Source organism: Actinia tenebrosa, unplaced genomic scaffold, assembly GCF_029948245.1.
Source record: "Actinia tenebrosa isolate PJP-AT-01 unplaced genomic scaffold, QUT_ActTen_1.0 PGA_scaffold4__44_contigs__length_22323623, whole genome shotgun sequence".
NCBI classification, from domain to species: Eukaryota; Metazoa; Cnidaria; class Anthozoa; order Actiniaria; family Actiniidae; genus Actinia; species Actinia tenebrosa.
In genome coordinates, this window is record NW_028292581.1 from 17756196 (window position 1) to 17827889 (window position 71694).

A 71694-nucleotide genomic window follows, 5' to 3' on the forward strand; every position below is an offset into this window, starting at 1 on the left:
GTATTTGGAAATGTTTTTTAATATTTTCTTAGCTTTTGAAAGAGAAAGACAAGGTACCGCTCTTTATACAATATCATATCTCACAACAACACAAATTTAAGCTCATTTTTATAATCATGTACTAGGTCGAAAAGCTCAATAAACAGTTGAATATTTGGTGTAATTTTAAAACTCATTCAATATTTAGATAAATTATCTGTAGAAAGATATAAAATTATTGAATGAAATTCAAAATGAAAGTACTCTTATCATAATAACACAACAGGTACACTTTTTTCGCACGTTTGTCATTCTAGTTCGTTGCTCGTTTGCCGGTCAATATTAGGAATGCTATTTAGCTTTAAACTTTGTCAAAAATCTCTTGCATTTGTTTAATTGTGGAATTCAAAAAGTGCTTTTTCAAATGATTATTTTATATCATGCATGAAGTACGAATACTCTTACCATGAGAACAAAACAAGTACTTTTTTCGCTCGTTCGTCATGCTAGTTTGTTGGCTCGTTTTCCGGTAATGTTGTAGCTATGTTATCTACACTAAATAAAACAAAATAGAAAATGTCCTAATCTCTATCTTCACACTGTGGCGAATTCTTTTTTTCCATGATTTCTTCAATAATTTTTTTGTTTCGTTCTTACAATATTTACAAAAAAATGATAGTTAAAAAGCTCGTTAAAAAAGTCGTCATTAATTTTCCAAGTGACGTGTGATTTGAAAGCTCGACCAATCAGAAGCGCGATGTACACCTGACGGGCGACACTTTTAGCGTTACGCACAGGGTTCCCATGCGATGACCACGAAAACTGAGTTGCATAGTTTACCATATTCTATACCTATGGTGTTCCGATTGCGCGGGAGCTCCGCTATGAAAAGCTGACGTCCGAGATTAGGGACAAGGAAATAATACCAAGAGGCGAGAAACGAGCTTCAAAGAAAACTTGCTCAGTAAATGTTTGTTTGAAAAGAACGAGACAAGATTCAATTTGCATATTGAACGTCAGTCTAGAAATTATGCATAGAAATTATGAAACGCCGGTTGCTATAGAGTTCTAATATTGTTCTTTTGTCGCGCATGGAACAGCATTAAATATCATACTACCACAACTTAAGCAGATAGCCGAAGTGTCATCTTGGAGTTGCATACGTCGTCCGCAGCACTTGTAAGCAGTTGGGGAAGACGCTACATAGAACACTTTAAGACAATTACTACAAACATTATATTGCCCATTAGTTATCCTAGGCGCTTTACAGTCACACCTTATATATTTTATATTTGATATGGTTAGTTGCGCGCAATTGGTACCCTCTCCCCAAAAAAATAGCAAACCGCGACCACACCCTAACCGACGCGGTAAATCGTCGGGTGAATTTGTAGGCTGTTCATCAAACCCTATATCTGCTGCTTTATCATGATTATTATGATTGTAACTGATTCCAGTTATAGCTAGAAGTTTATTACGGATTAACGTAGGTCAGATCACTTCAGATCCGATCGTACTCCAAATCGTAAAACTAAAATTACAAATGATCTAAATGACTAAATAATCATACATTTTGGGCTAAATACATGCAATACATTAGAAATCACCAAATCTAGACTATACCTTGGTTGCCAATTACATGATAAGAAAAATCATAAAAATCATACCTTGTCTAGGGCTTTAAACTTGTCCATTCAAAATTAACGTGAATTATTGAATAGTTCTTTGTCTACTTAGTACTTATACTATGGTTAATAATTTGCAACTTAGTGACTTATTGTTCGTATAAGGGCATCCGTACATTTTGCCGTATATTAGAACTGAGCGTTTGTTCGACGCATGTTCTTTGAAAATAAAGTTTCTATTCTATTCTATTCTATTCTATTCTATTCTATTCTATTCTATTCTATTCTATTCTATTCTATTCTATTCTATTCTATTCTATTCTATTCTATTCTATTCTATTCTATTCTATTCTATTCTATTCTATTCTATTCTATTCTATTCTATTCTATTCTATTCTATTCTATTCTATTCTATTCTATTCTATTCTATTCTATTCTATTCTATTCTATTCTATTCTATTCTATTCTATTCTATTCTATTCTATTCTATTCTATTCTATTCTATTCTATTCTATTCTATTCTATTCTATTCTATTCTATTCTATTCTATTCTATTCTATTCTATTCTATTCTATTCTATTCTATTCTATAAGGATTACTTTCCTTGACGACAGTCACAATGTTATTCCTCTTTTTAACGGAAAAAAAGATAAAAGATAAAAAATAAAGATAAAATAACTATCAAAAAAATACAACATGAGCTTGTCGACTCAGTGGTTTCTTCTTCTTTGGGCTCGATGTTATTTGATGTTACTGATGATTGCTTCCACCTTATCAAATACTTTTCTTGCATTGGGTCTGTTCCTGGGGTTGTAATCTAGCATATTACGGAGCAGCTCCCTCGTAGAGCGTGGCAATCCATCCAGCGCCACCATGACATCAGGATCACTTTTCATCGCCATGCCAAGAGCGATCTCTTGGCCACTGGTGTTGACAAATGCTCCGAAGTATTTCTTGCCACCGAAGATCAGGCTCTTTCGCTCAACAATGGAGTAGAATATCGTACCGAGAGAAAAGATGTCTGCTTTCTCCGTATAGTGTCCGTCAAACACCTCGGGTGCCATCCATGCACCTGATCCTGCGACTGTATTCATGTAAATATTCATCATATAAGACACAAGGACTTCGTCTGATCGTCGGGCATGTCTTGTTTGAGAGCTGCAAACTCTCTGGCGAGACCAAAGTCCCCCACCTTGACGCACTCATCACCGGTCAGTAATACGTTTTCTGGCTTCAGATCTCGATGAACGATGTCCTTGGAGTGTAGATAACACATAGCATCGGCCAACTCTTTCATCCATCGTAGGTTAGTATCGCTATCACTCGGTCTTGCTAGACGCCTGTTGAGATTTCCGCCTTCACAGTACTCCATCAAAATCAGAACAGAGGTTAGTCCAAGAAATTCGGTTGTATCGGATCTGTAGAAATGTACGATATGCGGGTGGCTGCACTGGGTCAAGATACCGATCTCATTTCTCACCATTGTAACTGCATTCTTGTCAGAATTTTCAACTTCGATTCTTTTCAGCGCGCAAGCACGGCCTGTCCTGCCATTCTCTCTCACCTTCCACACTTTGCCAAAAGCACCTTCCCCTAGTAATTTTTCTTTAACGTAGTTTTTTCCTTGTAAGACAAGAACATTGAGCGCACGTAGCAAGCCATCCAAGTATAAAAAAGTTTAAAGTTTACAACTGAAAGCCTTCTAGCACATTATATGTCTAGCGTCGCTAGTAAATAAATGGAAACCGGAAAAGTTGGACTTTTCTTGGAATTTCGGAACTCATGCCCAGTGCCTCTCGTCTTGACGAAAGCTACCGATTGTCAGCTTCGGGACGAGCGACGTGGGATCAAGCCGGAATTATATAGTATTAATCAGGGTTCACAGAAGAGGAATCGGGATGGTATGAATAAATCCATGAGGGGTTAAGGGATTATTTATGGGATTGGGGATCAAAATACATGAGTTTTTGGTATCTTGGATCACACTTTTGTGTTCAAATTTGTGTGAAGTGACACAGGGTCATTACCTGAATAGATCCCTATCCAAATGATCTTGGATGCGAAATACAAAAGAAAACCCTCGTCACGTCATCACGAGTGTGTAGTGACACAGGGTCAATACCTGAATAGATCCCTATCCAAATGATCTTGGATGCCAAATACAAAAGAAATCACTCTTTTCTCTATCGGGGATATTCGTTCCGCTTCTATGTGAAGACTATAATATATCACAAGACGCGGTGCATAGACCAAAATAAACCTGCTTATATAACACCTGATCACACCACCATCATCCAGCGATCAGCAGCAATGTAATGACCACAACAGGTCTAGAGAACACTAAATTGCTGAAAAAAAGACGAAGCGTCCCTAGTTCTTCTCTGCCATATACTTTAACACAGGGATCCCAACAGGGAATATTGCATTGTTTGCTGAATTAATTCCCCACTCTACATGTTACATTTTTATATCTCCCCCTGTGGACTCCCTGTGTTTTTATCCCTAACCTCTGCATGATCAAAAGGGCCATTTCCAAGAAAGGTTTTTGTATCGTATCAATTATACACCTCGATGTATATGCATGAATTCCAAGGTCGATTTTTTCTCCCCGCTACGCCGCATGACTTCATTCAGTTCGGTTAACGTTTTCTTTTGCGGTTTATTTTTTGCCAAATGTCACTAACCATTCTATCACCTAAACAAATAATATAAGCTGTACAGTTCGTAGGATAACTGACTCTTTTGAAAACCATTTGAACGACGAAGACTGAAAATTCAAAATGAGAAAAGGAAATTTCTTGGAATAGACCCCTTTCGAATTCCAAATTACCGCTGTGTTCCTTGATTACAGACTCATTTGCACAGGGTTAGCCTCGAGTTTGTGCAGAATATTCACGTGTTCCAGTCAAGGTCCGTCGAGTTTCAAAGTGTTTGTATTGTTGAAGTTGTGCATTCTTTACTTTACCGTTGGTATTTGTGAATAATTAAACACTGATGCGAGGCTAACCCTGTGCAAATGAGTCTGTAATCAAGGAACACAGCGGTAATTTGGAATTCGAAACTGGTCTATTAGGCCCAGCAAATTATGTGCCGAATCTAATGCAAATGAACAAAACCTAGTATTGTTTGAATTCATTTGCACGTAGACTCGACACATGTAAATTTGGACGCTTATTAATTAAACTGGGCCTACATTACTCAGTAGGAGTTTAGTGAGTAATTGTGGGGTACTGTAGACTGAACAAACAACTCCGCTTTGATTGGATATAACCACCAATGGTTTTTATTTATTTACCAGCTTTAGTCCAAGATTTCTATATTCTATTGATTCTATTCTTTAGTTAACAACATTCTTCTGATTCTGAAAAACATTATCTAAAAAGTCGTTTTAAAAGTTTGGTGTAAGACTACTTTTGTGATACATAGTGCAAAAAACTGAACTGAGCTTAAATATGTATAGCCAATAAGATGAATTCACAGAAATTCCGAAGTAGTAGCTAGCCAACTCGTATATAGACTCCGGCCTTGCAGCATATTCCCAATGCAGTCCAATCCAGAAGACAAAACAATAGAATCTTACTGTCACGAGAACTGAAATTCCTCTGAGTTGAACAGCTCTGCTGGGAATTGCTGAAACCGGTCTATAAGATGAAGCATGCAAGGAGCGTTCTTTTGTAGTTCATTTATAAGTGGTGCTAATTTATTATATAGGGATAATCCATTAAGAGCAACATGAGCTTGTCGGCTGAGTGGTTTCTTCTGCATTGGGCCTGATGTTACTGAGGATTGACTTCACCTTTTCAAGTACTTCTTCTGCATTGGGTCTGTTCCTGCGGTTGCAATCTAGCATATCACGAAGCAGTTCCTTCGTAGAGCGTGGCAATTCATCCAGCGGCACCATAATATTACGATCACTTTTCATCGCCACGCCAAGGCCGATCTCTTGGCCACTGGTGTTGACAAATGCTCCGAAGTATTTCTTGCCACCGAAGATCAGGCTCTTTCGCTCAACAATGGAGTAGAATATCGTACCGAGAGAAAAGATGTCTGCTTTCTCCGTATAGTGTCCGTCAAACACCTCGGGTGCCATCCATGCACATGATCCTGCGACTGTATTCATGTAAATATTCATCATATAAGACACAAGGACTTCGTCTGATCGTCGGGCATGTCTTGTTTGAGAGCTGCAAACTCTCTGGCGAGACCAAAGTCCCCCACCTTGACGCACTCATCACCGGTCAGTAATACGTTTTCTGGCTTCAGATCTCGATGAACGATGTTATTGGAGTGCAGATAACACATAGCATCGGCCAACTCTTTCATCCATCGTAGGTTAGTACCGCTTTCACTTGGTCTTGCTAGACGATTGTTGAGATTTCCGCCTTTACAGTACTCCATCAAAATCAGAACAAAAGTTGATCCGGAAATCTCAGTTGTATCGAGACCGCAGAGTCGTACAATATGATCGTGTCTGCACTTGGCCAATATACGAATCTCCTTTATCACCACGTTTACTGCCTCGTTATTCTCAACTTCGATTTTTTTCAGCGCATAAACACTCCCTAATCTGCCATTCTCTTTCACTTTGTACACTGTTCCAAAAGCGCCTCTTCCTAGCACTGCTTCTTCGACGTAGTTTCTTTGGTCAACTTTGAAAACATTTACTGTTGGATTTTGTTGGACTGTATACATTTTCAGAACCTTGAATTATTGAACTTTTGACTTGAATTTGTAGATTTATCGCAGTGCTCTCGCCCTTGCTTGTGCTGAAGTAGAGGATTCGAAGCGAAAATGAAAACTTATAATTTCTTAGAATAGGAACCTATCCGAAAACAATTCCTAGAATTTTTTAATTTATTGCATTCGCGTCACGTGACCTTAACCTAGTCTTCTCTCAAATAATATTACAAGAATTCCACTCTACCAACGCTTTCTAATGGTGTCTATGTCGATACCAATGATACAGTGCATTGTAAAACAAGGGCATTAGGGGAAGCCATACGAAAATGAAACATTTTAAAAATGTATTAGTTAAAGCCTTCTAGCACATTACGTCTAGCGTCACTAGTAAATAAAACGAAACTGAAACTTGCAATTTTTTTTGGAATTTTGGAACTTATGCCCAGTGCCTCTCGTCTTGACAATATACACCTCCAATTAACCAATGAGCGCGCGCATTCTTAGGAAGTACACAAGTTTTATTTGCTAAATATATATGTATATATATATATACAGCGAAATGCAGAAATTCTGATCCTTTTGTACATCTATACAAGTATATCAAAAGTATATCAGAAATTATCGGATATCATCGCTGATATTTTTTTCCGGGTTCCCATAATTTCTAATATACTTTTGATATCCTTTTATGTATATACAAAAGGATCATAATTTCTACATGATATTGCTGTATACTATGCGGTATTAAAGCTGGTAGCTTTGGCCGTAAAATACTCTTAACTGAGTTTTAAATCTTTTACTAACCGAGTTTCATTCCCCTTCACTGGATTTCAAGGATATAATCAATACTTGAGAGATCGAGAACTTCAGAACAGTTAGCGAAAAAAAGGCAACGCCCCCTCTCCCTTCGCTTCTTTCTTGCTCGGTTTAAATTCACGCTCGTTCCAAAGTTCCTCCAAAACCCCGGTTTTTCTCCAAACCCACAAGAACGCCTGCTTTGCAGGCTAGGTCAGTAAATGATTTAAAACTCAGCTAAGTTTACGCGTTAAATAAAAGCATTCTACATATTTACTTCAACAATTTGTAATTAGCAAAATTGAAGAAACTGAAGTTTTTGTTCACTCCTTTATTAGTTCCAAGCTCGATTTTTGTAACAGTTTGTAATATGGCATACCTAAATACAATGGCTCCTAAATTGTGGCATGACCTCATGGCTTGTGGAAAATTAGATCTATTTCCAACATCAGTACTTTTAAGTCTAAATTGAAGACACAGCTCTTTAACGAAGCCTATGCTATTTAAAACATATATTCTAAGATGCCGGATAGTTTTATATATAACTTTATATCTAATTTTATATTTAATTTTTTTATTATTTAGCGCTTAGCGCGAGAGATGAATAAGCGCTCAATACATTTTATATTATTATCATTAATACAACAAGTAAGCGCATAAAATTCCAAACAATCACAGTCTTTCAATCAAACATTTGGCATATCTGTCTTTAATTTAGTTTTGGGAATTTTTTTTAAGAAAGAGGACGTGACTGGAAAGAAATTGACCAAGAAAAAAGTTGAATAATCTGGAAGATAAGAGTCATGAGTCATGAGTCAAATAAGAAAATTAATAATATTTTATATTCTAGTTGTTGGAATACCACCAAACGATCTGGGATAGAATATTGCTACTTCGAAGCGTTTGGCACCGTTCAGCTCGCACCGTTTGTATAGAAGGATGCAGTGGCCACCATCTACTGAGCAAGGGGGGGGGGGGGGGGGGGTGCCGGGAAAATAGCACCGGGGATGCTCGTCGGAAATTTTCAAAAAGACCCCTAAAAGATACCGGAAGTCTTTTAAAAAGGGCGTGGCTGAATGATTTTTAACCCCTAAGAGATACCACAACAAATAATATTAAATTTTATATAAAAAGCGCCTAGGATAAGCCATATCGATACGCGCTTCTCTCCTTTTCCGACACCATAAGAGATACCAGAAAATGCTGATTTTCAAAAATCCCCCCCCCCCGGGCAATTAGATTACTGGACGTCGCTCGACCAATTACGTACAGCTCGCGAAGTCTATATTTAAGCCTAAACTTATACTAAAATCTAATAATTAGTCTAGTATAATAGCTGTAATAGCTGTAGTAGCTGCGGTAATTAGCTGACAGATACGACGGCACTCCCTGTGGGTAAACAAAATTTCTTGGATTTCTTAGCCCCGTGGTGTTGAAGAACTGCAGTACTTGAGCGGCGTTGGGCCTTTTATGCGGGTTGTAATCTAGCATAGAACGCATCAGGTTCCCCAAGTGAAACGGCAGTTGGCTAAGCCCGAGCGTATACTGAAAGCTATCTCTCATTCCGCCCTGGCAAAAATCTACTTTCATTGCTTCTCCAAGGCCCATCATTTGGCCGTTGAAAAACACCCCATAATTCTGACCAAGACCGGCCCTCGTCCAGATGACATAGAATATCAAACCGAGCGAAAAGATGTCTGCTTTAGTTTTATAGTGTCCGTCAAACACCTCGGGTGCCATATGGGGACGTGTTCCTGCAAATGTGCTCATGTAAGCTGGGCTAATATGGAAAGGAACCGGTACAAATCTGGCGAGACCAAAGTCCACCAACTTGATGTACCCATTACTGGTCAGAAGTACGTTTTCTGGCTTTAGATCTCGATGAACGATTTTCTTGGAGTGTAGATAACACACAGCGTCGGCCAACTCTTTCATCCATCGTAGGTTAGTATCGCTATCACTTGGTCTTGCTAGACGACTGTTGAGATTTCCGCCTTCACAGTACTCCATCAACATCAGAACAGCGCAGAACGGTTGAATGCTCACATCAAAAAGACGCACGATATGACCGTGGTTACAGCTTTTCAAAATATTTACCTCCTCTAGCACTTTTTGTAACGGTAAACTCGGCTTTATATCTATCTTTTTCAACGCGTAAGTTTGGCCTGGCGTTGTAATTATAATCCGGCATAATAGCGATTGTATGAAGGTGTATAAAATTGGTCTCACTTTATGTACTATACCAAAAGAGCCTTTTCCAAGTAACCCCTCATAAGTGTAGGTTTTCCCATTTACCTCGACTGTTGTTGAACTCATTTTTAACCGAAACGTTGATTTGAGACCTAAAAGTAAAGTACTGCTGAGGGGTTCTTGTCGAGTCAGGGGTCAGTGTAAGGAAGACAGGTTTTTCAAGACCCAAAGTTTGATTTCATTGGATAGTCCCACCTATCACGTGTAATTATTAAGCATCTTGTCTACAGCAAACATAATTCTTTTTCATAGACTTGTAAACCAGATTAGATCAGATTAAAACAAAGCGGGCGGAGGACTTTGCGAAAGTCTACCAACAGGAGGATGACTGTAGTAGCCTATTGCTTCGTTTAGAGTATCTGTAGATTCACGATGATCCGCACGTTGTCTTACTCAGCCAACAAACGTCCCTTTTTATCACTGATTATTTCGTTTATTTGCAGGTCGACTAGGAACATAATTAATTAGGTTTACAAAGTGCTTATTCTATAAGATAGCGATACAAATCAAAGGAAAATTAACAGTTACATGCCAACATTGGCGGCGTTGCTCTCGTAGTCACAAATCATGGGTGCACGAGTTGAAATTCAATACTTATTAAATGTCAATCATACAAACCTGTATCATATGTGTATTAGCTGATCTATTGTCAACAGTTACATGGCTCCCCTAAATTGTAGAAACAATTTAAAAAACATCACAAATAAATTTATATTTATAACGCAATTAGAGTTCTTTCTCTGTGTCAGTGTTCATAACAAATGAATTATAATCACGTTCGTAATCAATATTTTTAACTGGAACAAATAATATATCTTGCTTATGTGTTGTGTGGCTCCTCGACGGGGTCGCCCGGTCTTTAGTCTTGCGCTTTGCACAGCAGCACTAGTTTGTGAATTGGTCTCTCTAATGTGGAAAGCGGCCCAGTTCCTGACTTACGACCAATATCAACTTTCACCTTGCGTACCAATCCATCGTCACTAGGAAGGGCTTCGGTTACACGAGCCAACTGCCAGCTGCTGCATGGTACATTATCCTACTTCACTATGACGATGTCCCCCACTTGCATGTTCCTTCTCTTGTAGGTCCACTTTGGTCTTGGTTGGAGGGACTGTAAATACTCTTTCTTCCACCAGAATTCATTAGAAAGATGTTGGACTCTTCTCCACCATTTCCTTGAGTACAGGTCTTCCCTTTGGAAGTTCCCTGGTGGGGGAAGAACAAGCTTACCCTTCATGGTAAGCAAGTGGTTCGGAGTCAGTCTTTTGTTGGGAGTGTCCATAACCATCGAAAGGAGAATGTCTCATTTTGGCATTAGGATATCAGGTAACAAAATCTAGTAATTTTTCTTTAACGTAGTTTTTATCTTGTAAGACAAGAACATTGAGCGTAAGAAGTAAGCCATCCAAGCATAGAAACGTTTTAAAAGTTTACAACTGAAAGCCTTCTAGCACATTACGTCTAGCGTCGCTAGTAAATAAAACGAAACCGGAAAACTTGGACTTTTCTTGGAATATTGGAACTCATGCCCAGTGCCTCTCGTTTTAACGAAAGCTATTGATTATTTAAGGGATTATTTTTGGCATTGGGGATCAAAATACGTGAGTTTTTACGATCATGGATCACGCTTTTGTGTTGAAATTTGGGATCAATCAACAAAAAAAAGGAAAAAAAAGAAGCTCGTCACGTCATCACGAGTGCGTAGTGACACAGGGTCAATACCTGAATACATCCCTATCCAAATGATCTTGGATGCCAAATACAAAAGAAAACCCTCGTCACGTCATCACAAGTGTGTAGTGACACAGGGTCAATACCTGAATAGATCCCTATCAAAATAATTGAAATAATTGGGTATTTGTGTATAAGATATCTCCTAGTATATATGGAATCCCAAAGCAACGCTACCGAACGCGCGGATTTAGAGTATGAGATGCCCCAATACGAGTGTAGATTTTGTGGGTATGTCTTTACTACTTATAGTTCTAAGGTGAGCTCGATGATAAGCAACCAGTAAAGTACGATAAGAATAAGGTTAAGATCTCACCTTCTTCAGGAGGACCATCCCGATAGCTATGACCAATATCCAGATGTTATTCCCAACGAACTTCAACAGCTTCCCGCCTGTCTTTAGCACTAAGGAAAGGACACTACCTAATAGGCCTGGAATGCTAGCTGCCATTTTTTTACCTAGATTGACTAGTCCATTGCCTACCGCTTTGACGACCCCCGCTCCGGTAGATTTAAGCATGGAAATGATTACTCCTATCGTTGCGGCTAAGCCTGCTGCTAAGACAGTAGGGATCCCATATTTGATGAGCAGTCTCTTTATCTTTTCCTTGGTCGTGAGTCCTAGTTCTCTTTCTAGGGACTGAACAAATCTAGCAAATCCTCAAGGGCGGTCTGGGCGGCTTCCCTTTCTTCTTCGGGCTTGGTTAGGTCGTTGATTATTTCTCGCTTCTCGGCTATGTTTCTTTCTAGGTCTTCTAAGGCTTGCTCCCTCTGCCGCAACTGTCCTTCTAGGACTGTAGTTTTTCGAAGGACTTCCTGACCCACCTGACCCTCTTTCCTGAGTACTTGACCTGGATCTGACCTTGTTTCCTACTTGAACATCGAGCCTTGCTAGATCGGCGTCGGGAAATCGTTCCCCCAAGCTGTTAAGCATTTCCCTTTGCATCTCGACCCTTGCATCTGGGTCAATGACATCTATTTGCAAATATTCTGGAACAGGCTCGTTAGGGTTCTTACGTTGGAACATGCTTCTAAGCCTCTTGGCAGCACTATCCCGAGAGTTCCCAAATCTACTTTTTAGATTATCTAAGAATTCAGAAGGTCTAATATCGTCTTTAGGAATCAGCGAGTCATATTCCGCGTCATTGCAATTGATATCCACCTGACCCTCTTCCGTTAGGGGATCGAAATCGATTCCTTCTCCTGCCATATATATGATAAGCTCAAAGCTAGACCCGAACGTATTACCTAAGCCGGTTGGCGGCCTGAAAGCGGAACGTACCTTTCACAGGGTTACGTTCACTCCTAGTAGCGCTAAGCCGGGCGAAACCTTGTACGTGGGCGTACCCCGCCTGACAGATAACCTGGTATTAGTACCTGGTACGCTAGCACTTAGGTTCGACTTAGCAATACAACCCGATACCAAAGACAAGCGCTATGCCGTTAATAACGTAGGTCGAAACTTGGTCTCTAAGATGAGAGTCAAGTTCGGTGGGGAAACCTTGTTAGATCTAAACAGGTACGCCCTGTATACCACATACAAGGATCTATGGTTGACCGCATTTGACCGTGCACAAAAAATAGAGCAGGGAATCGGAAGCGTCATCCTTCGTAAGATCCGCGGCGATACTGACCCCGCGCCTACGGACAGTGGTGACTCGACGGCTGTTGCTGATGCGAAGAAAGTAAAGGCAGCGTATGGAACTAAGTACGTAATCCCACTTGACTTCGAGGTCATTACTAACCATGGTGCATACTACCCTAGGCAACTAAGTGAGCTACAGTTTGAAGTAACCTTAGCCGATACTACGAACATCCTACAAGGAAAGGACAACGCGATCACTGGGGCCGTAGACCCCTATTCTATCACTAACTTAGAGCTACAGTACGAAACGGTGTACAGCGAGGAGTTAGCCCGCAGTGCTGGCGCTGAATATAGCGCTGGGAAGGCATTCCTTTACGACCACGTAACGATGTACAAGACATTCAGCTTTCTAGACAAGACTGACAAGGTCATTAACCAAAGCATTAACCTTCCTAGGCGTAGCTTAACAGGCTTGATGATCGCGTTCATTAAGCCCATTGAAGCCGGCAAGCGTGATAGTGAAGCCTTCCATAACCCCGGCATTACTAACGTAGGGGTCAGCATCAATGGAGTACCTTATAAGGTCTACTCTAAGGAAATAAAGCCTACGGATATCTACCGAGAAGTCATGCGCAAGTTTGGCGAGCAAATCAGTCCTAACGAATTCTTCAAGGATAAATATACGCTGTGGATCGACCTACGCACGGTCAACGACGAAGACATGCACGGTCAGGGCTTGAAGTTAGTGAACACTCAGGATGGCATCACCTTAGAAATCGCTAGGGAAGTAAACTCCAGCGCCAGCGACGGCGACAAGATAAACGCCTACATCTTTGTAGTTAGTGTTTCACAGAAATGAACCAACTAAGGAGTGTGGCGTATTGAACAAAAGATATCATACTAATAGAATGATCCGCACGTTCGACTACGAAGACCTACAACTAAGAACTATCAATAACGGTGAATTGTACTTCAAAGCCAAAGAAGCTGCCTTGGCGCTAGGGTATCAAAACGCCAACAAGGCCATAGGAGACCACGTCTCCGATGAATACAAGGTACAGCTTGCCGATATCGAACATACGTTCAAGATAGAAAATGAATTCGACCTTCATAGGAAAGTAGTAGACTACCTACGCAGGTTCTACCCTGAGGTGCTTTTCATAGCAGGGCTGGGTGAACTACAAGACACCAAGAAAAAAAGAATATCCTCATGGCAAAAGGGCTATCAGAAAGGTCAACCTGACCTTATCATCACTAGCTACCATAAGCACTACAATGGATTCTGCATAGGGTTCAAAACACCCAAGGGTACTGGCGTAGTCTCTGACGTACAAGTCCTGTTGGACAAATATACCAACAATGGCTACAAAGTACTTATATGCAAAGACTATGACATTGCTACCAGGAGCATTACGGAGTATTGCCGCGAGCTAAGGCTAAAGTGTACCTCGTGTCCTAAGAAATTCAAGACCCCAGACACACTACGCAGTCACATGCTAGGCTTTCACAAGGTCAAACCTATTCATTAGGCGTTTTACTTTGTCTTGATCCCCGCTAGCTTCAGCGGCTTCCAATTGGCGTTATTGCGCGTCCATCTTGCGGTCCATTTCTATCTCTGTGGCAGTTTGTACGTAGTCGTTCTTATACTTTAGTTCTAAGGTAGGATAGACCATCTCACCTGGCGGCTCATCTGGCAAGCACCAAAGGTAGGCTTTGTCTGATCTAAGACAATGGCACTTATCGCAGGTTTCCATCCAGTAGTCTTGGCATTCCCATGCGACACCTGCTAAGATATCAAAGCTATATTCGCCCCGAAAGAGGTTGTCTAGGGCACGCTTTATTTTTTGTACGTTCTTGTATTAAAGGTTCTTTGCACTTAGAAGGGCATTCGCTCAACAGCTGCCCATGGGTGTAGCATACGGCATCTTCTTCGAATACATAGTTGCGATTGCAACGGAGCATGTGCCAGGTTAGGTCCCCACAGTAGCAAGGATTGCAAGTGTGTAGTTTCAAACCACTTGGGGTAGTGAACTCCTTCTTGCAATAATCGCACTTGAGATTCTCAGCTTGCTTTCTTTGGCATACATTGCGATCTAAGTGATACTTAAGCATTTGCTTAGTAGAGAGCTCTTTATCGCAGTTAGGGCATTTCCTGTTAGTATCTATTTTCTTATCGCATACGGCCCTGCTAAGATGGTAGTCTAGCGATTGCTTCTTACTGAACGTCTTCTTACGCTTGTAGCACTCCATATATATTATAGAATATCTAATGCACAATATCTAATACGAATAAGCAATGTGTGGACATAGGTCGTTAGGGGTAACGCCAGCGCTAAGTTAGGACTGTCCGCACCACATGCTCTGAGCATACATATTTTTCTTTAGTAAATTGTAACTCCCTGGAGCTAGATATAATAAGTTCTAAAAAAACTGAATGTCAACAAATACAAGCTGACCCTAGAATATCTACCACTTTAGTTAACATTCGCCAAATAAAAATATGTATGTTGACAACACTTCGGCTAGCCAGTCCTGTTTTAGTTAACATTTACCAAATGAAAATATGTATGTTGACAACACTTCGGCTAGGCAGTCCTGTCTTACTTAACATTTACCAAATGAAAATATGTATGTTGACAACACTTCGGCTAGCCAGTCCTGTCTTAGTTAACATTTACCAAATGAAAATATGTATGTTGACGACACTTCGCCAAACCAGTCTTAACTTAGTTGCCATTTTCCAAATAAAAATATGTATGTTGAGAGCAACCCGTCGAGCCAGTCCTATCCTAGCACAACCGCAAAAAATAGGCTAGCGCCCCTGCGGCACTAACCATAAGGTTTTTTCCTTGTTTCTTTAGTGCGTACGTCTTGAGTGGCCCACTGTTGCTACGTCAAAGCTCCAGTATTCGTGGTCGCCGTCCGCAGTAGGTCTCAGGCCATTGCTGCGAATATGTGTGTAGCTGTCATCCTTTAGTAGTTTGTCTCTGACGCGATTGGGCGCCCACACAGTGTACATCCCAGTGTCATCTCGGACGGTAAGCTTCATGGACTCGCCAATGCTAGTGTCTATGATATCGAAACCTACTCTGGCATAGATCTTATCCACTTCCAGGTCTCTCCACTTGGTTACTTCGAAGGCTTCCCTTAAGGCGTTTTCGAATTCGGCTTTGCTGATCATTATATATTAGAACTTTTAAGACTCGAACCCCCATCATCCTTAGTGCGACGGGCTTTCATGTCTGCTAAGCACCGGTGTCCTTCGAACGTTTCATTGCAGTGCGAGCATCGCATAGCGTACTCTGACGGCGCGTCTACTATGATATCTTCGTTGGAAAAGCTTCCTATACAGTCCATTATATTGGATACCTCAAGAAATCCACGACGACGTCCTTAATCCAATCCGCGAGCGTCAATAACGCCCCAATGAGCCGCATAAACAGTTGATTGTCTAGTTGACTTTTGATATCCACGACCTGCTCTTCTAGACTAATATTCCTTAGTAGTTCCGTAGCGGCCTGGTTTAGGTCTATCTCACGTTTCTCTCCGTTCACTTCATATGTAGCCCTCATATATATGAACCCTGAACATATTCCTTGCAATGCCCTTATAGTGGGTCCCACGGGATGCGGCAAGACAAAGTTCGTGGTAGACAATCTACTAGGGCCCTTCTTTAGAAAGTTCGATTACATTGCGTTGCTGTGCCCCTCGTATGTTAGAAATAAATCCTGGGACGGCGTAGGAACTAAAGACCCTGACTTCTTCGTGGATATCTTAGACCCTAATGATCTAAGCTCCCATTTAAAGTTCTGGCATTCGGCTTTTCCCAAAGACCTACAAACGCTGCTCATCCTAGATGACATTGCCTGCGGCGATGACGTGAAGCGTAGGACCTCAGAGCTCATCAAATTAGCCTTCTCCGGGCGCCATGACAATATTAGCGTGTGGTTACTTTCTCAGCAGTTGACTAGCGTCAGCAAGCCTTACCGCGAGAACATAGGCAGCTTAGTAGTCTTCTACACCCCTAGCAAGACGGACTTAGAAACTATACTATCTGATTACGGCGGGGAAATCTCCAAGGAAGAATTGCGACAATACATGGCTAAGCTCAAGGCTCATCAACATTCTAAGTTGATCTTCTCTTTGAGGTATCCGTATCGTGTGGACCTAAGTATAGCATGAACATTGAAAATTTAGTTGAACCGCCCACGCAGCTCGGAGAACATGACCTGAAAGAGCAGCTGAACATCCTTGTTTCTTCTGGTAAGGCTAAAGAGATGGTAGGGAAAGCCCTAACCCACGAGGACGTGTATAAGCTTTCTGAGGAAGAGGTAAGGAAATACCACAAGCGATATGAAGCTGCCCTCGCCGCGAAGACCACAGATGCAGTAGCGGATAGCGCTATCAAACTAACCACTAAGCTCTTAGGATTCGTACTCCCCATAGATGATGTCTTAGGACTTCAGAAAGACATAAGAGAAGACTATGTCATCGCCCAAGAACTTAAGATAACCTGTGGGTGGTTGTGTTTGAAGTGTGGTAAGTTAATGGCAGTAGCCAGTGCAGCCCTGCATGTCGCACAGCACATTAACCTAGAAAAAGTTACGATGAGTTGGGCGGACTTCAAGAAGTCAAGGCAAGTACCTACGTAAGAACCTAGCCAAGTCATTTCAAGTCCTTAGTATAGATGTCTGACACTGAGCAAAAGTGCCCTGATAAGATAACCAAAGAGAAGAACCCAGGTAGAGTAGCTGCAAGGAAGTGCCTGGCAGAGTTGAATAAGAAAAACAAAGAGAAGAAAATAAAGAAAGAAGAAGAGTCTGATTCCTTAGAAATTAACTGGGGATACGTCATAGGCGGTGCAGGAGGTGTGATTGCTGGTGTTAGTTTGTACACGCAATGGAAAAGGCAGCCACCCGTCCCAGAAGTCAAAGATGTACCGCACGTACCCGAAACTAAACCTAATAGTAGGATACCTGAGATGGAATAAGCTTCATCACCACTAATACATGTCGTCGAAACTTGTTAAAACCGTTGAAGAGGCTGCTGTTATTACTTCTTTAGTAGCAGCGATTGGATGGGTTGGTAAGAAAGCACTAAAGGAAACCTTCACTGTAGACCCTAGCTCTAACGTAATGAATTATGTAAAAATGACCGCTGCGGTTGCAGGCAGCATAGCGCTGAGGGATTACCTACAAAAAGAGAAGATCCTTCCTAGTATATGATAGCTCACATGGCTGCGTTCTTTGGAGGAATGCTTATTAGTATTGGTATATATGGCCTCGGTTGCGATAATGGTCGGTGGGGCAATCTTAAATGCGACAGCGTTCATAGGAGGGAGTTATCTAGCAAAGGCTTTAGGCACGAGCGACAGCGACCGCCTAGAGGAGCAAAAGAGACATGACTTAGCTTTGGAGCAATATCAGAAGGACGTCGCAGCGTGGCAGAAGAAAAGGCAACGGTATAGAGATTGGTTAGAACAGAATTTTAAGGATAAGCTACAGGCGGATAAGAACTTTGAGAACACGGACTATGTTTTCAAATTATATATACCCATACGCATCCTGGCGTAGATCTAAAGAAGCCGGTGTTCAAATACACGCCTAGCACCAAGCAAAAAAAGAATGAGCTGCTATACGTGGGTGTTGGCAGATTAGCAATAGGCGCAGCTGCCGCGTATTTAATATGATGATCCTATTCTTAGAAAACGATAAGAATGAATTCACGGTTTATCTAAACCCTCCGATATGTGCCAGCAAGATTCGTCTCGTTAGTTGCTCGCTGTACAACAATAGGTATAATTTGATCAATGACTATGTTGTTGTGAATTCCCAAAAGCCAAAATTACCAGATTCCCATTACACCCCTATAACACTAGCTAAGGAACTAGCAAAGCATGGATATGCTCTTACCACAAGATTGCCCCATGAAATGACATTCAAAAAAGATAGTGGGAGTGCTAATCTAAAGGGCAGTCCCTTGATAGAATTCCTAGGCCTTACTAGTACCACGATAAATAGCGGCACTGCATATGATGTGAAATGGAAAGTTCCCGCTAACTACGAAATCCGTTGCAACCTAGTAAGCTCATACTTCGATGGAGGACCTAGTAATCTAATGTGCAAGTTTCCACCCAAGGGTAATCCATTTGACTTAGTCGAATATACTCCATTAGAGCTAACGTACGGTCTGTCTTATAGCCTGGTGGAAAGCATCAGCATTGCCATAGGGGTAGATGGAGCTCCCGTGGACTTCAATGGCCGCAAGATCAATCTCGTCTTGGAATTAATATAATGGGTCGAACTGAGGAGAAACTCAAGAGAATTTCTTATGGACCTCAAGGCTATTGGAGGGGAGCCTCGGCTATTAAGAAACTTGCCGCCGCAGCTAGGGTTTCTGAAGACAGGGCTAAGAACTGGTTGAAAGAACAAACCATCTGGCAGGTTTATCTTACAGCCCCGAAGTACATACCTAGACCCAGCTTTACCGTAGATACGCCGAACGAAGTTCATCAGGCAGACCTGCTCTTCTTGCCGCACGAGAAAGGAGAAAAACATACAAATATGCGCTGACCGTTGTGGATATCGCCAGCAGATACAAGGACGCTGAGCCGCTGACCAGCAAGGATTCTACAGAAGTCGCGGAAGCCCTAACCAAAATATACAAGCGTGTTTTGAAGTAGCCTAAGCTGCTGCAAGTGGATGCAGGGACAGAGTTCATGGGTGCAGTCACTAAAACCTTGAAAGACCACGATACTGAGATTAGGAGAGCGGCTGCAGATTACCACAGAGGCCAAAGCGTAGTCGAGAGATTCAATCGCACCCTGGCCGAGCGCCTGTTTGGGTATCAGTATTGGAAAGAATTGGCAGATCCTAGCAAAAGCAACAGGGAATGGGTGCAAAGATTACCAGATGTTATCGCCGCGCTGAACGGCGAAGAAACAAGATTAACAGGAATGAAACCAAAGGACGCGATAAAGAAAAAAGACGTAAAGCACGAATCGTTCATTAGAAGCAGCAGAGTTGTCTTTCCCAAGGAAAAGAAACTAGGCAACGTCACGGTTCGATATCTTTATCAGCCTGGTGAATTGGAAGGCGGCAGTAAGAGAGCCACGGATCCTAATTGGTCCTTAGAAACTTATCAGATTCAAAGCGTGGTAGCTAAGAAGGATCAACCCATCTTGTATTATCTTCATGATGGTCCAAAGCGCGGGTTTGTTAAGGAGGAACTATTGATTGTTTCATAATGTCCAAAGGCTAACGTGTTTACGCCGTCTTCTAATATGTATCTCTTTCCGTCAAATGGAGATAGAGATACCTTATCCTGTGCAATGTTATGTATGCGATGACTATAGCTACGTAAGCTATTCATCTTATGCCGCATTCCCTCCACATTATTTTTCACTCCCTTAGCTTTCTTTTGTTCTACCTCACCTTTGTCATTGACTTCATGGTGAACGCTGTACATCTTGGGTCTCAGACCTACGTATTCGAATATGGCAAGCCCATGCATTTCATCTTTCATTTTGCCTATGACTTTCTTATTCTTAGAACTACGAAGGAAGAGGCCCTCGGGGTATTCGCTGGTGTCATATTCGTCAATGTCTTCAAAGGTATCTTTGTAGATATCCTCTGTTTGTATCTCCATGATTAAAGAGTCAGTATTCGTATACAGTAGCTTGCACCTATCTGCATACTTTGCTTTCAGGTTATCGTAGTAGAAACCATACATTAGTAGCTTAGATAGGTTTAAGACGGAGAATCCAGTGTAAACTGGCTTGTTGAAGTATAGGTTGGGTTTCTTCATATGGATCACCCAGAAGTTTAGCATTTGCACATAGCGCACGTATCCTGGCTTAGGCACGTGGACTGGGCTTCCTCTTCTGTGTTAGCTATCTTTATGCTCACGCGTTTGCAGATATTCTCCATCGTTTTTCCAAAGACACTGTTATTCATTAGTTTGAAGAGATCCTTCTCAAAGGCGTTCTTTGCTTCCATTCTTTTCTTAGTAGTAAAATCTATGTAGGATTTTATCCAGGGCTCCTGCGTAAATTCCAAGACCCAGTGTATTTTCTTTAGTACTAAACGGTGTCTGAGATAGAACTGTAAGTTTCTGTAATGGACTACATATTTACGCTTGGGAAGAAAGCTCATCAATAGCTTCCTGTAGGATCTATAATTTGGACATAGCTCCTTTTGGTAGGGGCTTAGCATCTGGAAGGGTATCTCCTCATTGTTAGGTGCTAATGGAAAGTCATTATGTAGGTCATGTAGCTCTGGTGGGTAATCTAAATCCACTTTTAAGATGTAACCCTTGGAATTATCTTCAGGCACGTCAAAATTCTCCCACTTAAACTTTTCCCACTTACGGTTCTCCCACTTCCACTTCCCTTCCACCCATTTGAAGTCTCGCACTGAAAGGTATTGCGACATTGCCCATCCGTAAAGGTTATTTGCATCTAGATAGTAAATGTGTGTGGTTGGTTTTTTCGCATCGTATTCAACCTTAGGGTTATTAGCCTTTGCGTGTCTCTTGCTAGGACCACAAACTCCACCGCGAATTCCTTGCTCTATGAACAAATTCATGTCATACTCCGTTAGTAAATCTAAATGAGGCTTGGTCATCTTCAGCAGTGCAGACCAAGACAATCCAGGCGCAGTGTAAAAGTTAGCAGGGTCTAGTCCATAGTAGGACGTACACATCTTTCTAAACCCTTGGAATACATCTGCTAAGAGTACTACGTCTGAAAGAAGGTAAATATCATGGTAATCTCCCATAGTTTTACACCCTCTCCTAGTCCATACTTCCTTAGCATGTTCGTAGTCCTCATCAGAGATGTCACTTCGATCTAGGGTGGAATAGAAGCATTCCTGAGGCGGAAGCTCCTCTTCGTACTTATCCCAACAATCCATCCATTCGTATGCGCTCCTTTGCGCTCTGCTCCATATTTGTCTGAAATGGGCAGCTCTGTAGCATTCTTCACCAGACTAGCGAGGCTAAAATTCATAAACTGTTGAGAATCTAGGAACTTTAGTCCACCAGTGGTAACTGACATGCATTTCTCTTTGTTGTTTGGTATGCAGGATACCTGTTCTTCCTCAACTCTCTGTAGTAGAAAATGGCTATCATATCCGCGCAAGTTGTGAAAGAATACTGGAATCTCCATCTCAGGGTTTATGCGAAAGCTAGCATTGCAACTCCAGTGTGCAGCTCCTCTAAAGTTACCAGTAATATGGCAGTGGTCTCTAACTTTGTCCATGTAAAACTCTTCCACTATGGGCTTTTGGCAGCAAATGCAGTGAGTATTAGGCTGGGTGCCTTTGGGAACGCGACCTTTCTTCTCATATCTACCACAACCCCAGTGAGCTTCTCCGAGGTAAACACCCTCTTTGTTCCAGGCTTTCTATGCTTTCCTACCATATCTTAGTAGGTTAGTATCGCATATGTGGCATGTCTTAGCTAGCTTGTATGCCTGCTCATGCCCTAGAGGTAAATATCATATGAATTTTCTTCCTTAGTTCAGCCCTTATCTTCGTTTCCTCCTCCCTTAGGGCAACTAAGAACTTACTAGCTACATCAGGACCTCTATAAATCTGCGGTTCTCCTGTGTGACCATCCTGGCGTACTAAAATGTACCCATATCCATATAGCTCATGGGATGCTGTCCTCTCTGTATTGCCTCTCTTTTCTGCCTTAGGAACTATCAAAGATTCGAAGTCAGCGTAAATTACATAGGGTACTGGAAGCTGCTTAATCTGATCTTGGTAAAAGAACTCCTTCTTAGCAGGCATTTCTATGCGCGTGGCAACTTCAGCAACTCCAAGGCATATCTCAGAATGTTCCTCCAAGAGTTTCGCACACGTAAATGGTAATAGACAACTAAAGCATTTGTGCTTCTTACCACCGTGTTTCGTCAAGCGATAGAACAAGCGACTAGAATGCTTGACCCAGGAATAATGTCCTCCGTAGTAAAACAAATGTATGGTAGGGTCCTTACTAAATCTCATCGGAACGATCACTTCTCCTTCTCTGCAGGTGAAAACGTTTATCCTATGGTCATTCTGAGCTTCGAACTTGTCGATTTGTTCTAAAGTCACTGGGAATTCGATGCCATCCCAATTCAAATCGTCTGTTGGATACTTGCTAACCCTGTTAGGATCTACCTTTGCTGGATATAGCGCAGACCTTATTGCCCACATAGAGCATTTGTTGTCATTGTTCTTCACGTTAACGATTGCCTTCTTTCTTTCTATCCACGTAGGTAGTGGCACATAGCTCGCACCTTGCATCAAAATGTACCTAGCAGTGTTAATTTCTATCCCTAGTACTTCCTCTAATGTCCATCCTGATCCTTCCCTAAGGTAGTTGGCTAAGGATTCTAAGAGGCCCTCATTAGCTTCAGCAAGTAATTCATCAACGTTAGTCGCTGACTATGGTCAAAGACCGAGGCCTTAAAGTAACATAATTATACAATCCATCTTTCTCTAGATTTATATCTATCCAAATGATTGACTTGATAGCTCCTATTTCTTCTAGCTTATCCTCCAACGTATTCCTTATCCTTCGTAGCGACCTATCCCAAAATGCGTTAACTTCTATAGAACCATTCCCAGGTATGGTAACAGTACTAAAGTTGCTTTGGGATTCCATATATACTATCAGATATCTTATACACAAATACCCAACAAGCATAACTGTTAGCATACGTGTAGCATGGGGTTGGTTGGCGTTTATTAAACATAGTCGAACAGCGTGAGACTATGTTTGATGAAGGGTGCTGCGTTGGTTCAACCAACCCCATACTACTGGTATTTAACTACCAGTAAGTTAACCGAGGTCCTGGGTTTTAGTTTATTTTGTTCATTGTAGCTTGGCCAGTTTACCCGCACATGCGGATTAAATATAGATATTGTTAATGTTTATTATTATTAAATCTTCATTGCCAGTATAGCTTTCTTGTTAGCTTTTATGTCCATGCTTACACTTCAAACGATATGAAAGTCATAACTTTTTTACTAATATGCTCTTCAATGAAGTTGGACGATGAATAAAATTGACGCCGCTATCGTTATCATATCATTTGCTAACGGCTATATTAAATAAATATATATCTAGCTACGCAGTAGGTGTGTTTGGTGCTAATAACACATGTGCTTGTGTTGATAAAATATGTTATGTTTATACTTGTGACTAAAAAATATACTTGTTAAAAGGAAAAATAAATGTCAAATTTCTCCAGATCCATCCCGAAATAGTTAGTCAAAAAAGCAAAATTTTATTCCCCAGACCTTTAGATTATCCCTTTTTATCTCTGTTTTAAAAACGACCAACAAACAGAGAATTTAAGGTGCTATAATTTGGAACATTTAAAGTTGGTATTATCGTCTGGTACTATTGAGTGCCAAAACCGCGTTTGTACCGGTAAATCGGAAAACTCTAGTTTATTTATAAGTGGTGCTAACAGGGAAAATTCATAAAAGCAAACAGATGTGCTTGTATGTGAGTGGTTTCTTCTTCTGTGAGCCTGATGTTACTAAGGTTGTAACTTTTGAAGTACTTCTTTTGCGGTGGGTCTGTTCTTGGGATCGTAATCTAGCATAGTACGAAGCAGCTCCCTCGTAGAGTGTGGTAATCCATCCAGCGGCACCATATTATAACGATTTTTTCTCATCGCCATGCCAAGGCCAATCTCTTGACCACAGGTAGTCTTGACAAATGCTCCAAAGTATTTCATGCCAGAACGGGTGATTAGGTATTTTCGCTTAACAATGGAGTAGAATATTGTACCGAGCGAAAAGATATCTGCTTTCTTTGTATAGTGTTTGTGATCAAACACTTCAGGTGCCATCCATTAAGGTGATCCTGCGAATGTTTCCATGTAATATGTACTTTGGGATTTAAGGACTTGATTGATTGATCGTGTTGCATTAACTTGTTTGACAGCTGCGAACTCTCTGGCGAGACCAAAGTCCCCCAACTTGATGGAATCTTGGGCCGTCAGTAGTACGTTTTCTGGCTTCAGATCTCGATGAGCTATGTTCTTGGAGTGCAGATAATCCATAGCACTGGCCAACTCTTTCATCCATCGTAGGTTAGTTTCTTTATCACTTGTTCTTGCTAGACGACTGTTGAGATTTCCGCCTTCACAGTACTCCATCAAAATCAGAACAAAAGTAGATCTGGAAATCTTAGTTGTATCGAGACCGCAGAATCGTACAATATGATCGTGTCTGCACTTGTCCAATATACCAACCTCCTTTTTCGCCTTGTTTACTGCCTCGTTATTTTCAACTTCGATTTCTTTCAGCGCGTAAACACTCCCTGATCTGCCATTCTCTCTCACTTTGTATACTTTGCCAAAAGCGCCTCTTCCTAACACTTCTAATCGGGTGTAGCATTTTCTTTTGACTAAAAACATTTTCAAAACCTTAAATCATTGAACTTTAAACTTGAATTGGTAGGTCAATGTATCGAAGGGTTCTCACCTTTGCTTGTGGTGATGTAGAAGATTCAAAGCGAAAATAAAATTCTTGGAATAGGACTTTTAATTATAGTTAGCCTTGCAACCAATCAGACTGCCCACCTGCATAGATGCTGTAGCACTCTAGAGAATTTTCCAGTCTCTTCCATTCGCGTCACGTGACCTTAACCTAGTCTTCTAACAAATAATATTACAAGAATTCAACAACTTTACCAACGCTTGCAATGTAAAACAAGAGCATTAATCAATTCCCAAAGTCTTGATTTAGTTTATATATATATATATATATATATGTTTGAGAAGAAAAAGTCAAGACAACATTTTTCCCGACAAGCCTGTTTCGTGAATTGCTTCACTCTTCAGGAGATTTAATGATAAGAATATTCGTTACTATCATTTATATAGAAAAAGTATACATAATTAATTAGTGGATGTAGTTTAGCTGTTGCGTAATAATGCTTTGTTTCTGTGGCGGCATGAAGATACAAGTTCGTTGCGCTTATTTAATGATGAGAGTTCCGGTCGATAAATTATTAGAAACTTTTCTTTAAGACAAAGGTTACATCTTTTGCTGGAGCTGTTGTAGGCGGAGCTTGAAGATAGGACGCGCCATAAAATGGAGTAGCTGATATTACCGTGCTTGAGAGTCCAGATGTATTTGCTGAGTTCAGTCGAGTTTTTATGTTGTTCGTGGCGGAATGAGGCGGTGTGGTTTCTGTATCTTGTTTTGAAGTCGTTTTCTGTGAGTCCTATGTATGTTGCGGTAGTGTTGTTGTCCTTTCTTGTGACGGTGGCTTGGTATACAACTGATGATTGGAGGCAGTTGCCATTAAGCGGGCAATTGTTCTTTTGTCGGCAGTTGCATGTTTTCTTGTCCTTTGTGTTGTTTGCGGTGTCGTTGTCGTCTCTCGGTGGATGTAAAATGCGCTTGTTATGATTGTCAATGATTTGTTTGGCATTGTTCATGCAGCTGTAACTGATCTTGATGGTGTTACGGTTAAAGACTTTCCTAAGATTATGGCCTCTAGGAAAGTTTTTATCAACTAGGCCAAGGAATCTCTGTCCGATATTGGTGCTGACATTTTTGCTAAATGGGGGGTTGTACCAGAGTATGCCGTTTCGTTGTCTGTTTTTGCGTTTTGTGGTCGCGGTTGGTGCGTAGTTCGCCACGAACAACATAAAAACTCGACTGAACTCAGCAAATACATCTGGACTCTCAAGCACGGTAATATCAGCTACTCCATTTTATGGCGCGTCCTATCTTCAAGCTCCGCCTACAACAGCTCCAGCAAAAGATGTAACCTTTGTCTTAAAGAAAAGTTTCTAATAATTTATCGACCGGAACTCTCATCATTAAATAAGCGCAACGAACTTGTATCTTCATGCCGCCACAGAAACAAAGCATTATTACGCAACAGCTAAACTACATCCACTAATTAATTATGTATACTTTTTCTATATAAATGATAGTAACGAATATTCTTATCATTAAATCCCCTGAAGAGTGAAGCAATTCACGAAACAGGCTTGTCGGGAAAAATGTTGTCTTGACTTTTTCTTCTCAAACAAATATTCTGCTCTACTTCTATCGATGTATTGAGCACTATTTTACGGAAAATTGATTCACAGATTTCTTATATATATATATATATATATACACTTGATTGCAGAAAGGTTGTAGTATACATTTATACAAATACCTAATTTATTCAGTATATTTAATGATATGCAAAACAGAAAACTCGCCTTATTTATTATTTGTTTCATTCAATGAACGTCAAAATATTTTATTCTCGTGTTTTACATCCTACAGATTATAAATCAACTGGTTTTGAGGGTTAAAAAAGTAAAATTGCAATATGCATCTCATTAGGTATTTGTATAAATGCATAAATGTATACTACAACGTTTCTGCAATCGAGTGTACATATATATATATATATATATATATATATATATATATACATACTTAACTTATTTTCGTAGAATAGTTTTCTAGAGTGCTCAACATTAAAGGAGCAGTAAATATATTATATATATTTAATTTAAAAAAAAAAAAATTTTATTCTAAATGCCAGCGGATTACACCAACGGTCATTCATTGTAACTTGCCTGATGAGTGTGGTCATTGCGACCATACGAAAGAGATTTGCTGCATTAAACAATGAATCAATTCCAAAAGTCTTGATTTAGTTTATATATAAATATATATGTATACAGCGATATGCAGAAATTTTGATCCTTTGTATATGCACAAAAGTATATCAAAAGTAGCTTAGAAATTATGGGATACCATCTCTGATATTTTTTAAGAAAGCCCTAGTGATAGGCAACCCGAAAAAATATCGGCGATGATATCCCATAATTTCTGATATACTTTTGATATGGCTCCTAAATTATGGAATGACCTGCCTATGGAAGTTAGATCTATTTCCAACATCAATACTATATGGCTGTTCACACGTCGTACGAATCTCTTATGCGTTCTGGTAAGCGTGAGACCCTGAGAAATTGTCAAACGCTGAATATCCCTTTGCTTAAGGGACAAAGAAACATTTAATACAGAATTGTTCATCAATCTTTAAATTTAAGTTAGAACGTTTAACGTTTTCAAACATAAATTTATTCAAATAAAATCTGGCCGAATATATTATTAGATTTATACTGGTCGATCGACCAATCACGTACAGAACGCGAAGTCTATGTGCAAGCCTAAAATTATACTAAAATTTAATAGTTAATATAACTGGTATAATAGAGAGAATAAGTAGCAGAAACACAAGTCATTCCAGCTGTTCTTGGATCTTGGAATGACCTATCTCCTATCGCTTTTCGCCTGTTGCCTTTGGCGATAACGACGTTTATATTGACACAAAAATCAACTTATAAATTCTAAATTCTAATTGGGTCGCAAGGCCTGTTAGGCATTAAGCCGTCCACCCAGGAGTGGTAAACGCATAGATTAGATTAGATTAGATTGATGTGTTATAGGTGTATATTTACCAGCATAGATAGAGTCTTTTTACACTGATCTGTTTTGAACAGGATATATATATACATATATATATGGATGTCCAAGTTGAAGTTGACTAGTTTCAGTTTATTTTAGTTCCATCGTGGCAGCAGAGTTCCCACTTTCTGTGAGTAGCCTGGTAGCAGATTCATGTGGCAATTAGCTGACAGATACGGCGCACCCCCTGTGGGTAAACAAAATTTCTTGGATTTCCTAGCCCCGTGGTGTTGAAGAACTGCAGTACTTGAGCGGCGTTGGGCCTTTTATGCGGGTTGTAATCTAGCATAGAACGCATCAGGTTCCTCAAGTAAAACGGCAGTTGGCTAAGCCCGAGCGTATACTGAAAGCTATCTCTCATTCCGCCCTGGCAAAAATCTACTTTCATTGCTTCTCCAAGGCCCATCATTTGGCCGTTGATATTGAAAAACACCCCATGATTCTGACCGAGACCGGCCCTTGTCCAGATGACATAGAATATCAAACCGAGCGAAAAGATGTCTGCTTTAGTTGTATAGTGTCCGTCAAACTCCCCGGGTGCCATATAGGGACGTGTTCCTGCAAATGTGCTCATGTAAGCTGGGCTAATATGGAAAGGAACCGGTGCAAATCTGGCGAGACCAAAGTCCACCAACTTGATGTACCATTACTGGTCAGAAGTACGTTTTCTGGCTTTAGATCTCGATGAACGATGTTCTTGGAGTGTAGATAACACACAGCGTCGGCCAACTCTTTCATCCATCGTAGGTTAGTATCGCTATCACTTGGTCTTGCTAGACGACTGTTGAGATTTCCGCTTTCACAGTATTCCATCAACATCAGAACAGCGCCAAACGGTTGAATGCTCACATCAAAAAGACGTACGATATGGCCGTGGTTACAGCTTTTCAAAATATTTACCTCCTGTAGCACTTTTTGTAACGGTAAACTCGGCTTTATATCTGTCTTTTTCAACGCGTAAGCTTGGCCTGGCATGAAGGGGTATAAAATTGGTCTCACTTTATGTACTACACCAAAAGAGCCACTTCCAAGTAACCCCTCATAAGTGTAGGTCTTCCCATTTACCTCGACAGTTGTTGAACTCATTTTTAACCGAAACGTTGATTTGAGTTCTAAAAGTAAAGTACTGCTGAGGGGTTCTTGTCGAGTCAGGGGTCAGTGTAAGGAAGACAAGTTTTTCAACTCAAAGTTTGATTTCATTGGATATATTTTAGTCCCTCCTATCACGTGTGATAATTGAAAAATGAAAACTTTAATTTCCGCTTGGGATATGCACAGGCTTTGTGGCTACCATAGGTATATTATGACGTAATGGTAAGGTACGTCACGTGATAAGCACATGGCATGTGAGAAAAGGGTAGCGGTCAAGCACATGGAGTGCGAGAAAGCTTGTTGTTTTCTGTGTTTATTGGTAGCTAGAATTCCCAAATAGTTCGGTAAGTTTATATCGTTGGTAATTTATAGCATTTGTAAGCAACTGATTTAGGAACTTTATCGTTTATATAGAAAACCGCCATTCACCAACGCAACGTATGAACACAGTGGTTCGTTGATTGTATAAGGTTATGCAATAAAGTTTGGTAAGATGGACAAGCAGGCGCGTTTCGTCTAATGATTACCGTAGCTACCACCCGCTCCTGGGGTCAGGAGTAACAGGCTTACCACTCTAAGTATTAGTGGTTTCGGATTTCTCTGGTTCGGGAACCTTGCGGCAAAGAGATAGCTGTTTATCGATAGAGTTCAAATTCTGCTCCTAAAGTCTCTCTTCAGTAGTCGGTCTGAAAAAGGAATTATGTTGAAATAAAGATCGATAGTTTATTATGTATCTTGAAGTGTTTCTTCTGCGAAAAAGCCTCAAAAACGCTCGTTTGGGGCTTCAAAAGTTAGATGGTTTATCGCTCACCTATTGGAAAAATTAGATAAGACAGGCAGCTTAGATCTCCGGATCGATCACCACCTCGTATTTGCACCCGAAATTTTGAACCTTCTGTCTCTTCTTTTTGCATGAAAATCATACAGAGCAAAGAACGTTCCATCCAGCTGTGATGTGCCTCGGTTTTGAGGGATTTTGTTTAAACGGTCTACGAGAAAATTAAACTCGAATGGAGTTTATTTGGCTCAAAGGATTTCAAATAAATGCGATTTGGTTTCAAATTTCCGACCCCACCACCCGACCAAACTGCGAGCAGTCCCTCTATTTCCCTAGTGTATCTGCGTGGCAGAATGGTCTTCTGACGTTTCCGCTAAAAGGAAATACGCTTTTATCTACCAATGATGATGCTCTGTGGTGAAAGTGTCCTAATAGCAAAATGTTTCCTTAATTGGGGGAGACTTAGAGTGCCTCAGTCAAACTGTTGAATTTTGTACACTTTGCCAAAAGCGCCTGCTCCTAGCACTGCTACTTGGGTGTAGTATTTTCTTTTGACTGAAAACATTTTCAGAACCTTAAATTATTGAACTTTAAACTTGAATTGGTAGGTCAATGTATCGAAGGGTTCTCGCCTTTGCTCGTGGTGAAGTAGAGGATTCAAAACGAAAATAACCAATCAGACTGCCCACCTGCTTAGATGCTGTAGCACTCTAGAGAATTTCAGCAGTCTCTTCCATTCGGGTCACGTGACCTTAACCTAATCTTCTCTCAAATAATATTACAAGAGTTCATCAACTTTACCAACGCTTTCTAATGGTGTCTATCTCGATACCAATGATACAGTGCAATGTAAAACAAGAGCATTAGGGGAAGCCATCCGAGTATAGAGACATTTAAAAAATTTATCAGTTAAAGCCTTCTAGAACATTACGTCTAGCGTCACTAGTAATTAAAACGAAACCGGAAAACTTGGACTTTTCTTGGAATTTTGAAACTCATGCCCAGTGCCTCTCGTCTTGACGAAAGCTACCGAGTGTGAAGTGTCGACACAGGGTAAATACTGAATAGATCCCTATCAAAATGATCTTGGATGTGAAATACAAAAAAATCCCACTTTTCTCGATCGGGGATATTCGGTCCGCTTCTCTTGGAGTCTATGTGAAGACTATTATATCACAAGACGTGGTGCATAGACCCGAATAAAGCTAATCATATAACACCTTACACAACAAGCCTGGAGAACACTAAATGCTGACAAAAAAAGACGAAGCGTCCCTAGTTCTTCTCTGCCATATGCTTTAACACAGGGATCCCAACAGAGAATATTGCATTGTTTGCTGAATTAATTCCCCACTCTACATGTTACATTTTTATATCTCCCCCTGTGGACTCCCTGTGTTTGGATCCCTAACCTCTGCATGATCAAAAGAGCCATTTAAAAGAAACGTTTCTGTATTGTATCGATTATACACCTCGATGCATATGCATGAATTCCACGCAAGGTCGATTTTTTCTCCCCGCTACGCCGCTTGACTTCATCAGTTCGGTTAACGTTTTCTTTCGGGGTTTATTTTTTGCCAAATATCACTAAGAACTATTCTATCACCTAAGCAAATAATATAAGCTGTATTGATGGTTTTCAAGGCCGCCATGTTGGATGAATTTAACAAAAGATTCGTCATTAGTCTCTTTTGTTATATCATCCAATATGGCCGCGGCGCCGTGTCTTTTGTTATTTCATTCTCTTGGGAATGAGTGAAAACGGCCAGTAATAGTTCTTAGGATAACTGACTCTTTTGAAAACCACTTGAACGACGAAGACTGAAAATTCGAAATGAGAAAACGAAATTTCTTGGAATTAGGCCAAGCAAATTATGAGCCGATTCTAATGCAAATGAGCAAAACCTAGTATTGTTTGAATTCATTTGGGCCTACATTACTCAGTGGGAGTTTAGTGAGTAATTGTGGGGTACGGTAGACTGAACAAACAACTTCGCTTTGATTGGATAACCAGCATTGGTCATTATTTATTTAACAGCTTTTACCAAGAATTCTATATTCTATTAATTCTATTCTTTAGTTATAACAACATTCTTCTTATTCTGAAATGCAATGTCGAATTTCATTCAAAAAAGTTGTTTTAAAAGTTTTGTCAGCCGGAGTAGAACTGCTAATATTGTGATGCATAGTGCAAAAAACTGAAGTGTGCTTACATACTATGGGAAAAATTAAACATGTGTTGCCCGATAAGATGAATTCACAGTAAAAGTTAGACAACTTGTATATAGACCCCCTGCAGGATATATTCCCAATGCAGTCCAAGCCAGAGGACAAAACAACAGAACCTTACTCTCATGGGAACTGAAATTCCTCTGAGTTGAACGACTCTGAAACCGGTCTATAAGACGGAGCATGCAATGCAAGGAGCGTCCTTTTGCAGTTCAGTTATAAGGCTCCCGTATTAACGGGAAGATAAAAAATAAAAATAAAATAATTATCAAAAAAAAACAACATGAGCTTGTCGGCTGAGTGGTTTGTTCTTCTTTGGGCTTGATGTTACTGATGATTGCTTCCACCTTTTCAAGTACTTCTTCTGCATTGGGTCTGTTCCTGGGGTTGTAATCTAGCATATCACGAAGCAGTTCCTTCGTAGAGCGTGGCAATCCATCCAGCGGCACCATAATATTACAATCACTTTTCATCGCCATGCCAAGGCCGATCTCTTGGCCACGGGTGTTGACAAATGATCCGAAGTATTTCTTGTCACCAACGATCAGGCTCTTTCGCTCAACAATGGAGTAGAATATCGTACCGAGCGAAAAGATGTCTGCTTTCTCCGTATAGTGTCCGTCAGACACCTCGGGTGCCATCCATGCACCTGATCCTGCGACTGTATTCATGTACATATTCATCATATAAGACACAAGGACTCTGTCTGATCGTCGGGCATTGTCTTGTTTGAGAGCTGCATACTCTCTGGCGAGACCAAAGTCCCCCATCTTGACGCAATCATCACCGGTCAGTAATACGTTTTCTGGCTTCAGATCTCGATGAACGATGTCCTTGGAGTGTAGGTAACACATAGCATCGGCCAACTCTTTCATCCATTGTAGGTTAGTATCGCTATCACTCGGTCTTGCTAGACGTGTGTTGAGATTTCCGCCTTCACAGTACTCCATCAAAATCAGAACAGAGGTTAGTCCAAGAAATTCGGTTGTATCGGATCTGTAGAAATGTACGATATGCGGGTGGCTGCACTGGGTCAAGATACTAATCTCATTTCTCACCATTGTAACTGCATTCTTGTCAGTATTTTCAACTTCGATTCTTTTCAGTGCGCAAACACGGCCTGTCCTGCCATTCTCTTTCACCTTCCACACTTTGCCAAAAGCACCTTCTCCTAGTAACTTTTCTTTAACGTAGTTATTTTCCTTGTAAGACAAGAACATCGAGCGCACGTAGTAAGCCATCCAGGTATAGAAACGTTTTTTAAAAAAACTTATAAAAAGTTTACGACTGAAAGCCTTCTAGCACAATACGCCTCTAGCGTCACTAGTAAATAAAACGAAACCGGAAAAACTTGAGTAGTATAGGGCATACCACTCCTGCTTCACCCCACCAAACACAGGCTTTTCCCACGTCATTAAGATTCGCGTAGTAAGTAAACTTCAAAATCATAGTAATTTTTAAATTACGACCCTGAAGACTTACCGTGCTGACGTAGCGCTGTATTTGCCGGGCGAAGAGGTGCGACATGCTATGTTAAAATATCGCTGTCATATATGCATAGGTGTGAAGGTTTTGTGAACGGCTTCTGTATAATTTGTCTACAACCTAAGGTAATCATTCCAAAACCCAAGGGTTTCTGGTGTTGTGGTAAGAAAATGCAAATAGAAGATGACACGTCAGCACAGTGTTACGAGTGTGGTAAGAATATTCGTAATGCCGTACCAAATGCTACCAGAGAGCAGTATTACGCCAATGGAGGTCGTAAGAAAACACCTTATAAGAGAATAAAATACTTTAGGGACTGGATGAGTCATATCCAAGGTTATCGACCGGTATATCTTGACGAGCAAGTAAAGAAGAAAATCATAGACCACTTAGAAGAGCAAACCCCGCAAAGTTTAAGGAAAACGCTGAAAAAATTAAAGCTAGGGAAATATTACAAAGCTATTCCCTATCTTTTGTCTGAAATTACCGGTAAGTCTATTCCCGAGGTTTCTGATATGAGCAGAGCCGAGTGGATGTTTTGTCGGCTGGATAAGGATATTCCTTATTACCCCGACGTAATTTACGAAATATTTTACAAAATTGACTCCAACCACCCCCTGTTAGGATGGATTCCGAGAAGATGAAATGTGCAGCCGAAATCCACCTACGCTCTTTTCAAAGCAGATGTCTACTGAGCGAGCTTTCTTTGGAGCTCCTCTTTCGCTTCTTGGTAGATCTTTTTGCGAGATTCCTCGGAAAGATCTTTTACGACTGTTTTTTTATTACCCGACTTTAACTCCCCGTATTTCTTTTCCTCCGCGAGGATCAAAGAGAACTCCACGTCGTCGATTTTGCGGTCCCGCAAAGCCTGAGACACCAAGTCGGCGATGGTGTTAGCCTTTGCTTTTGCTAGGGCTATATGAGTGTCGTGCTTGGATATCTTACCGGACAATTGCTTCATGATGCCTGTCGTAACAGCGGAAACAATGCCGCAGATGGCTCCAACGCCGGCCAAAGGAACGCCAACGACTATTCCAGGTCCGGTAAGTGAGGTAGCAACGCCAGTGCCTGTTAACGCCACGGACATGGAGCCGGAAGTTATCGCTATTTTATGTAGTATGCTTCGGGCTCTAACATACTTTTTCCTGACTTCCTCATAGTGCTTTGTTTGACCCTCTAAGTAAGCGAGGATTAGATTTGCCTTATTCAAGCGGAAGTTTTCGGCGTTTAATTCGTTAGGTCCCTCCCTAGGTAGATCAGGATAAAGTGGAGGTGCTGATGGTATAACATCCATTATATACTAATGTACGACGCTTTTGGGAATGATATTGAGGAGTGGCCCCATGGTGACAAACGTAACTACGCCAACTGGAGAGCATTTAGGAAGATGTTCCCACATGCAGACCCTAGTAAGTTTGAGAGAAGACCCGATGGCATTTATTACCAAGGCTCCCGAATGTACAGCAATGAGGACTTGGAGCCAAAGGCGACCGCCAAGCCGGCACCCAAGCCTACACCGGTGCATAAAGAAGTACCACCCAATTTCCCAAGGGATCTATTAATGACCAAGGAGGATTACCCATTTTACGATGCTGAAGGTGGTGTAAACAACTTCGAAAAATTGGTAACGCATTTAGAGATTCCAGTGGGTAAGCAATCGTTTAACATAGTAGTAAGGGATATCTTTAAAGAGACGATGTTGAAGCATACGTCGGGTAAAGAGGCCAGGGAATGGTTAGCAGGGCCCAACATGCGGTATTGGCCGCAGCAGTTAAACTTTGCTATTTGGGCTGCCACTAAAGGTTGTGGTGTTGCCGCGGACATGTTTCATATTTCATTTATGCGGTTTCACGTCGCCTTTACGGTGAGGAGGTTGTTGAAGGAGCTTAACGTATCCCTACCAGGAGATGAGGTGTTTAATTCGATGAATAACCGCTACGACTCCGCAGCCATGGAGAGGTTAATTAATGAGTTTAAACCGCAGCGAAGAGACTTTCGTTATAAGGAGGGTAAGACGCATGGACTGGGCATAGTTTACGTTTGGGGTACTAACGATGAGAAGCCGGCCGATTATGGGCATCAGGAATATCCAAGTGATGAGTTAGAGTTTAGCGATATGGGTGGTGATAAGGGCAATAATTCATTAATTACTAGAATTCAAACGAACTACCCCGGCACTTGGGATCCGTTCGTGTTAATGAAAGGAAAAGGTTTAAGAAATTTCGCTAGGATTAACCGCAGCATAGAGGCATTCGTGTACTGCATCCTGGGAGCGCAGGTAAATACCCGCAGCCCCATTGTTGGATCCCAAGGCGCTTCACAGGAAACGCAACAAGAATTCCTAACTTTATTTGAGTCCGCAATAATAGAAAATGACATATCTAAATCGGTGCAGAGATATCAATTAGCGGTGCAGCAGTCTAAAGTGCGACTGGATTACGCTTTGTCGCCTGGTTGTTGGTTAATGCCAAGTAATTTGGTTATCAACGCCAATTCCGTTGTGGGTTATAACAACAAGCTGCAGCGAGCTACTAAGGATATGAAGTTTGGGGTGAATGACGTGAACTCTGACATGACCAAGGGCATTACTCACTTCGTAGAGAAACCAAAAAAGGAACACGCAGAAAAACCATTAAAAAAGGCGTACGTAGAAAAGCCACCAAAGAAACCAGTAAAGAAGGTTACCGAGGAATATGACCATAACCTACTAAAAGCCGGCCTAGCAGCTGCAAGCATTGGTCTGAGCTATTATATATGGCGATGAACAACCCCTACGTAGCTGGAGTAGATTGTGTTTATACGACTTACACAGGTGAGAAAAAATATACCCTACCATCTTGGGTTGATGTCGCGGGTATGTCCGTGAATTTGAACTACTCGGGAAAGAAGTTAATCCTTTGTACTATTTGCATTGGCACGAGCAGCCACGCCAACGTCGGCTTTCGCTTCCTGGATGCGAACGGTGTACTACAACATATGCGTGCGAAGACGAACAACAGGGAGCCTGTGCATTTTTCCGTAGAGCCCAACCCAGCCAGCGCCGAAAATCTATCGGTTTGGACTTTCCACATGGTCGCCGATTGCCATGGAAAGGTAAAGCTGCAGATACGCGTAGATGATACCGGTAACTTTTCATATGATAGCTAATTGTCAATACGCAAAGCTTCAGATTAATATCAGCATGGCAAGTGATTTTAATATTTACACTTTGATAAATGCTACTTATTCAGGATCCAACACTCCTCCGACGGATGCTACTTGGAGTCATAAGACCATTAGCACTATGACTGCCATACCCCTAGTTCCGCATTACCAAGGCGGCGCGAATACCATATTTACTTATCCGCAGTCGAGAACACCTCGGGCGTCTGACGATGATGATAAGCCGCCAGTAAAATACTCGAACAAGATTAGCCCTTCATCTTCTTCAGGAGTACCACCCCAATAGCGACAACCAAGATCCAAATGTTATTCCCCACGAACTTCAACAGTTCTCCGCCGACCCTAAGTGCCAGGCCAAGAACGCTACACAGCAGCCCAGGAAGACCGGCTGCCATCTTTTTTCCCAAGTCCGTCAGCCCATTGCCTAATTTCTTTACGCCCGCGCCTGTAGCCTTAAGCGCGGACAAGATCACGCCTACTACGCTCGAAATAGCGACCGCAAATGCCAGCGGCAGACCATACTTCAAAAGGGCTCTTTTTACCTTTTCCTTGGTGGTAAGCCCCAGCTCCCTTTCCAAGCCTTCTTTTTGCGCCTGTAATTCCGCAACTCTCTCCTGAAGGGTTTCTACTTCCCTTTGAGCTGCTTCCCTTTCCTCTTCGGAACGAGTTTGGTCATTAATTATTTCCTGTTTTTCGGATATGTTTTTTTCCAAATCTTCAATGGCCTGAGTCCTTTGCTGGATTTGCTCTTCTTTAATCTTGATTTCAGCAATCAACTGCCGCCGCTCTACTAAAGACCCCTCTATGGTGGTTTGTAATTTTCTAACTTCCTCCTGACTCATGTTTAGGTCTTTTAAGGCAAGCCTGAAGGCCTGTCGGGCTGTATCCCTTTCATCTAAAGCCTTTTCAGCTTCTCGTTTAATTTGCAGTATGCTTTCGTCTTTACTTTGACCCAGCCGCAGCAATTGCTTTTTATAGCTTAACTCCTTTTCCTTTAGCGTTTTTTCTAACGCCCCCGTTGAGGTATGTGATTTCTTAGCCTCCTCCAAGGCTCTTTCTGCCTTATCCCGATCACGTAAAGCCTGATCTAAGTGTTTCGTCATTTCTTCCATTCTTACGTCTCGTTGACTAAACTTTTTCTCAGCATTAGCGAGTAGTTGGCTTTGCTTCTTGTACTTTGCATCTTTTTCTTCCAGCGCCTTTTGCAGTTCGATAGCGCGCCTTTCTAGCGCGACCTTTTCGTTCGGGGTTTCCAACCTTTCTAACATGCTCCTAGTAGCCTGCTGAAAGCCTTTTAATCTTGAGACGTCGCCCCTAACGTCACCATTCTCATCAAAGAGGGGTTGCGGTTTCGTCCAGCGGTTTTTGTCAGGAAATCTCAGGTCTTGGACGCTTATGAGGACTTTGTTTCCGCGTTCTGTGAGCCTTACGTCGTCAGCATCGAAACGGGAATAACGCTGCGTTAGCTCTTGCATTGCCCACTCTACGGTTTCCCGCGCGGCTGCTTCCGGCTCGCCCATGTTTTGAAGCTCTATGTGCTCACGCGGAAACGTGTACTCGCGTGCTTTGGGATGTCTTAGGGCCTTTGCAATCCTATCCCTTAGGGAATCGTCGACTTGTTGGGTGGGAAGCAGCGGTTCTTCATCACCGTCGTTAATGTCAGCCTGACCTTCCTCAGTGGTGGGATCGAAGTCGGGGTCTGTTCCTTCTACTTCCATTATATATGATAAGCTCAAAGTTAAATCCCAACGCATTACCTAAGCAGGTTGGCGGACTGAAAGCAGAACGCACCTTTCACCGGGTCACCTTTACCCCCAGTAGCGCAAAGCCAGGGGAGACGCTGTATGTAGGCGTGCCCCGCCTAACGGATAACCTAGTATTGGTTCCTGGTACCTTGGCCTTAAGGTTTGACCTAGCAATACAACCAAGCACCAAGGACAAGCGCTATACCGTCAATAACGTGGGTAGGAACCTCGTTTCTAAGATGAGAATCAAGTTCGCAGGGGAATCCCTCTTGGATTTGAATAGGTACGATTTGTACACCACGTATAAGGATCTGTGGCTAACAGCCTTTGACCGTGCACAAAAGATAGAGCAGGGAATTGGAAGCGTTATTCTTCGTAAGCTTCGCAGCGATACTAACCCCGCGCCTACGGACTCCAGTGGAGCAACCGCAGTAGCAGACGCAACAAGGGTAAAGACCGCCTATGGTAGCAAGTACGTTATCCCTTTGGATTTCGAAGTAATTACGAGTCATGGTGTGTACTACCCCAGGCAGTTATCCGAGTTACAGTTTGAAGTAACCTTGGCGGACACTACGAACGTCATAGGAGGAATGGACAGCGCAATTAGCGGGGCTGTTGATCCTTATTCTATCACCAACTTAGAGCTGCAGTATGAGACCGTGTACAGCGAAGAGCTGGCCCGTAGCGCTGGCATGGAGTACAGCTCTGGCAAGGCATTCCTTTACGACCACGTAGTGATGTATAAGACATTTAGCTTCTTGGATAAGACGGATGAGGTTATCAACCAAAGCATTAACCTCCCCCGAAGAAGTCTCACGGGGTTGATGTTGGTGTTTGCTAAGCCCTATGAGGCCGGTAAGCGCGACTCCGAAGCCTTTCACAACCCCAACATTACTAACGTCGGCGTGAATATTAACGGGGTTCCAAACAAGGGCTACTCGCAGGGAATAAAGCCTGCAGACGTGTACAGAGAAGTAAAGCGTAAGTTTGGCGACCAGGTAAGTCCCGAGGAATTCTTTAATGATAAGTACGCGCTGTGGATTGACATGCGCACCATTAACGACGAAGACCTACATGGCCAGGGCTTGCGGTTGGTAAATACGCAGGATGGCATAACATTGGAGATCAAGCGCACCAAGAACGCCAGTGCGAGCGACGGCGACAAAATAAACTGCTACGTCTTCGTCGTGTCTGACGCGCAACTGAGCGTGGAAATGAATCAGCTAAAGAGCGTTGCTTATTAAAATATTCCTTACGTATAATATGCTTCGCGTATTTCAAAACAACGACACCAAACTGCAATGCATAGTGCAAGGCAACGAACTGTACTTTAAGGCAAAGGAGGTGGCCTTGGCGTTGGGCTATGAGCGCCCCAGAGATGCAATTAGAGCACACGTATCTGAGAAATACCAGAAAAGATGGGTTGATCTACAAGGGGCTTCAAATCGCCGCTCCCCTACTACGCAACCACATTCCGTGTTTATATCCGAACCTGGTCTGTATCAGCTAATATTTAGCTCCAGGCTGCCAAAAGCCGTGGAGTTTCAGGATTGGGTCTTTGAGGAAGTTCTTCCGACTTTAAGAAAGACGGGTAAGTATGCAATAGAAAAGCGGTTTGACGGTCCAAACAAGTTGGTATTCAAAATAGAAAATGAGTTTGACCTACATAAAAAGGTGGTGGACTACATCCGCAGGTTTTACCCCCAAATGCTCGTGACCCCTGGTTTAGGTGAACTGCAGGATTCGGACGGTAAACGCATAAAGTGCTGGCAGAAAGGATATCAACGCGGTCAACCCGACCTGCTCATCTTGAATGCACACCTACGTTACCGTGGCTTCTGCGTAGAGCTGAAGACCCCAAAAGGCGAAGGGGTATTATCTGAGGATCAACGCCGCTTGTTACGAAGGTATAAAGAAAACGGCTATATGGTAATAATTGGCAACGACTACGATGTCATTTGCAGGGAGATCACGGAGTATGCACAAGGAATTCGCCTGCCCTGCCGCGGGTGCTGCAAGCGCTTTAAAAGCGCGCAGACTCTGGCAACGCATTTGAGAATATTCCATAGGTATAATGGATAAGGATAAATTTAACGAGTTAAAGTTCATACAAACACACTGGAGGGATTTAACCGTGGGGGAGATTTACGAGATAAAGAATTACGTGGTCTTTGAAGACATCGACCGCCTGCGTTTGGTCTTAAAGAATAAAAAAAGAACATACACCCTTTGGGCGCCCGATAGGATAAGGTACGCCATCGAAGGGCAGGACGTTACCCATGTCATGAGTCATGGTAAAAAGGATGGCAGGTGGGTATTTGACGTAGTCAAGTATGAGCCCGAGAGTCCTCTGCATTCGTAAGGACGTCTAATAGGGTCCGCTGCGCTTTAGGATCCGCGGAGCACCAATGCCCCACAAAGGATTCTTCAAGGAATGCACTGCCACAATGAAGGCAGGTGTATTTTTTACGCGGTTTAGGTTTGGGTGTCGCAATGCAATCTGCAGGTGGTTCGCACGTAATACAGTCCATATATTGAAAGGGCGATCAGGAATCCTCCCAGAAATGCCACGAAGTAGGCCAGCATATACTTAGGGCTCTGCAGGGCGCTTTAAAAGGGGTCCTTATTTTTCTTGTTGTTTTGTTGAGGTATTGTTGATCCCTAACAAACAACAAGAAAAATAAGATCAGGATTTGAGACTCTTTGCACAAACCCTGCTTTACTATTAAAGGCCCCAAGAAATGCTATTGCGTATCATATATTTCAAAGAGTGTCTCAGAATGTTGACAATAAGGTTAAATCTCTGTTAAGGATGCCTGGAAACTATTTCAAAGAGTGTCTCAGAATGTTGACGTTTAGGTTAAATCTTTGTTAAGGATGCCTGGAAACTATTTCAAAGAGTGTCTCAGAATGTTGACGTTTAGGTTAAATCTTTGTTAAGACAGTTGAAGATATGTTCCTCTTCTCTAACACAACCACAACGATCGCACTCCTGCCTCCAATACTCCCTTTTAGTCCACGGAACGCCTTCGGCGCGTTCAAAAGAGGGGAAAGTACGGACTATCTTCTTATGGTAATCTATGCGATTCCTTAAGTAATCCTCTTTATGCGGGCAGCGACACATCAAATCCGCACATTGGTAGCAATCCACGCCTTCCAAGTCGTAAGCGCGGGAGAGAAACCTATAATTCACTTCATGCGTTCTCCGGTGCGTCTGTAAACGTTGACGACTACTAAGTATCTTATTACAGAACCTACACTGTCTGGTTCGATTACAGACGCCCCTTTTCAGATGCTGCTGCATTTCGAAGGGGTTGTGGAATTCCTTATTACAGTCCTTACAAAGCCCACAAATGCGTTTATCCTGATGTTGTTGCATCTTTTGAACGGTGCTGAATTCCTTACCGCAATCCTTACAAGCGCGGCTAAGGGGTTTCTTTGTACAAACGCCGCGACGAACGTGGTATTGAAGTCTTTGTTTGGTGCTGAACACCTTCTTACACAACAAGCAGTCCATATATACTTAACAATATCTTAGCCTCCATTTAACATCCTTAACAAAGATTTAACCTAAACGTCAACATTCTGAGACACTCTTTGAAATAGTTTCCAGGCATCCTTAACAAAGATTTAACCTAAACGTCAACATTCTACAGGGGATATCGCATGAAGTCCTTAACGGACTCCTTAGCCCACGTTGCCATCGTTATCAGCGCGCCAAACCGTTCTGCACGCTTTAAACCACACATTTCATCGTACAACTCCTGCACGCGTTCCCGCAGCCGGTCTATCTCCTCCCTTTGCATTTCTATGGTGTCTCTTTTATCTTTTGCGTCGGCGACAATTCTTTGCACTGCTTCCACTGGCTCCATATATATCAAGGAACAAGTTCCCTTCGAAAGAAGGGATATAAATGAACCCGAATCACATGCCCTGTAACGCTCTGATAGTAGGACCCACCGGCTGCGGAAAGACCCAATTCGTCGTGGAGCAGCTATTAGGACCCTTTAGATACCGCTTCGACTACATCGTGCTATTATGCCCCACCTACGTGAATAACCGCACCTGGACGGGCATAGGAGTGAAAGACGACGACTTCTTCGTAGATATCTTAGACCCTAACGAGTTATCCAGCCATCTTAAGTTCTGGCACAAGCAATTCCCTAAAGATACACAGACTTTACTCATACTGGATGACATTGCCTGCGGGGACGACGTAAAAGAGCGCACCTCCGAGCTCGTTAAGCTCGCCTTCAGCGGTAGACACGACAATATCAGCGTTTGGTTGCTCTCGCAGCAGCTTACCAGCGTCTCTAAGCCCTTCAGGGAAAACATAGGCTCTCTCGTAGTATTTTATACTCCAAGTAAGTCTGATCTGGAAACCATCTTGAGCGACTACGGCGGTGAGATATCCAAGGAACAGTTACACGAATACATGCGGCATTTAAAGACGCACCAACATTCCAAGATGATCTTCTCTTTGAGGTTTCCGTATTCCATAAAGATCTGCGATCTTTAAAGTCTTTGATTCCTAATGTATATGGAGATTGAGCAGCTCTTAGATGAAGTCCCCACACAGTTAGATGAAAGTAACCTTAAGGAACAACTTAACATCCTCGTGTCATCTGGGAAGTGTAAAGGAATGATAGGCAAGGAACTTACCCATGAGCAGGTTAATAAGTTGTCGGAAGAGGAGGTTAAGAAGTTCCATAAGAGGTATGAGGCTGCCCTTGCAAGTAAGACCACGGACGCCGTAGCAGACTCCGCTATCCGACTTGCGACTAAATTGCTTGGACTTGCGCTGCCCATAGACGACGTAGAGCAACTGCGGAAGGACATAAGCGAGGACTATGTCATCGCCCAAGAACTTAAGATAACCTGTGGGTGGTTGTCTTTGAAGTGCGGTAAGTTAATGGCAGTCGCCTCTGCGGCACTTCACGTAGCTCAGCATGTCGACTTGAAGGAGGTACTGGTGTCTTGGAAGGACTTTAAGAAGGACAGAGAAGTCGAAAAGGTCTTCCAGGCAGCACTTACTGAGGTACCTGATCAAGTCGCCTCAAGTACTTAGTCAAGTCATCCCTAAGTACTTGGTCAGGTCGCCTCAAGTACTTACTTAAGTCGTCCTTAAGTACTTAGTCAAGTCCTATTAAGTTACTTATCAAGTCCTTCAAGTCCTTAGATATAAATGAGTGAACCAGAGTCGAAGGTAGAGCAGCCCGAGCAAAAGATTACCAAGGCTAAATCTCCAGGCAGAGTTGCCGCGGGGAAGAAGCTCGCGGAGATGAACAGGAAGAACAAGGCAAAAAAAGAGGAAAAGGTGGAAGAGAAAGAAGAGGAATCCTTTATTAATCCTGGGTACGTCATTGGCGCGTTAGGAGTTGCTATAGCAGCAGGCAGCCTCTACTTACAATGGCGGGCTACGAAGCCAAAAGTAAAGTTGGAGCCAGCGCATTACACGCCTACGGAGCCGCCCGTTAGAAAAAGCAAAATCCCTGAAATGGAGTAACCTTCTCGCTTTGTAATATAATGTCAACCAAATTAATTGACGCCGTCCAAGAAGCTGCTATCACAACCTCCATCATCGCCGGTATTGGCTGGGTAGGTAAGAAAGTCCTAAAGGAGGACCTTACTGAGGACCCAAGTAAAAACCTGAGTAACTTTGCTAAGATGACCGCTGCCGTATGCGGGGCTATCATGCTAAGAAATTACCTACAGAAGGAAAAGTACCTGCCAACGGTGTGATTTTCTAATATATAATGGCTAGCGTGGTCGTAGGCGGAATTGTTGCAGCTTTAGCATTCACTGGAGCTAATTATGGTGGTCAGTATTTGGATAGATTAGTCAGAGGCGATAAAAGCGGAGATTTAGCCGCCGAAAGGAAAAGGCACGATTTAGCGCTGGAGAAATATCAGCGAGACGTGGCGGCTTGGAATGAAAAAAGACAGGCTTACAGGGATTCGTTGGACAAGAACTACCAAGACAAAATGCAGACGGATAAGAACTTCGAAAACACAGACTACGCCTTTAAACTTTATGCACAGGCGCACCCAGCGGCATTGACGGGGTTAAAAAGGCCTCAGTTTAAGAATTACTACCAGCCTTCTAAGAAACAAAAAGATAGCGAGTTGGTCTTTGTAGGAGTCGCAGGGCTGGCCGGAGGCGTGGCTTTGGCGCATCTAATATAATGATCGTCTTTTTGGAAAGCGACAAGAATGACTTTACCACGTATTTAAATCCTCCCATCAAAGCCCATAAGGTTCGGCTGGTTAGTTGCTCTTTCTACAATTCTTGGTATAATTTGATTTGCGGCTTTGTCGTTGTGACTTCCACCAAACCAAAGTTGCCAGATTCCCATTACACCCCTATAACGCTGGCTAAGGAGCTAGCAAAGCATGAATATACTCTTACCACAGGATTACCCCATGAAATGAAATTCAAGAAAAATAGTGGAAGCGCTAATTTAAAGGGCAGTCCATTGGTAGAACTCCTGGGCCTTACTAGTACCACGATCAATGGTCAACTTGACGTAAAATGGAAAGTCGCATCCTCTTATGAAGTCTATTGCGACTTGGTCCATAGTTACAACAATGGAGAAAAGTCTTCTCTTATGTCCAAGTTTCTGCCCCAAGGTAATCTATTTGACCTGGTAGAATACACTCCCATTTCTTTGAGCTATGACTTGTCTAATTTGGTAGAAAGCATAAACATCACCATTAAAGTGGACGGAAAGACGGTGGATTTTAACGGACGTAAGATCAATCTTGTTTTGGAATTCATATAATGGGCCGCGTAGAGGACAAACTCAAGAGGATTTACTATGGGCCTGAGGGCTATTGGAGAGGAGCGTCGGCCATCAAGAAACTCGCGACCGCGGCCAGGGTATCAGAAGAAACGGCTAAGAACTGGCTAAGAAAACAAACCCTCTGGCAGGTTTATCTTCCCGTGCCCAAGTACATTCCCAGGCCCAGCTTCACCGTAAATACCCCCAATGAAGTTCATCAGGCGGATTTGCTTTTCTTACCGCACGACAAGGTAAGAAGAAAGACCTATAGGTACGCTTTGACCGTAGTTGATATCGCAAGCAGATACAAGGACGCCGAACCCATAACCAGCAAGGATTCTGGGGAAGTCGCAGAAGCCCTAGGTAGGATTTATAAGCGCGTTTTGAAATGGCCTAAGCTGCTGCAAGTGGATGCGGGGACGGAGTTCATGGGCGTGGTTACAAGACCCTGAAAGACCACAGCACTAAGATTAGGAGAGCCGAAGCTGAGTACCACAGGGGTCAGAGCATTGTTGAAAGATTCAATAAGACCTTGGCCGAGCGCCTCTTTGGGTACCAGTATTGGAAAGAGCTGGAAGATCCCTCCAAACGCAACAGGGAATGGACTCAGAGGCTCCCCCAGGTCGTCGCGGCTTTGAACAACGAGGTGGCCAGGGCTACGGGAATGAAACCCAAGGATGCCATAAAAAAGAAACACGTGGAACACAAGTCCTACGTCAGAAGTTCGAGGGCGGTCTTCCCCCATAAAAAGAAATTAGGAAACGTCACGGTCCGATATCTCTACGGACCGGGTGAATTAGAAGGAGGATCCAAAAGAGCTACGGATCCTAATTGGTCTTTGGAAACTTACCAGATTCAAAGTGCAATAGCTAAGAAGAGTCAGCCCATCTTGTATTATCTTCACGATGGTCCCACACGTGGGTTCGTCAAAGAAGAACTGCTTATTGTGTGATGTCCAAATGCTATCGTGTGCACGCCATTATCACACATCCATCGCTTACCGTCAAATGCGGATAGGGATACCTTCTCCTGCGTGACATTATGTATTCGATGCTTAAATGACCGCAGGGAGTTCATGTGATGTTTTTTGGGTACTTGACTCCTTAAAACATCCAAGTATGACTGGTGCGTAAGTTGTTTCTTTACCACATGCTTTTTTACGCCTTTTGCTTTCGTATCCGCGCCGTCCTCCTTCAAAACGCTGTACATTTTAGGCTTTAAACCCACGTATTCCACTATGGGTTTACCGGACATTTCGTCCTTCATCTTACCAATTACTTTCTTATTCTTCACGGAGTAAAGTGGATGTTCTCGGGGGTAACCAGACGTATCGTACTCATCTAGGTCCTCTGCGTAATCATCGTAAATGTCGGGGGTTTCTATTTCCATTATTAGGGAGTCTGTGTCCGTGTAAAGCAGGCGGCATTTATCACCGTACTTCAGTTTAAGCTTGTCATAGTAAAACTCGTACATTAGCAGCTTTGAAAGCTCCAGCACTGCAAAACCCGTATACACGGGCTTATTCAGCAGCAAGTTGGCCTTCTTCATGTGTATTACGAAGAAGTTCAACATATCTACGTAACGCACGAACCCTGGTTGTGACACGCACCTTTCAGCTTCCTCGCGGGTATTAGCAATACGTATGCTCACGCGCTTGCGAATGTTTTCCATTGTCTTTCCAAATACACTGTTATTCATCAACTTAAACAGGTTCTTCTCAAAGTCGTTTTTAGCTGCTGTTCGTTTTTGGGTATTAAAGTCAATGTAGGGCTGCATCCACGGCTCCTGCGTAAACTTCAATACTCGGTGTATCTTCTTCACGCGTAATCCATGGCGTACGTAAAACCGTAGGTTGCGGTAATGCACCACGTACTTCTTCTTATCCATTAAATTTAGGGTTAGTTTTCTGTAGGGCTTGTAGTTTGGACACAAGCGCTTCTGTAGCGGTGATAACTGCTCAAATGGTATTTCAATTGCCTCGGGGGCAAGTGGGTAATCATCGTGTAAGTCATGTAATTCTGGAGGGTATTCCAAGTCCACCTCTAAGACGTATCCTTTAGAGCTATCAGGCTTTACGCGCATGTAGTAATCTATTTCGCGTGGTTCTACCCATTCGAAGTCCCTTACGGGAAGATATTGGGACATTGCCCACCCATAAAGATTGTTAGCATCCAGGTAAGATATGTAAGTGGTTGGCTTTTCGGCTTCGTATTCTTCCACTTGTGAATTATTAGCGCGCGCGTAACGTTTACTGGGCCCGCAAACACCACCACGGATGCCGTCTTCCATAAACCTGTACATCCCGTAGTCCGTTAACAAGTCCAGCTGCGCAGCTGTTTTCTTTAACAGGGCACTCCAAGAAAGCCCTGGCGCTGTGTAGAAGTTGGCTGGGTCTAACCCGTAATAAGACATCGACATTTTTCTAAAACTCTGAAATACATCAGCTAGCAGTACAACGTCAGACAGCAGGTAGACGTCGTGGTAATCTCCTAAGTTCTTACATTCGTGTTTCTTCCATACTTCCTGTGCGTATGCATATTCGGCGTCGGATATCCCCGATTCTGTCAGGCTGCTGTAAAACGCTTCTTTAGGCGGCAGCTGCTTTTCTTTAAATCGCGCCCAGGAATCCATGTACTCATATGGATACACTCCTTTCCTTTCCGCGTCGTAATAATCTGAAATTGGTGAATCCTCGTTGTACTTTACTAGGTTAGCAAGTGAGTCCGCCATGAATTGTTGGGAATCCAGGAATTTAAGTTTACCGATCGTTACGGACATATACCGTTCTTTGTTATTTGGTATGCACTTTACTTCGTGTCCCTCAACTCCTTGTAAGAGCAGGTGGGAATCGTACCCGCGAAGGTTGTGAAAGAACACGGGAATCTCCATCTCTGGATCCACGCGGTATCTACACTTCCAATGCGATGCGCCCTTGTATTCCCCGGTTATCTCACAACAGTCCATTACTTTATCCGTGTAGAAATCTTCTTCTAATGGCTCTCCACAGTGAAAACAGTGTGTGGAAGGTTTACCGGGTTTTTCTCCTTCTTTAGCATATCTGCCGCATTTGAAGTGTGCTTCTCCTAAGTATGCACCGTTCTTATCCCACGCTTTCTTCACTCGACGACCATACTTCAACAAACCAAGGTTACATACGTGACATTCCTGTGCTGCGTGGTAATTATTCATGTTTTCTTTCGTAACTATGGCTTTCTTAGTCCTCGTTAGTCTGACTCTGATGTCTTTTTCTTCTTCCTCCAAATATTCTAAGAACTTCTTCGCTGCATTGGGTCCGCGGTAAATTACGGGTTGATCTGCTTCTCCATCACACCTCACTACGACGTATCCGAATGAGCAAATCTCGTGTAAGGCTGTCTTCCGGGTATGTCCGGCTTCTTCGTACTCTGGTGTTAACAACGACTCAAAGTCTGCGTAAATTACGTAAGGTACTCGGTTTTGTCTTTTATGGTCGTTATACTCTAAATGCTTGTCCTCCGGTAATTGAATCCTTTGTGCTGGCTCCTCTGTTCCTCGACAAATCTTATCGTGTTTCTTCAAGGCTTTTACATCCTTAAACGGTAGTAAACACACATCACAATAATACCTCTTATGCCCGTCTTTACTGTGGGAGGCAAACAGGCGACTTAAGGACTTCACCCACGAATAGTGCTCACCATGGTAGAATAAGTGTATCCGCGTGCCTTCGTTGTTTGAAATATGTAATGGTACGATGGTTTTCTCTCTGACACCATAAACATTTATTGCTAAGTCGTTCTTTTCCTCAAAGTCGGGTATCGCACGCAATTGCATTGGAAATGTTACGTCCGTCCAATCTAAGTCGTCGCTAGGATATTTCGAGGGTCTAAAAGCATTTTCCTTAACTGGATATGATGCGGACCTTATTGCCCACTTAAAACACTCATTATCCTTATTTCTGACGCTTATTATAGCTTTCTTTCTTTCTATGAAAGTAGGTAGTGGTACGTAGGATCCTCCTCTAATCGGTGTGTAACGAGCAACATTCATAGTAGCATTTTCTATCCCCGTTACTGTCCAACCTGAGCCTTCTCGGGTATATTTCGCGAGTGACTCCAATATCGGATCTACTTGCGAGAATAGCCTCTCATCCAAATCCATCGATTCCAGAATGGTTAGCGTCTTCGTGCGCAACCAAACTGTGTTTTCGGTGTCATCCTTAGCTAGATTAACCTTCACTACAACGGAAACCTTAATGGCACCTAATTCCTCCATGCTACTCTCCACTAACCTTTTCATTCTTCCTACGTTGGTCTCCCAATACCTTCGTAGGTCTAATATAGAAGTACCTGAAAGTGTGTATGTTTCGCGAGTCCATTGTATATAAATGGAATATTTTATAGACACCATTACGAGCATAACCAATACCACACCTTTTCGCCCGGCAAATACAGCGCTACGTCAGCGCGGTAAGTCTTCAGGGTCGTAATTTAAAAATTACTATGATTTTGAAGTTTACTTACTACGCGAATCTTAATGACGTGGGAAAAGCCTGTGTTTGGTGGGGTGAAGCAGGAGTGGTATGCCCTATACTACTAACTTGGACTTTTCTTGGAATCTTGGAACTCATGCCCAGTGCCTCTCGTCTTGACGAAAGCTACCGATTGTCAGCTTCGTGACGAGGGATCAGGGATCAAGCCGGAATTATATACTAGTAATCAGGGTTCAAAGAAGAGGGATCAGGATCACATACTACTAATCAGGGTTCACAGAAGAGGGATCAGGATCACATGCTACTAATCAGGGTTCACAGAAGAGGGATCAGGATCACATGCTACTAATCAGGGTTCTCAGAAGAGGGATCAGGATCACATACTACTAATCAGGGTTCACAGAAGAGGGATCAGGATCACATACTACTAATCAGGGTTCACAGAAGAGGGATCAGGATCACACACTACTAATCAGGGTTCACAGAAGAGGGATCAGGATCACATGCTACTAATCAGGGTTCTCAGAAGAGGGATCAGGATCACATACTACTAATCAGGGTTCACAGAAGAGGGATCAGGATCACATACTACTAATCAGGGTTCTCAGAAGAGGGATCAGGATCACATACTACTAATCAGGGTTCACAGAATAGGGATCAGGATCACATACTACTAATCAGGGTTCACAGAAGAGGGCTCGGGATCGTATGAATAAATTCAATTATGAAGGGATTACTTATGGGATTGGGGATGAAAACACGTTTTACGAGATCAAACTTTTATGTTCAAATTTGGGATCAATCACGAAAACACCCTCTTCACGTCATTACTGGAGGGATCCCTATCAAAATGATAAATTTTGGATGCGAAATACGAAAGAAATCGCAATTTTCTCAATCGGAAATGTTTTTTGGAGTCTGTGTGAAGAATAATATATCACAAGACGTGGTGCATAGACCAAAATAAAACTACTGGTCACACAACTTATATGCACATCTTGTGGCTTCAATCGCGTGGATTAATCCATAATGGAGAGATCGAGAACTTCACTGAGAAAGTTAGCGAAAAACAAATAACCATTTAAACATATTTCTAAACGAATTTATGTCGCTTATTTTGTCATTTGATCCTATTCTTGAAAGAAAGTGTTTTTTAAATATCCAAACCAGTGTAGTGGAATGGAACTCAGTAAAAAATTTAAAACTCATGGCTAAGTTTGATTCTTTCACGTGTTAAATAAAACCATTCTACATATTTATTTCAACAATTCGTAATTAGCAAAACTGAAGCAAATGAAGATTTTGTTCACTCCTTTATTAGTTCTAAACTCGATTTTTACCTAAATACGAAATCGATAAGCTGCAAAATGCTCAGAATGCAGCTGCGCGTGTGGTGGTCTACATAAGTTTGGTCACAATAGTAATACACTTAAGGAACTTCACTGGTTACTTGTTCCACAAGAATAGTTTTTAAGATTGATTTAATATCTTTTAAAGTATTGAATGGTTTATCTCCTAGATATCTTCAAGATCTGTTGTATCGTTATGAGTATGCGAAGCAACTTCGTTCGTCCTCTGATAAATAGAAGTTTAAGATACAGAACTATAATCTTAAGACATGTGGATTAAGAGATTTTTAGTTAAGGGTGAGGTCTACCCTCCACACAACACACACGTTTTTAGTTAAGGGTGAGGTCTACCCACACCACAACCCGGGGGGAGTGGGTACTCTTGCCCGTTTAGGGTAGGGATGTGCCGCTCAGCCCTCTGAACCCTAACCCTGTTCGACCCTTACCCTCCACACAACACACACATTTGTAGTTAAGGGTGAGGTCTTTCTTTTTGTCTTGTGACACTGTAATACATAATCTTTTTGGCTTTGGGTAAGTAATGTTTTTCCATCCAAGACTGCATCATTCACTAGAGTCTGTGTGTTACTTTTTTTCTACTTTTCTTTTACTCTGACAAAGGACTAACCTACAAAATATCAGCTAGTACAGTACCATAACTGTATTTCAGAGTGTTTAAGTTTCCTTCTTATTGACTTGTGGTATATGGCACAGCCCCAAGTACTATCCAATGATCATTATCAGTTTAAACACCATGCTATTTAAAATTGGAATTTTATTTTATGTCTTCGAGACCTTCATGCAAAGCAAATTTTGTGCAATGTACCTACATATTATATGAATACCTGTAACATATAATTTTTGTTATTCTAGTTATATTCCTCATACTTACTGAGCCTGAGGTGAATAATTACTTTAGAATAGTTTTAGACTTGAATATCAGAGAAAACATGAAATTTGGGATAAAATATACGTTTTAGTATCACTTGCAGAGTGGCAAACCTCATAATTGTCATGTACTGGGATTCCTGTGTATAATATTCTTGTAATGGGATACCTGTGTAGTCCGAGAGAGCATGTGGTTGTAGTTTTAAGATGGCGGACAAATAAACACAATCAGATGTAATCTGTCTGAATCATTAAGTTAAACGACCATCCAACAATAATCATGATTGAGGAGTGATTATCATCTCAGAATCACTGCTCAATCAATCACAGCGATTAAAACTCTATATTCAAGTCTAAAATTATACCAAAACAAAATATCAAAATTAGTACTACTAATGGAGGGTTCATAATTTATGCACAGGGGGTCATGATCTTTCAGTGGTAGAATGTTTGGTGTAGATGGGAGTACTGAAAATTACCTCAATGGTAGAACAAGGTATAAGCGAGGGGGGGGGGGGGGGGGAGTGGTTCATGGTATTTTATCATGGTATTTAGGATATCTTATGGGGGTAGAGGGTAGAAAAATAGCACTTACCTCAATGGTAGAACAAGGTATAAGGGAAGGGGGAGTGGTTCATGGTATTTTATCATGGTATTTAGGATATCTTATGGGGGGAGAGGGTAGAAAAATAGCACTTACCTCAATGGTAGAACAAGGTATAAGGGAGGGGCGGAGTGGTTCATGGTATTTTATCATGGTATTTAGGATATCTTATGGGGGAAGAGGGTAGAAAAATAGCACTTCCCTCAATGGTAAAACAAGGTATAAGGGAAGGGGGAGTGGTTCATGGTATTTTGTCATGGTATTTAGGATATCTTATGCGGGAAGAGGGTAGAAAAATAGCACTTCCCTCAATGGTAAAACAAGGTATAAGGGAGGGGGGAGTGGTTCATGGTATTTTGTCATGGTATTTAGGATATCTTATGGGGGAAGAGGGTAGAAAATAGCACTTAGAACATCAGGGGGGCTTCCAAAAAATGTAAAGGGAAAAACAAAAAGCATGATAGACCCCATCTATATAAATTATGAATCCTTCCTAACACTAGCGCAATGTGCATCAAAGTTCAAAAAGCATTCTGGGAAAGTGAGTACTGCAGAAATAGAGCAGGGAAGGGCAAGGGAATATCAGAAAAAAACATACTTTGTTGTTTTCGTCTGCTGAAATGCTTACATTGCCATAACGAAAGTTGAAGGAAAAACTGTCAGATGAATTATTGAAGGAGCCGAAAAAGTCTAATTACTTGGTTTCCCATCATGCTTTGTGCTAAGGACTCATGCTAGTGCACATCCCCTCCCCTCCCCTACTAAATCAATTATCAATGGTCCTTTAATACCAGTGTATGTTGTACAGTGTTGTGTCTTGTCTATCCTAATGATTGATACCCTCCCCTCCCCTACTAAATCAATTATCAATGGTTCTTTAATACCAGTGTATGTTGTACAGTGTTGTGTCTTGTCTATCCTACTGATTGATACCCTCCCCTCCCCTACTAAATCAATTATCAATGGTCCCTTAATAATAATCTTGTGTCGTACTGTGTCTTCTGTTTCTCTGTGCCACTGGTACTTTCACACAGTCTGTACATGATAGTCATCACCTTGTGAGAGGAAAACAAACTACGATTACAACTTCTAGTAGAAGAATGGTTTCTCATGCTGTGCTGGGTTTCGTTTGATATTATATTCGGTGTGAGTTTTAGGTATAACGTTTTAGTTGAATATTCATAAAACGAAATAAAATCCTTAACGTTATACTCGGGAGACAGGACTCCTATCAAAGGGGGGAGGGGGATGCTCGTCGCACCTATTAGGGTTCGTGATTTGCTACCTCTTAAGGTGTCACAAATCTAAAAGGACCCCATAGAGTAAGCCAGTAGGGTATCTGTCAGGTAATAAGATACCCCGAGATTAGATAAAAACAGCCGGAAATAAAGTTTTAAATTTTTAGGATATTTATTTTCGATTCATCATCTGACAATTGGTCACTTAGCACTCATACATAGTTTTTGGGGGTAAAAATAACTAGTTGCCACGCCCACATTGAAAGGACTCGTGACTTTTTAGGTGTTATTTTCAAAATTCCACCTACCATCTTACCTTTTTGTATATTAGGAGCCCCCGTCCTCCAAACGTGGTATTTCATGAATTAATGATAAAATTTATAAAATTCTTATCCCGCAAATTGTTGTGAAGTTCTCACAACAGTCTTGTAGTAACAAAAGCAGTGGTACTAAGCCTTGTTCACTTGCACCACAAGAATAACGGTGGCGTAGGGAGAGTCTTAGAGGTGGGAGCGGGCAAATTTTAGCACATTTTTTATCATTGACAATTGATTACGATTCAGATACGTTCAAAATCTAATTTTTGAAACATGTTTAAATAGTATTTAAAGAAAATAAAGAAAGCATTCGTCAAATAATATAATTTTTTGGCAAAACAAAAAATATCATATTTGCCTGCCCAAATCGACAAAATGGCTCATGATATATGAAAACCCTTAAATAAAGGTATTAATGAATTAAAACATGTTACCTTATACTTGTTCATCGCGTACTTGATTTCTTCTACTGTATGAACCCATCCATGATCGGTCACAACCTTGTACACTTCCATCACAAGATGAGGGAAGTACTCCAGAAACACAAAGTCTACCATTAACATCTTCCTGATTGCTTTTGGTCGTGTGCCTTCAGGGACATGAGCGTAAGCATTTCGTACAAACCGCACTAATTCTACTACAGAGTGAGTATCGTAAGACTTTCTCTTTGTGGACGTCATTTCAGCAAAGATATGAGGCATTTCCTTATACCTTGGGTCATTCCACACTCCATGCACAACTATGGTACTAAAGCTCTTCTCAATGTCGGTCTCAACAGCAGATAGACAAGTTGATCTTCCCTCACGTGGGTATTCAAACACTGTCTGGTTTCCAACAGCAACAAGAACATCGACTTTTTTCTCATTTGACCAGAACATTGGATGATCCAAAGCTTCCCCTGCCGTTGGTCGACCCTTCTCATCACTACCAAGCATGTTCTTGACTAGGTGAGTAGCTTCTGGAGAAAGAGAGTCATCCCATCCTTCTATTTTACCTTTTGTCATGTTGGTTTCTATTTCATGAGCCATTTGACTATTGTTCTTAGAAAATGGCTGTTTTTGTACTGACAGAATGTAATGAAGAACAAGTCCACATGAAAACATGTCGGATGCCTTGGAATGATTGGGAGTACCCATCAACACTTCTGGAGCCATCCAACACCTCGTCCCTGCATTAGTACCATACACTGTGGTTGCGCTACTATTAATGCGACGGCTGAGACCAAAGTCTGCAATTTTCAAACGAAGATGAGGTTGTGTTTTGTAGAGAATATTCCCTGGCTTCAGGTCGCGATGAATAATATTCTGCTCATGAAGAAACTTCAACCCCTTGACTACATCTTGACAAAGTTGAGTACTTAGTGTGGCGTCAAATGGGGAAACATCAGTAAAGTACTCGTCAAGATTTCCTTCCATCAATTCTAAAACAATGTATGAGAACTTTCCCTCTTCAAAGAAATACAAATAACGAACAATTTGTTCGCAGTCTGCAAGCACTTTGAGATTTGTAATCTCCCGTTTGTCTTCTGGTCGCTGCATACGTAATTTCTCAATGCGCTTGACGGCCACTTCTCTCCCATCCTTTTTATTGATTCCAACAAAGACATGGCCATAAGAGCCTTTTCCTACGTGTGCGTTATGACACCAAAATTCCTTATGGATCACATCGCACTCTTGTCGCCTAGCAACTTTGGCCAATTTGACTTCATATTTCTTTGACGTAGAAGTCCATGGAATGAGTACAGACACTGTGTCAATATCTAAGGGTTCGGTTAGGAGTTCTTTAAGAGCATCAGAAGAGTTTGCCATGTCCAAGCAAGAATCGCCATCAGCTCCATACACACGAAGGATCTTCAAGATTTCACAGTGGACAGACGAGTGTTCAATCTTTGCTTCTATTGAAGAGATTGATGTGTCCATTCTCTTCTTTGATGTAGGCTGCCAATCATCATCTTCTTCATTAGCTGTATAGGGAGACTTCCCTTCCGCTTCATCATCATCCAATATCCCACTTTCTATTACATTTCTACAGCAAAGACGAAGTGGTTCCGACGCAGTTGTGGGACCTTTCCTTGACTTCAAAATATCTTGGACAAGAATGCTTTTCCAATTTGTGTGTGTTGATTCGTCTTTACAGATGGCATTCAAAAGACCAACAGCAAATGTCTCGGACTGAGTGTAGTCCCGCTTACAAGCCACGTCCACCAAAGCTTTGGCAAGAACAAAATCATCGAGTTCAATGAGAATACTCAAAACTGACTCGTCCCCTTTGTCAGCTGTCCATGGATCAAGTCCCTTGTCGAGGGCAGTTTCCCAAAAGGATTTTGGATCTTCTGACTCTAAAACATCTGGATAAAGAAAACCCTGACGATTAACTAATGACCACTTTTTCTTAGCTCGCGCTGCAACAACTAGAGGTGATGCTTCTGATGAATCGACATCCTTAGCCTTTGCTCCAGCACCAAGCAACAGATTCACAGCTATCCACGTCTTGCATAAATGTAAAGGGGTTTGATCGGCACCATTTCTGACATTCAGTTGTACTCCACATCTTACGAGGTAGTTTAATAATGCTTGTAAGAATTCCTTAAATGAGAGATCTTTAGTAAAATTACTGTTGTAGTCTTGAGGTGATGGTAATTCTAGTGATGCCCAAAGGTGCAGTGGTGAGTTGAGATTAGCATCAGGTATGTTAATAATCTGTGTTTTTGCTACTTTTGCGGGTGAAAATAATTGCAAAAGCTTCATTGCTTCATGCAAGACATCTTGTCTTACTGTCTTATCACTTAAGTGAAGTCCTTGCTGGAAAAGTTATAGTATTAAATGAAAAACAGTTTTTCCATTTCCAGACCTTTCTTTAATGCTGGATCCGTGTTTTGACAAACCTTTACAGACTTCAACCACTGCTTGGATCGCTGACGTAATTTGATTTTCTTTTAACATGATACGCATATCTTCAGATAAACAAAACAGAAGAGGTGTTTGATTCTCGTGATTTCTCAAGTTAAATTGTACACCAAAGTTCTCCAGCTGAAGAAAAATCTCCATCACAATCTCTTGAGGGACACCCATCAACGGTAAGCGAGTCACATAGTGAAGGGCTGTATTACCATATGAATCAACACTATTAGGATCGGCACCTAACTCAACCAATAATCGTAAAGCTTCTGGTACCCCTTCTCCATTTGTACATTTTTCATTTAACAGCCTAATCAATATTTCCAGTTTCTTTTCGTTATCAATAAATTGACTAGCTTGTTCCAGGGCTATAGCAATATGATCTCTCTTCTGCTCTAACTTTGACCTTTCTAGGAAAATCAAAGGTATCTTACAGAATGCCATATTTAAAATTGCTTCAACAAATGCTATTTTCTGTAATCCACATTCTTCAAGCAATTCCAGAAAGCCAGAGGGAATATTTTTTGAAAAAAAGCATATAATAGCACCATTGAAAAAATTTCTTTCAACAAAAAGGTTTAAAATGCTGTAATTACTGTTATCCTTCAAATGAAGGTATTGTTTTTGTCCCTTTTCAACAAGAATACGAACTGACTTTGGACAGTCGAGAGCGTAAAACAATGGTGTTCTCCCATAAACATCTTGCATATTGACGGATGCACCACCATCATTAATCAATGCACGAACCACACTTTCGTTGTTACTTTCTTGGACAGCATAAAACAAAGCAGTTTCGCCTTCATCATTAGTTTTGTTGACATCAGCACCAGCGTCAATCAATGCATGAACCACACTCTCGTTGTTACGTTTTTGGACAGCATAAAACAAAGCAGTTTTGCCTTCATAATAAGTTTTGTTGACATCAGCACCAGCGTCAATCAATGCACGAGCCACACTCTCGTTACTTTTTTGGACAGCATAAAACAAAGCAGTTTTGCCTCCATAATAAGTTTTGTTGACATCAGCACCAGCGTCAATCAATGCACGAGCCACACTCTCCTTGTTACTTTTTTGGACAGCATAAAACAAAGCAGTTTTGCCTTCATCATTAGTTTTGTTGACATCAGCACCAGCGTCAATCAATGCACGAGCCACACTCTCCTTGTTACTTTTTTGGACAGTATAAAACAAAGCAGTTTCGCCTTCATCATTAGTTTTGTTGACATCAGCACCAGCGTCAATCAATGCACGAACCACACTCTCGTTGTTACTTTTTTGGACAGCATAAAACAAAGCTGTTTGGCCTTCATAATAAGCTTTGTTGACATCAGCACCAGCGTCAATCAATGCACGAACCACACTCTCGTTGTCACTTTTTTGGACAGCATAAAACAAAGCTGTTTGGCCTTCATAATAAGCTTTGTTGACATCAGCACCAGCGTCAATCAATGCACGAACCACACTCTCGTTGTTACTTTGTAGGACAGCATAAAACAAAGCTGTTTGGCCTTCATAATAAGTTTTGTTGACATCAGCACCAGCGTCAATCAATGCACGAACCACACTCTCGTTGTTACTTTTTTGGACAGCATAAAACAAAACAGTTTCGCCTTCATCATTAGTTTTGTTGACATCAGTACCAGCGTCAATCAATGCACGAGCCACACTCTCGTTGTTACTTTTTTAGACAGCATAAAACAAAGCAGTTTTGCCTTCATCATTAGTTTTGTTGACATCAGCACCAGCGTCAATCAATGCACGAACCACACTCTCGTTGTTACTTTTTTTGACAGTATAAAACAAAGCAGTTTCGCCTTCATCATTAGTTTTGTTGACATCAGCACCAGCGTCAATCAATGCACGAACCACACTCTCGTTGTTAGTTTTTTGGACAGCATAAAACAAAGCAGTTTTGCCTTCATGATAAGTTTTGTTGACATCAGCACCACCATCAATCAATGCACGAACCACACTCTCGTTGTTACTTTTTTTGACAGCATAAAACAAAGCAGTTTTGCCTTCATCATTAGTTTTGTTAACATCAGCATCAGCATCAATCAATGCACGAGGCACACTCTCGTTGTTACTTTTTTGGACAGCACAAAACGAATCAGTTTTGCCTTCAGTCCAGTTATCAGTAGTCATCCTCTAATGTCTGAAGGCTTCATGACCAGCTCTAATATAGTACTTTTAAAGAATATTTTTTATTTCAGTTAATATAAGAAAAACAATAGAACAATAAAATAGACTATTGTTTGTTTGTTTCTTAATTACTTTATGTAAATATTTTTTCAGTTAGCTTCTTGATAATGATGTCAGGACGTCATCAAAACGTCGAAATCTATCTGCGTTAGTTTTTCTGATTAATAAAAAATCGGCCTGTACAAACGATAAATTAGTGTATTAATCGATTGCAATCGATGACAGGTTAAGCGGCTGTCTCAGTAAAAGTCGCCCAATGAATTTATTTTGAAAAATGAATTGTTCTCAAACTCAGGTTATAGAAAGACTTCATTGAGTTTATCATTGAAATGAATTTAGTTTGGCTCAAAAATCTATTTTGGCTGCGCTAGGAGCCATTAAAGTTTCGATGGCTTTGGGCCAGTAACGAGCACTGGCTGACCAAAAATTTAGCACGTATTCACAGCGCTCTATAAAAATAATTTCGTAGCTTCCAGAAACTTTTTTTTATGCCAATCTGTAGGTAAGCTATTGTAGTTTCACTGGATAAAAGGTTTTATTCAATCCGTTTAGCCATTAGCAGGAAAACCAGCAGATTGTGAGCCCTACTTGAGACGGTGTCAGAAAAGGCTAAAAATGACCAAAAAATAAGAGCTTAAATTGAAAAAGTAACCTATTCCACATACTCCCATTCATGCTCAGTTGATATAAGAGATGGGATGAAATATTAACCAGCGGTCTAAGCCAAGCTGGAACAGCTTGGCTTAGGGGTGCTGTCAACTACGACCCACGTGGACTCATGGGTGGGTGAGTGGGTAGCAATACATAACCACTGTAGTCATTCTTTGAACCAACTCGCCAAAGAATTCATTCCACAGTAAGAATTTCAATGAACATGGCAATATACATAGCCACTGTAGTCGTTCTTTGAACCAACTCGCCAAAGAATTCATTCCACAGTAAAAGTTTCATTGAACATTGTAATACATAACCACTGTAGTCATTCTTTGAACCAACTCGCCAAAGAATTCATTCCACAGTAAAAATATCAAATATCATTGCAATACATAACCAATGTAGTCGTTCTTCTAAACAATTCAAAGAAAAATCAAAATCACCTCCAAAGTTTCCTCCGCTTTTGGTGAGGAGCTGCTGGTTGTTCAAAATTCTGTTGGACCAGAATATTCTGATCAGCGGGTACTTCTTCTGCCACATTTTCCTCCACTGGACGTTGCTCTGCCATTGTCCACGTGGGTCGTAGTAGAGAACTAAAGAGTCAGTCCAGCTCGTTCCGCTGGCAAAACTAAGCAAGAATGAGTGTATTTACTCGAGGCGCTTTTATAGCCAATCCGTGGCGTTATTCACGTGCACATAAATATGCAGTAGTGCTAATGATCGATTATTTTGAGTTATTTCATTTTCGCATATCATTAGGAGTATTTAGAATAGTGGCACTTGTCTTTAAGCTTTTGCCTACATAACCGAAGGGTTCTATCATTTAGTGATACAAATCAGCAATAACCTGTGTACGTTTTCATTTTTTTGAAAGTTATGACCGTTTTTGTTTGTATACCTTAGAGAAGTTTTCGAGTTGAAGTATCAGTACCAGTACATTTTAAGTAAGATACAGCTCACCTGCTTCCTATGTCAACCTCTTTCCCTCCCAAGCCATGCTAGAATACTTTCAGATCATAAAAAGTCCATATAGATTCCGTTTGAAGAGAATATTGAGCGTTCGTAACATTGATACACTAGCCGAAAGTGTTCCAGCTGTGAGTCACCAAAGGCTCGATATAATGGAATTTCAAGGAGTCGAATTTTCTCTTTTGAGATTGGTCGAGCAGTGCATCTAACAGAGAAATTTTCCCAAAACACTCGAGGATAAATTTCAATGGCAAAAAGTTACGAAGAAGGACTTAAAACCCAAGAATACTACTCGCAAACACTCACTCCTAAATCTAAGCATTTCGTGTTATTGCTGTTCGCAGAGGTTCGACCTTTCGGGGAAACCGCTGACACAATAAATATTGTGTTAGTCAATGTTACACTGCAAAAATTTTTATTGGGCTTTTATTGTGCCGGTAAAATGGAAGGCAAATGCTTATTTGAAGCTAGAGGTAAAGGTGGTTGTTGCAATTTTGAGCTTAGCCGTTTGTCAGAGTTTAAGAATGACATTTCAGGTCATCTGATTGTCTGTCACCTGTCACAGATGATTGGGTTGTTGAGAGAGTTTGACCTAATCTTAAATCGAGCAGGATTATTTGATTTATTACATCCATTTTGAAATCACAAGCAAATCCTGCAATCTGATTGGTTCCCTGCAGCAGTGATTTCAGCATAAATTGCACGATTTTGAGCTCTAAATTGCACGATTTTGCACATCAACTGATATGAACCAATCGCAAGAGAGGCATGTCATTTTCTAGCCAATTATATCAAGGAAACCATCTGAGTGTTGAGCTCACCGCTTCTTGCGAAAAAAAAGAGCCACGGCTCAAAAAAAAAATCTTCTGAAGAACGATTTTACCGTCAAAAGTCTTAAACAAAGACTTAAAAAGCCGTTAAAAGGACTTAAAAAGACAAACTGATCACTTAAAATCGTCAAAAGCATCTTTGTAAAGTAACTGCTTAAGTAAGTTGAAGATATTGCAGCGAAAAGCAGTGGGAGAAAATGCAATCGGCATCTTTTGAATGTGACTTCTTGGCGATTGATCGTGGAAAGTGGTTTCCTTTTCAATCTTTAAAGCATAACAACACATCGAAAATACAGTCATTAAAAGAACTTTTTTCTTAAGAAGAAGATTTTTGCTGAGCTAAGTTACTTCTTAAGGACAACCGAAGGACTAAACAACCTTTGATTTTTGCTGTTTTGTCGGCACAAGTGTGATCTAAACATGTTGAACAGAAATCGTAAAAATACAAGCAGTGAGCATTGGCTGTATGGACAACAGCCAGTTCATTACAACCCTTTTGGGCAGGATTGTCTTGCTATTTAAAGTAAATAAATGTTTCTTAAGAGGCTGTGCACGTAAAAACCGAGCCTCCAACAAAACACTTAGAAAAGCAGTACATATCCTATGCAAAAGAAAATAAAATTCTTTTTGAAGATTAATAAGTCAATTTTCTGAACATACGAGATCCTATTGCGACGTTTTTCCCATGCAGTAGTCGGACCTCCCGGTTTGTATCATTATGCACAGCGTTTCTGTTCTTGAGCTTTCTTTTAGAGCCATAATGCAGAGGGTACTGACAGGTTTTAGGCGGTCTCCATTTTCTTCCCATGTTTTCTTCCCATTAAAATTTGTAAACCGTTTGGTCCGATATAAATTCATTTTAGCTTTGGAAAGTGTTGGTTTTCAAAATGAGAATCATTGCTCGATCAGTATAAACAAGTTCTCTTGACAGCATGTTTGAATCGACTGCTTGTAGATTGTAAGTCATGTCGGTTTAACTGGAAAAAACGTCTTTTTCAAAAAAGATTTCAAAATGGATATAATAAAGTGGTAATTGAACTTCGTGTCGTGCAATTTTGGTCTGAAATCAAACTTGCAATTACAAATCGCACTCCCGCTACGCGGTCGTGAGATTTTGTAATCGCGCGTTTGATTTCAGACCAAATTGCACTCCACTCAGTTCAATTACCATTATTTATCACCAAGTCAAGTAGAGAATCTGTGGATTTGCGAGAAACACCGTGAAAACATGGGAAGAAAATGGAGACCGCCTAAAACCTGTCAGTACCCTCTGCATTATGGCTCTAAAAGAAAGCTCAAGAACAGAAACGCTGTGCAAACCGGGAGGTCCGACTACTGCATGGGAAAAACGTCGCAATAGGATCTCGTATGTTCAGAAAATTGACTAATTAATCTTCAAAAACCTTTTTATTGTCTTTTGCATAGGATATGTACTGCTTTTCTAAGTGTTTTGTTGGAGGCTAGTGCTTTCAGACGTTCTGAATATTAAATTTCATTTTTCTTTAATAGCTATTTGCGTATCCTGTGTGAAAATTTACAATAAGAAGCTTGAGGAGAATAAAGATTGGATGGGACTGCATACTGATGATGCGAAAGATGTGTCAAGTTAGAAATCGTATTATTAATTATACAATTTTAATATATATGTATATCGAAATATTTTTTATTCAGAGTAAAAACGAACAAACCCAAACACTAAAAGTGGAAGGAACCTGGGAGGGTTTTTTGTGAGGAAAATTATGTCTAAAGTGCACCTAACCCCTGATACAATACTTTCAGTATTGATTCTATATAAAGTGAATAGTTGAATGGTGAAATATTTCTTCATTTGAATGTTGCGTCTTTAAGTTATTAAGGTTTATAATTACGAAATTAATTTGGCATGGTCGTTTTCATCCCATATCCTTCTTTCATTTTGATATCACTCCTTAGGCTTGTAAAGCGCGTTGTGGCAATGAACTTGGCCTTAAGTATTCCATCAACCCCCACTGGGAGTTCCCCTAAACCTGGAAGTCGAGCAGCCGAATGGAATCCAGGTTGCTGGTTCAGTCGAGGAAGCGGAAGTGGCAGCCCCCAAGAAAAGGAAGTAGCGGATGACTCGGTGTTATCATTGTTTAATTCTGCAATGTGTCAACTTAGTAAAGAGACCTCGAATGCTCTTCCATTTAGTCCACTGACATTTCAAATTCAAAAGACGTGGAATGAAGCGAAAGAAAACGAGAAAAAGGAGTGTATAGAAAAGGCTTTCGAAGCATGAGGCATTGTTTGTGAGATTATAGCACCAATACCTGGTCAACAACTTTTTCATTCCTGCCTCAGATTAGATAGAGGAGCTGATTTGCAAGAGTTGATTCCTTTAATGCAGGCCTACAAAAGTGCGGCGACAAAAAATGTAAAAACACAGATTCTGAGCCTGTATGCGTACCGTTATCCTGTGAAGGTGCTACAGAAAATGCACGAGCCTTACGCAAAATTAACGGAGTGGCAAATCAAACGGAGAAAAAGTTACCATGCCGAATATAATTCGCAAAGTCACCAGGTCAAGTATGATTAAACAGTACATACAGTTGTGTGAGGAAGAGCAAATCGAGCCACTCAGTCGCGCAACCATGTTTCGTATCCCTAGATGTAACAGAAGCTTCCCAACAAAAGTCTATGAGCGGCCTTGACACCGGGCGGGGGTACTACCACCCCAACTTGGGTAGGGGTGTACCGCCAGGACCTTAAAACCCTGACCCTATCCCAGACCTAAAATTTTGATTTTACACACCCTACCCCAGACTAAAACTAAGAATTGTACACCCTATCCCAGACTAAAAGACGGAAAATACGGTCTTACAATCGATTGCTATCAATATTTACTAACGTTTTTATTGTTTTCGTGCCGGCAGAAAGCGTAGCCTATTCGCCAGAAAAAAATGACCAAATCGTTAACCCTATCCCAGACTAAAATGATACCCTATCCCAGACAAAATGTCAAAAAATGATACCCTACCCCAGACCCAAAAGCCGAAAAACCATACCCTATAGGGCGGCACATACCCGTATAGCAAATATAGGGGAGTACCCTCCCCCCCCCCCCCCCCCCCGGGCCTTGACAACATAGCATCCGAAGGTGCAGCTGGTTTTGATCGACTTGCTAAAATCGTTGAAGAAGTTGATTCATTGGGGCTGGAAAAAGACACATCAGAAAAGTTGAAAAGATTGCTACGAGAAGGAAAGAGATATTTCAAGACGGAGTACCAGTGCCACTGGCAGGAGGATGAAAGTCACTGCCCTGATCACTGCAGAAAATTCGCACTTAGTGACCCTGAAGATTCAGATTTTGAAAAACAGTGCACCCACAACCATGTGGAACAATGCGCTCAATGTGAAGACGTCACTTCCTGTCTCCGCGAGATAAAGAAGGTAATCAACGATGGCAGTACGCTAACGTTTTACAGTGAGGAACAGCAAGGAGATTTGCTTTATGACGTCGAGAAAGCCACCGAATCTATCATCCTGTGGAAAGCGCATATTTTGAGAACAGTGAACCAAGAATGTGCAAAACAAGACCATCTCTCTATGCTGGACAATAGCTCATGTCTCATAGTCATGGATTGGGCTATGAAATTTCTCCAGTTGCGTTTTCGCGAGAAACAGACCGATTGGTATGGGAAGAGGGGCCTGAGCTGGCACATAAGCAGCGTGGTGTCTTCTGGTGAAACATCAGGAGCATTATATGTCACTTCTTATGCCCATTTAATTGACCGTTGCACCCAAGACTGGTACGCAGTCACCTCTATAAAAGAAAATCTACTCGATCACCTGAAGAAAAAGAATCCTCTACTTCAAAAAGTTTATTTAAGATCGGACGAGGCAGGCTGCTATCATAAAAGCTCCTTGATTGCTGGGCTTTACCAAAAAGCACGGGGTAACGTTCGCTTCTCGGAGAAAGTCAAGAAATATCTTATAGCACTATATATGCTTGGAGAGAGAACGGGCAAGAAGGCTGACCCAGCACAGGTCGCGATAAACATGAGAATGTCGACAAATTCCTCCAACAAACGACAGTTTAGCTGCACAGACTGTTTGACAAAGACACAAATACAAGGGTTTTTCTCGCGTCTTACGGCAGCACGCCGAAAAGGCTTGGTCGGAATGTCGGTAGACGACGACGACGACGACCTCCAGTATTTATTAGAGTCCTCTGAAAGGGAAGAACTGATCTACCAAATTTATGATGAGATTAAAGTGAAGCACCCGATATGTTATGACATGTACGACCTCTGCGAGCGTTACCATAGTAATAAGCTGGATGAATTCAACGTACCAATGTTGAAGGCTATCTGTAATCATTTCGAAATCCAAGTGAAGTCTAAAGACAGGAAGAAAGATATTGTATCTAAACTTGCAGGAATGATCAGAGATTGCGAATGTGTCAAAACTGAATGAACTCAGCTTGGAGAGGAAGAAAGAAAGAAAGAAAGAGAGGAAGAAAGAAAGAAAGAAAGAGAGGAAGAGCAGCAGTAAGGGGGACTCGCGGAGGGGGTACCGTATGAGCCGGGTATTACCCCCGCCAAGTACCATTGGTCGGCCGCGGGTATTACCGAAGGTCGGTCTGGGTATTGCCTGGGTAATTCGATTTGAAAAGTTCTCTACGGGTTTTATCGGTGCCCCGCATTACTAAGTTAAAATATTTGTTCTATATACAATGCACGAATGTAAAGAATTCTGTCCAATTTACGACTTTTGTGTTATAAGAGTATATTTTTGTACATCGTTTGGACAACCATTTTCGACAACCTTTTTTGTGTTGCATGCCCCGGGCACCCCTATTTTTTGTAGAAGCCCTCCAATGCGTAAGGAAGGAACGAATTGTGCCCCCTATTGTAGGTAGCGGCGAGTTGCCTCCTCTGTGCATGGTTATGCCGTGGTAGCTGCGCCAGGGTGGCTATGCAGCCTGGTATGCGAACGTCCTGCAGTCTGTAGAAGCCCTCCAATATGTCCAAGAGGATGCGTATGGTTCTGTCCTTTCCAAGCATGTATGCGAGGCGGTAGAAGGGCACTGATTTGGGGCCCTTGCAGATTGTCCCATCTTTTCTGTTTGCAGTACCGCTATAGTAGTCCAAAAGCTTCTATTCTTATATATAGAGAATGGAAGGCCAAAAGAGCATTTCGACGACGTTGCAGGAGATGGGTATACGTGCAAAAAGTAGACTGCTAGCACATTTGCTGCTGGACAATGTCCACGATGGAAACCTCTTGTCCGACATATCCCAATGCCAGTATTTGGAAGGAAACGAAGGCCCAACCAGCCTACAACCTCTTTCTGGGCTTTCACACTTTGTGGACGATGTATTTGTCTATGGTTTTGGTGCAGAAGAGAATTTGTACGGAAAGAAGCTACTATGTAGAAATGCAAAGGCAATAGTATCGAAAATATCCACTACAGCTACTGAGACATTTGGTATGTTTTTGCCAACTAGTCTGGTACACACCTGCAGAAATGGAAACATAGTACGGAACATTGCCAAAATAGATTCTGGATACAAATGGCGTAGCATACATGGCGTAGATCCTACTGGATACTTTGTAGCCAAAGTAGATACCTCCGAGCTTCCTATAGAAGTGGTAGACCAAAAGATTTCCAAATTTGGATCCCTACTACGTGCCCACGGATATGGAATATACTCCATAGACTACACGCAAGACTTCTCCGGAACTTTGGATAGGGCGGCATTGGTACAATTGCAGGAGTTGGGATACGTACTACAGCATAGTAGCGGTTGGCGCAATGGTACGATATTGGAAAATACACATACTGTTGGAGAACATGTATGTACTTGGATGGAAGATGGAAAGAGAACGAAAATATACAACAAGATAGTTTCCAACTTCGAAGCCGGAGAAGTGCAAAACCCAGTAGGTGCAAAAATTGCAGAGTATGTAGACTGTCCAAACGAGCATCTTCGAAAGACATTCCTGCACCCAGATGTGCAAGCAAGAGGATGCACAAGGGTGGAAATATCCATCTACGGCAAAGGCTTCTCCAAATTCCATACCAATGCCATCGCAGAGACCATAGCACCCCTGCAGGACATATTTGTAGTGCAGCCACCCAAGAACATGTGGATTGCCCTTGCAAAGTGCTTGGATAGGTGTCTTTGCATCTGCTGCGAGGAGACAAAGGAGATCTTCTTGGCATGGTACTGCAATGTGGCAACTGGACGCATAGCTGGCGTACGAGTGCGTGGGAACGAGAAATGGGAGTTTGGTTTTCGTAGGTGTCCCATCTTTCGCATAGATGTGCTTGGGATGGAACCCGCGGAGATAGCTCCTCTGCGGTGCTACACGAAAGACTCTCCTACCATATTGTCGGAGTCCAATATGCCTACGCGCGTGCACAAAGATCTGCCTACGATCGCAGACATGCTGCCCACCACAGAGCACGTAGAATGGGTCTGGCGCAACAAAAAAGCACAAAGGCTAGGAGTGGAAAAGAGCCCCTTTGGCATACTGGAAGTACCCTCCAATAGAAGAATATCCTTCCTGTCCAAGAAAAGACGCATGCTACTGTTGGAGGACATAGCAGATAGCCTGGAAGGCGACGAGTGGGTAGAGGCTACGAAGATATACCATTCCGAGCTACTGGAAAAAAAGAACAACATACTGCAAAATAAGGAAGAGGACAGGAAGGCCTTGGAAGAAGCATTGACAAAGCATACGAAAGTCGTAGAAAGAATAGAAAGGAGAACAGACAACCTGCGGAAGTTGTTCTTTGGCGAGGACGACCCCGAGTTCTACCTGGGGAATTCCGATCCGCGTAGGGCCAAGGTGCACAGAATGCAAGAAATACCTCCGGGAGAGTACAAGATACTGGGATACATAGTACCAAGGCAAATAGATCCTACTTGGCCAGCAAGAGGACACCGCGTAGCGCTCCGAAGGGATGGAAAACCTGTGTTGCATGGGCTACAGAAGCAATCCTAGAGGCCTGCAAAGCCGGAAAGTTCGAAGAACAGTACAAAATACACACCGCCATACCCCAGGAAGAAGTATTGGTAGAATGGTACAATGGTGTTGCCACTGCCTTTGTACCCGAAGGACCGGGGTTGGATACGTACCACGAGTTGGTTTCCAAACTATATACTAGCGTATCCAAATATCCCGGTAGGCTGCGGCAAGTAGATGCACCACCCAACAAGGAATGTATACAAGTTTTGCTTATGCAGGAAGGGGAATACCAATCCTGGTAATATGCAAAGACTTCGTATAGGAAGAAGGAAAGGACAATACTATTCCTGTCGGAGAAGTGCCCAGAGTGTGTATTAGAGGGCTGCACCGCCGAACATACTACTACCCCTGTTTGGGGCCACTTCTTGGAGCAAGAGGCACAAAAAATAGGCTGGGAGAATGCCCCGCCATTGTATTGCAAGATAGGCAGGGAAAAGACTACTGCTAGCAAAAGAAAGGATAGGATGGTACATCTCTCTATTCCATCTCCGGAATCCTAGACTTCTTCGCGGGCTCCGAGACGTAGTATATCGACGGAATCTCCTTTGGCTGCAGCCATGCAAGCCCGCCCACTACTATAGCTGCAATACCCAACAGGGTAGAGCCAGCCATTTGCCAGTCTATTTTTTCCGCTACGTCCTCTATTTCGTCGGACAAGTCTTCTATATCTTCCCCTGGAGGTATATCTTGTACTTGGTCCATCCTAGCAAGCAATTCCATTTTCGCACTCCGCAGCTCTTCTTTGGTCTCCCGGAGATCGTCCAACACGATAGCAAACGACTCCTGTACCTCCTGGAAATGCTTTTGGATATCTGCAATAGACAGCTGTGGTGGAATGGCTACCTCCAAACCATTTTCCTTTTCCAGCCTGCGTATCTTAGGAATACCTATGCGGTATTTCTTAGCCGCCTTTTGCAGGCCCATGCCATTCTTGCGGTCTTCCAACATCTCGGCTATCTCTTCCTCGGACATATCTTTTGGTGTTGCCATATATATCTAGAAAGATGGTTTGGCTATGAATATAGATGTATTTGTACATAGCCACAGGTATGGTCGCATACATGCTTGGAAAGGACAGAACCATACGCATCCTCTTGGACATATTGGAGGGCTTCTACAGACTGCAGGACGTTCGCATACCAGGCTGCATAGCCACCCTGGCGCAGCTACCACGGCATAACCATGCACGGAGGAGGCAACTCGCCGCTACCTACAATAGGGGGCACAATTCGTTCCTTCCTTACGCATTGGAGGGCTTCTACAAAAAATAGGGGTGTCCGGGGCATGCAACAAAAAAAAGGTTGTCGAAAATGGTTGTCGAAACGATGTACAAAAATATACTCTTATAATTCTTTTGCATGGGGTCTTCTTACGACCTCCATTGGCGTAATATTGCTCTCTGGTAGCATTTGGTACGGCGTTTGTGATATTTTTACCACACTCGTAACGCTGTGCTGATGTGTCATCTTCTATTTGCATCTTTTTACCACAACAACTATACTTATTTGGCTTAGTGGGCTTAAAGCGGGGCTTAAGACATTTCACACAAAAGTCGTAAATTGGACAGCATTCTTTACATTCGTGCATTGTATATAGAACAAATATTTTAACTTAGTAATGCGGGCACCGATAAAACCCGTAGAGAGTTTTTTGAATCGAATTACCCAGGCAATACCCAGACCGACCTTACGGGTAATACCCGCGGCCGACCAATGGTACTTGGCGGCGGGGTAATACCCGGCTCATACGGTACTCCTCCGCGAGTCCCCCTGACTGCTGCTGGAAGAAGAAAGAAGAAAGAAAGAGGGAAGAAGGAAGAAATAAGAGATAAGAAATGAAAGCAAGACTCAAGGAGAAAGGAGGAGAAGAAACAGAATAAGGAATAGAATTAAGAAGAAAAGACCATCACAAAACTCAGAATCCCACTCCCATCCCTCCCCCCGCCCTCCCCCTCCTCTCCCCCAGCCCAGCCCCTCCCTCACCTCCGCCCTCCCCTCCCTCCCTCCCTCCTTCCCCCCCCCTCGCCCACCTCCCGCCTCCCCCCTCCTTCCTTACCTGATCCTCCTCCCTCCTCCGCCTCCGATGCCGAAAGAAAAAAGACCCTCTCCGAGATGTCTTTTATTTAATCTCGGGACAATTCCATCAATGTACAAATTGGTTTTCATGAAAACCGAGTTGATAGGTAATATATATCAAAAATTAATAATAACGTTAAGAATATATAGACAGATTATGAAAACAATTCTCATCTACCCCCCAAAAATATTATAGTAATTAAAGTGTTAAGGACCAACAGACGAAAGATTCCTCTTAAAAGATTTTAAATTATTGGACAGTCTGACACTTTGGGGTAACGAGTTCCACACTTTTGCACCGTCATAAGAGAGAGCTCTTTTTAAAAACTCAGTGCTGGGTTTCGGTAACTTTAAGCACTTCTCTCTACCACGAAGATCGTAGGTATTTTCTTGAAAATAAAAGAGTTCCCTTACAGATTTTGGTGCAAGTGCGTTTAAAGTCTTAAACATCATTATTGCTTTATGCTCCTTTCTTCTTCTTTGTAAGCTTTTCCAGCCTAAAGAAGTTAAAATATCACTAGATCTGACATCGTAGCTGCTTTTTGTTATTATTCTTGCAGCTCTATTTTGCATTTTTTGCAGTCTTCGAGACTCCGCGAACGCAGCAATGACACGAAATGCTTAGATTCAGGAGTGAGTGTTTGCGAGTAGTATTCTTGGGTTTTAAGTCCTTATTCGTTAGTTTTTGCCATTGAAATTTATCCTCGAGTGTTTTGGGAAAATTTCTCTGTTAGATGCACTGCTCGACCAATCTCAAAAGAGAAAATTCGACTCCTTGAAATTCCATTATATCGAGCCT

At 41.8% G+C, this 71694-nt stretch overlaps 6 protein-coding genes and 2 pseudogenes across 6 annotated transcripts; all 8 read right to left on the reverse strand.

Annotated features, from left to right (window-relative positions):
* Positions 1-2176: 2176 nt before the first annotated feature.
* On the reverse strand, positions 2177-3321 carry LOC116303743 (serine/threonine-protein kinase 35-like; annotated as a pseudogene).
* Positions 3322-4859: 1538 nt separating this feature from the next.
* On the reverse strand, positions 4860-6384 carry LOC116303742 (serine/threonine-protein kinase 35-like; annotated as a pseudogene).
* A 2000-nt stretch (positions 6385-8384) lies between these two features.
* On the reverse strand, positions 8385-9395 carry LOC148907364 (serine/threonine-protein kinase pdik1l-B-like). The gene has a single exon (XM_089036844.1). It carries the CDS (start codon positions 9393-9395, stop codon positions 8385-8387), a length of 1011 nt encoding a protein of 336 aa, XP_088892970.1.
* A 14170-nt stretch (positions 9396-23565) lies between these two features.
* Positions 23566-25254, reverse strand: LOC116303733 (uncharacterized). The gene is made up of 2 exons (XM_031713319.2): positions 25229-25254; positions 23566-25053 (listed from the first exon to the last, which is right to left on the reverse strand). Exon 2 carries the CDS (start codon positions 24800-24802, stop codon positions 24497-24499), a length of 306 nt encoding a protein of 101 aa, XP_031569179.2. The 5' UTR covers positions 24803-25053; positions 25229-25254; the 3' UTR covers positions 23566-24496.
* A 3452-nt stretch (positions 25255-28706) lies between these two features.
* Positions 28707-29222, reverse strand: LOC148907365 (serine/threonine-protein kinase 33-like). Its single transcript, XM_089036846.1, has one exon. The coding sequence runs from the start codon at positions 29220-29222 to the stop codon at positions 28707-28709; it is 516 nt and encodes a 171-aa protein (XP_088892972.1).
* A 3225-nt stretch (positions 29223-32447) lies between these two features.
* On the reverse strand, positions 32448-33489 carry LOC116303741 (serine/threonine-protein kinase 35-like). The gene has a single exon (XM_031713326.2). It carries the CDS (start codon positions 33474-33476, stop codon positions 32448-32450), a length of 1029 nt encoding a protein of 342 aa, XP_031569186.2. The 5' UTR covers positions 33477-33489.
* A 6651-nt stretch (positions 33490-40140) lies between these two features.
* LOC148907366 (uncharacterized) lies at positions 40141-49659 on the reverse strand. The gene is made up of 2 exons (XM_089036847.1): positions 46432-49659; positions 40141-40203 (listed from the first exon to the last, which is right to left on the reverse strand). The coding sequence occupies exons 1-2, from the start codon at positions 49657-49659 to the stop codon at positions 40141-40143; spliced, it is 3291 nt and encodes a 1096-aa protein (XP_088892973.1).
* Positions 49660-52635: 2976 nt separating this feature from the next.
* On the reverse strand, positions 52636-57021 carry LOC116303744 (uncharacterized). The gene is made up of 2 exons (XM_089037245.1): positions 54707-57021; positions 52636-53772 (listed from the first exon to the last, which is right to left on the reverse strand). Exons 1-2 carry the CDS (start codon positions 57017-57019, stop codon positions 53677-53679), a joined length of 2409 nt encoding a protein of 802 aa, XP_088893371.1. The 5' UTR covers positions 57020-57021; the 3' UTR covers positions 52636-53676.
* Positions 57022-71694: the final 14673 nt, after the last annotated feature.

Bases quoted from the DNA above. Each gene is read 5' to 3' on its own strand.
- LOC148907364 (XM_089036844.1), bottom strand. From the start codon at position 9,395: ATGAGTTCAACAACAGTCGAGGTAAATGGGAAAACCTACACTTATGAG.
- LOC116303733 (XM_031713319.2), bottom strand. From the start codon at position 24,802: ATGGAGTACTGTGAAGGCGGAAATCTCAACAGTCGTCTAGCAAGAACA.
- LOC148907365 (XM_089036846.1), bottom strand. From the start codon at position 29,222: ATGAGTTCAACAACTGTCGAGGTAAATGGGAAGACCTACACTTATGAG.
- LOC116303741 (XM_031713326.2), bottom strand. From the start codon at position 33,476: ATGGCTTACTACGTGCGCTCGATGTTCTTGTCTTACAAGGAAAATAAC.
- LOC148907366 (XM_089036847.1), bottom strand. From the start codon at position 49,659: ATGGAGGAATTAGGTGCCATTAAGGTTTCCGTTGTAGTGAAGGTTAAT. The intron at 40,204-46,431 runs GTATCCCTATCC...TCTTTCTTAAAG, and splicing joins ATAATGTCACGCAGGAGAAG to TCGGAAGAACTTCCTCAAAG.
- LOC116303744 (XM_089037245.1), bottom strand. From the start codon at position 57,019: ATGAAGCTTTTGCAATTATTTTCACCCGCAAAAGTAGCAAAAACACAG. The intron at 53,773-54,706 runs GTAACATGTTTT...TCCTCTCACAAG, and splicing joins ACGCGATGAACAAGTATAAG to GTGATGACTATCATGTACAG.